Raw genomic sequence first — 72,089 nt, 5'->3', positions numbered from 1 at the left:
AAAAACAGAAATCTGTGATATATTTAGGTTATCTAGCAAGATGCTAACAGATCAAGAAAACCTGAACTGACTCTGTGTTGTATGTAGTAATGCAATAACAGTAAATTATGAACCCATTGGTATTTCATAAATATGTTATCATTTATTCGTGGCTATTTTTGGAGACAGTTAGGATTCTAAATAAATACATTTTCTTTCTGGAACCTTCATATTTTGGGAACACCTGAGAATTTCTGCAAGTGACATGACCTGCTACTGCATTCATATTCAAGTGTACAGGGTGAAGAGTAAAGGAAGCAGGACTGGGCCTTGTGTTTCTCTAGTGTTGCTCACATCCACATCAGAGACATAATCCTTTAGCCTCATAAACTGCTGTCTGCTTGACAGTCTATTATCCAGGACACAATAGGTTTGTCCAACTGCAAATCCCTGACCTTACCCCCTAACAGGAATGGTATTATAAGGCACTGGAGAAATAAAAAAAAACATCATCCTCATAGTTCTGCCAGTGTTGTCCAGCCTTATAGAGCAAATAGATCTTTGTCTGATAGGCAAACTGATGGAAGAGACAAAAAGAGTTAATATCAAAACATATGGCGAGAAGTACAAGAGAGAGCAGAAATGGCAGCAGAAGTCAATAGTTACACCCATAGTATAACACTTTTAGAGTGTAAGATACAGACATTGAATGAACTTTGGGTTTGTTGGTAATTGTGTTTTTTAAAGATATTCTTATTTATTTAACAGATTTTTATCAGAAGACATATACAAATACTATACTCAGAGAGTAAGTATCAGTTTATGCGTGCCATGCAAGCATTTACCTTTGGTACTATGTTAATATGTTTTATGAGTTCTAGACATTTCAGAGATAAAACATAACATTCTCAATTCAGGGTCACAGTGGACCAGAGTCTCTTACAGCAGCATTGAGCATAAGAAGGAAAATAGCCAAACTGGAGTAGCCAGTCACCCTAACCATTACATTTTTGGGAATGAGGTACAAAAGTGGAGTCAAAGCCCAAACATACAAAGAGATAGAGAGGGAACATACAGACTCTACCCACACAAAGACCAAATGATGGATTAATGAAGCAACAGTGCAAACCACTCAACCACCCGTACAGTTAGCTTAGACTGAATGTCCTTAAACAACATTTAACATGCATGAAAGTTCTAAACCAATGTCTAAATGACAAGAAATTACAGCATATGTTTGTTTACCAGCAGATGAAAGTTAAGTGTAGCCTAGTGGCTTACACTTTTGTTTCTTAAGAGCACGCTTGCTGCTTTAATGCTCAACATAGTCTTTGTGTGTCACATTGGTTGAGTCACTCAGACTGTCAGGGCATCATTTAGAAATCCAGAATCAACTGTACTGAAGTGAGTTTAAAAATTCCATCCATCTTTAACTTGGTCTAATTAAATCAGTTCAGGTTTATCTTGGAACTGTCAGGCGCAAGAGCAGGAACCGACTCTGGAAGAGGTTCCAGTGTGTCACAAAGGATACTGACTCTCATGCACAAACACACACACATGCACCAAACCAGTTTGGAGTCATCTGTCAAGCTAAAATGCATGTCTCTGGGTTATTAGTGGTAAACTGGAATACACTGAGAAAAATAAGATACATGGAGAAGACGCACAAACTCCACAGGGATGGTGACCCTTCAGACCCAGAACTGTGGATGCTTTGAGGCAGCAGCAGTGATCACGTTGCTACCATGCTGCCCCACCTTTACAAAGGAGTTGTATATAATTAAATTTTGGTTCTTTTGTAATATTGGCCTAAATGCATTCTACATTTTTGATAAACTTAATTTCACGATTAGTGCTATCAGACTGCTGTTCTTTTTCTGTAATTTAATGAAAACAAAACTGGAATCTAGTGATGGGCAATTCATAAACAATTCATTCTTTTTGAACTTCACTTTTCATTGAATCATATGAATCGATTCAAGAGCACAAACAAATCGATTTAGTAAAGCTTAACAGGCGTGTTAAAGCGCATGTGTGTCCTGTTGTCAACATCATTTTTCTGGGGCCTGAATCATTTTGACTCATTTGATTTGTGAAAAAGTCACTATCCAAGGACCAGTCTTACAATTCTTCTTTTCTCTACTTTTCTTCCATTTGGGAACAGATCTCTACCTGAGAACCAGTCTAACGATTCTCACTCATCTGATTTGTGTACACATCACTACCCAAGAACTATTCTAATGATCTCATTCATTTGATTAGCACACAAATGAAATATTAAATTATACATTTGTAATGCAATAACTTGAGACCTAAGTATCTTCCCATATGTGCCAGACTCAATATGACCTAAATAAACCAAAAGAATTAGTTCACTTAAATGGTTAGTTTAAAAGAATCAGATCAGTAAAGTGAATCGAAATGTCCACCACTATTGGGTTCCCTTCCCTAAATTCTGAATGGTTGGTTTCCCCTCCCTTTTGCAGATTTTTGCATTTCAGCTGACAGAATAAACACAAAACCTATTTGGTTCACTCTCAGGAAAAAAAGCATGAGGCTAGGTGAGCATTAAGGTGTAGTTTGGATGCAAACTGGAAAAAGCAGAAGGGTTCTGTTTTGTATCCCATCTCCAGCAAAGCCCTCCCAGAGACCCCCTTGGTGACGGTGATGGGGGAGGGTTGCTGTGATCAGCAGAAAAAAATGCTGCCTCCAGGGCACTTGGGTAGAGGCTGAGGGTCCTCTTCTTTGACTGAAAGATAGATAGTTGGACAGATAGGAGGGCAGGACTGGAGGAGCAGAATGGCTTTTAATTGACCAGAAGGGAGCATGCCGTTGCACTTTGACCCCACGGTCTCCAGGGAGAGCTGTAAATTATTTCTTTGTTGATTAACAGGCATGGCTCCCAGGCATGTCTGAGTGAAGAGGCCCAATGGGAATACACTGGGAGCTCAGCTGAGCGAATCTGCACCCCCCACCACCACCACCACGTCCCCCCACAGTGCATGCAGGACTGCCTCCATTACGTTGACAGTGGCTGCCTTTCTTTCCTGAGAAAATCAGGAAACTCCTACGTCGTTCCTTCCCTCATTCACATCAGTATAGTAAATCTTTCTTTACTTGATGTTATCAAAGTGACTACTTAAAAAAATAAAAATGAAGCTTTGTGTCAGAAATGAAAATGTTTATCTGCATGGTAAATCCTAATGTCCTTGCTGTTAATCATTACCCCTTTAGCACCCAACAATCCATATGGTCCAGTTGCATTATAGCATGTTGTCTTTTGCTGTGATAATTGATCCTTAAAGAGGTGCAATAAGTAAGTGTCCGCTGTGAAAGACACTATACAAGAGAAAGAATATTTAAAACAGGATCTTGGAGTCACTAAGAAATAAAAAACACCAGAGACGGACACCAGAATCAGAACGTTACACAACACCATCAAAGTTTTGGATGTTCATGTGCAATGCCAGCATTTGGCATAGATCTGCAAGACTTTAAGGTCCCAAGATGTTTTATAGCTGAGAACACTTGTTTCATTACCAAATGGTTTTACAATCCTTAAGAACTTTGGGAGTTTATATTATGGCCTGGTCCTCTGGTTCAGCTCTGGAAGACTACAGAGGCTAAGGGGTTTTGTTCCAACACAATTTCTTAATTAGAAGCAAATTATGGCTGCTGAACCAATTATGGTTCAACCAATACTTCTGTGCTTCATTTTAGTTAACTCATTTGCTACGATTACAAATCCTTTATTTCTTACTTTAGTCTTAAACAGCTGCATTACATGTTTTAGAGGTTTCTTGTTTTCTTAAGCAGCCTCCAATTAACAATGAGATGCAAATGACAACGAAAGTAGCACTTTCCATTTAACTAGGTTCCTGTTTAAATTCCAGTATAGATCCTTAGTACTAAGACAATAATATCACACAGAGGCAGATTCAGGTATGGGTGACATGGGCAGCATCTTGCCAGGGGCGGCAACGGGTGCCTGTACCAGAAAATTAGGATTGGTGATTACAGCCTGAGCCAGTCAATCCATTAAGGCCGCTGTTTATGAAAGATAAGGGGCGTCCATTCCTGACCTCGAAGGGGACACCTACTCCCTGGTCTTCAAAGTGTAATAGTGATAATACTATGGGCAATTAGGGGCACCAGTACCCCCCATTTGTCCCCACACCAAATGGGTTTCAACCGGCACTGATGTCACATATTTCTTGGTATGTAAACGATAAATGTTCAATTAGGTATATATACAGTGAATTCAGAAAGAATTCAGACTCTGTCACTTTCTGGAAACTTTATTATACTGTAGATTTCCTTATAAATGGATACATTTACCATTTTTGTCTATCACTCTACACTCATTAATCTGTAATGACAAACTGAAAACATGCTTTCAGAAAGGTTTGTAATTTTGTTTAAAATGAATAATCTGTATTCAGACTCTTTGCTGTGGCACTCTGAATTGTGCTCAGGTACATCCTGTTTGCTTTAATTCACCTTGATATTTGTATCTAGAACTTGTTTGGAGTCCAGCAAACTGAATTGATTGGACGTTGTTTAGAAAGGGACACATGTACCTGTGTATATTAGGTGAGGCATAGATCAGGGCAAAGATTTAAAAACATTTGTAAAGTTTTGAGTGTTCCAAGGTGCACAATGGCCTCAATAATTGTGAAAATTAAGACGTTTGGAACCACCAGGACTCTTCTAAGAATTGGCCGTCCAACCAAACTCTGTAAGCAGGAAAGAAGGCCCTTAGCTAAGGGTGTGACTAAGTACCCAGTGGTCACTCTAAGAGAGCTGCAACAGTCTTCTTGCTAAGATGTGAGAACCTCTCTGAAAAATATGAACTTGAATAAATGGCATATGACAGTTTAAAGTATTATGAGAGCATGTAGAAAAAGATTATTTTCTGAAATGAGACACAAATAACTTTTGAGCAAAAATCCAAGCACTATGTCTGGTGAAGACCAGGTACTGATTATCATCTGCCTAATACCATCCTTACAGCGGTCATGCTATTTGAGTGCTTCTCAATGGCAGGGAGACTTTTTAGAACTGAGGAAAGGATAAGTGCAGCCAAATACAGAGATGTCCTGCCCTAGAGTGCACACAACCTCAAACTGAGGTGACGGTTCACCTTTAAGCAGGACAATGTCCTGAAGCATACAGCCAAGACAGCACTGAAGAGGCTTCGGGCAAGTCTCTGACTGTCCTTGAGTGGCCTGAACTCCATAGAGCATGTGAGGAGGAACTCAAAGGTGACAGTTTACACACACTTCCCATCCAATCTAACAGAGCTTGAGAGGACCTGCCAGGAAGAATGGGATAATCAGCCCAAATCCAGGTGAGTAAAGTTTGTAAAGATGAAGCCTCAAAGCTGTAATTGCTGCCGGGGCTTCTACAAAGTACTGAATTATGAGTCTAACTACTTATATTAATTGGAGGTTTCAGTTTTTGATTTTTAATAAACATGGAAAACCTTTCTAAAAACTTGTTTTCACTTTGTCATTATTGAGCAAAAATGCAAATGTATCCATTTGAAATTACATCTACAACACAAAAAGTGTGCAGAAAGTGAAGGGGTCAGAATACTTTCTCAATCCAATGTATACAGTATATACCGTTCCTAATGGAACATTTAATGTTGACCTGCTAAGCAATATATGATATTATTATGTTAAGTATGAATTCTGCATGTGCAGTAGTTATTTTTGTTTGTTTATTTTTTGGTACTAAACAACTATACTGGAGTTTTTCTCGGAAAGTTTCAGGAACTGACTTCATAAATAAACAAGTGGTAGTTAAATACATCAGGTAAATTAAAAAACAATACAATTTATTTTTATATAGCCCAAAATCACACAAGAAGTGCCGCAATGGGCTTTAACCGGCCTTGTCTCTTGACAGCCCCCCAGCCTTGACTCTCTAAGAAGACAAGGAAAATCTCCCAAAAGAAAAAACCCTAGTAGGGAAAAAAAATGGAAGAAACCTTGGGAAAGGCATTTCAAAGAGAGACCCCTTTCCAGGTAGGTTGGGTGTGCAGTGAGTGTCAAAGAGAAGGGGGTCAATACAATACAATACACAGAATTGTATTAATTATTAATTGTATTAAAATTGTGTTAAATAACAAGAAGTTCCATATTTTAATAAATTCTTCTTTATCATGTGGTTAAATGTTGGTCAGACAAACAAGTAAGAATTTCATTATACTCCATGCATGCAATAATGCCACTGCTAAACATTGTAGATTACATTAAGAATACAAAATGTCTGACATGATTTCAAACAGCAAAATCTGTAATTTACAGTACATGTATATTGTATAGCCATTTGTGTAAACATATTTAAAAGAATAAAGATATATTTGTAATTAATTGGCATATTTTATTGTCTGAGTCAGTCCATCTGTATTGCATGATGACCATTCAACTGAAGGGGGTGCTATAAACACATGCAGTGAATGGAACTTAATGATACCAAGTACAAAGATATTCTTGAGTGTTTCAAGACCCCTGAACCAAGTGGTGACCTATTTCACCTCTAATTCCCCCACCACCAAGGGCGGGATGTTGATTTGAACATAAAACTCCACTGCCTCATTAAAAGGTCAAATGCGTGAAAAGATTGGATTTCCCAGAAACTGGAGAAATTAAACCCTTTTGTGCACGTCAGGCATGTTGAATCAGTGGAGAGACCCAGAGAGGCAGGCAAGAGGTTGAGGAATGCCATTACTCCCCTTGAGTTGTATTTATTTATAACAATAAATGTATGGACTATATCTGTCGACTGGCCTGGATGTTTCTGGGAAGTACTTGGGAAGGATGTTTCTTGGGATAGAGTGGCCATTGTCAACCTCTCTAGGAAATGCTCAGTGAAAACGATGAGAGCAATGACATGATATCAGAGAAATATTTCCGGCCAAGTAGAGGCCATCCGGCCTTTGTGCCTTATTAAGTTAACTAATTCAAATTAAGAGGCTGCCGTGTCTCATTCATACACTAATGTTGGGCTCTCTTATTCAACTATAGGACACATACTGTATATTTGTTCGCTCTTGAAAGAATGGACAGTATGTAGTAATACTCATTTGAAAAGTGGGCAATTCCACACAGTCCCAGGTTTCAGACATAGCAGTACTTGTAGATGTGCCGAGGAGTCCAACCAAATGCATCTCAGGACATAAGAACATGTCAAACTCTGACAGACGCATGAAAACTAGCTAGTAGAGGAGACTAAAAGTGGTCCTCATGCAGGTTTTCAGAATTTTCAAAGGCATCAATAAAGTAGATCCAGCAGAATTCCTTCAACTTAATGCTGAGTCGTGTACTCAAGGACACGAGTGGAAGCTAAGAGGAAGTGAATTTAGGACTAAAGCCAGAAGCACTTCTTTATGCAAAGAGCATTGGAAATCTGGATAAACTACCAAGACATGTAGTTGAAGTAGAAACCTTGACAAACTATAAGAAGTATCTGGGTGAAATAGTTATTAGCTGAACAATAGACCATGATATACTGAATGTTCTCCTCTCATTTGTCAAAATTCTTATGTTCTTATGTATTTAGATGTGATTACTTTGAAATCGTTAGTGCCATGCAAAATAACAGTCAACCTCTATGAATTTACTAATCCATTGTGCTACTTATGGTAATTTCTTCTTGTATCTGTGTGGACATTTTTTTCTGCACCAAGAAACAAAGGCTCTACCTGACTTCTTTCCTCTGTCTTATTCCTCTGGCAGGATTTGGAATGAAGATCCTGTTTGTTGTTTTAGATTCACACTGTGTGAAATATTTCATGTGTATTCTCAACTTTAGGGTCTTCCTTTCACTACCAATCCCCCTCAAGCATCTATTGCAGCCTACACCCCCCAGCAAGGCAGGTCTGGTTCATCTGAACGATTTCAGATTTAGAGGAAATCTTGCCTGTTTGAAACCACAGAGTGTCATCTGACTGAAACTGCTGGTGGCCGAAAGTGACAGGCCATACATTTAGCCTGCAGACCAGCTTGTCACTTCACAAGGGGTGCAGGAGGATGTGGCCATCCCAGCACAAGGAGAAGTCTCTTCTTGGTAAGAGAGTGCATCAATGGCTGCATTGTGTGAAGTTCCTCTCAGAGATTGTCAGCAGTAGTTTGAGTTTAATATATCATGTAATCAGAGGCCACACACATAAAGTGGAGGCGGGTTGGGGCACAAATTGATTAATAGGCTTTGGGATTCCCTAATAGGTAATGGCAGCAGCTCAGGTGGGATTAGGGTGCTTGTTTATTTAGATTGTGGGTCAAAGTAAAGATGTAGATCCCAGTCATGTGATTACTTCCAGTTGGCTTTGTTAAAAATGTCTGAACTGAAGAGCTAGGTAGTAAAAAATCACAATCCTAAATGCTGCATTTCTCCAAAAAGTGTCTTTTAACAAGTTAATGTCAGAAAATTTGATTTACGACAGTTTTCTAACAGAACACTATATTAAATAAAGAGGGTAATTTGATACTGTACAGTGTGAGTGATGCTATCCATTTGCTTTCAGATCACAGGATGGCAACTGACCAAACACTCACTAAAGTTCACTGCCAATGGCACTATATAATGTATGGCTGACTGCACACTATGCTAATGCTCTTCATGAAAGGTGCTATTTAACCAAAATGAACTACTTTACAAATTGTTCTATGATGATATTAATTATGAAATGTTAGAGCATTTAATTTGTGTTTTGATAGCTCTAGCAATGAAAGGTGCTGTATGAACTATAACAAGTTTGACAATGTGTGCATAGTGTAACACTCAGAAGCGTTTGGCAACTAAGTTAACTGATATGAAAGCTTTACCATTTCCCATTTTTTATTTACTTCATCCTTGAGTCAGTTATTACATGTTTGTTTATTAAATAGTTTAATAACAGTGAGACATATTCAAAAGTGATAGTGATAATAGAATGCAATTCCATTTGTTAGTAGACTCCATTTACCAGCACTTTACAATGGAGTTAAACATGGAGCACATTCAGGTTTGCGGTGGCTCAATAGCTTTCATACACAGCAGAGTCCAATTCAAGTGATGTGAAAATGTCTCTGATTGATGTGTGTTAGTGGTGGAGGGTCTGTGACTAATTATTGTTCATTTCTCTTAAACATCACATTTTTGAAAGTATACCCAATACAGTAGTATCCGATGATTAGCAATCCAAAAATATCTTTTTATATTAAATGACCAATACTAGCATAAAATCAGTATGGAAGGAGAAAAGGAACTAAAATAAATCCCCCATCTATCTTTTAATATTAGTTTAAACACAGTAATTCGTTAAAATTATTTAGAACTTGGAAAGCAACTGATTTATTTCATAACCGAAATACACCATCAGCAAGATGATGAGGGACTTGCTGTGATTGTACTTGTATATCTGGGACTGAAAGATCAGCAACAACAACAACAACATATATTTCTATAGCACATTTTCATACAAATGATGTAGCTCAAAGTGCTTTACATGATGAAGAAAGAGAAAAAAAGAAAATAAATAGGAATTTAAAATTTGGGAACACTAATTAACAAAGAATAAAAGTAAGGACCGATGGCCAAGGAGGACAGAAAAAACTCCAGATGGCTGGAGAAAAAAATTAAATCTGCAGGGTTTCCGAGACCACAAGACCACCCAGTCCCCTCTAGGCATTCTACCTCACATAGATGACCTCAATCAGTCCTCATGGTATTCAGGGTTCTCATGGAAAAACATGATGATGACGGTCATATGGACTTCTCGCCTTTAATCCATCAATGTAGGGACATCATGGTGCTTTGATTAGGTGGTGGTGGCGCAGACCGCCACCACTGAAAACCAGAAAAAGAACAGAAGAGAAAGTAGGGGTTAGTACGGATTTTGAAGCCACCATGGATAATAATGATAATTATTAATGATCAGGGACTGGGCACCAGAGATCAGGGTCTTAAGCCACTGATCCCCTCCACCTCCCAAAGCCACGGTCCATTTCTAAACCTGTCCTGTATTTATATCAGTTAGGGCAATGCTTCAAACATCATTTAGCTCCAGATTGATAATGTTGATACTTTACAATAATAATCACCAGATAATACTGTTTGGCCGATTCAGTCTTACATGCTTACATAACTGCTTTCCCATTCCTCTCATTTCGAGAGAAGTGTCTTTTTTGTGTTCTATTAGTTAACTTACCTAAAGTGTGCGCTCTGCTCTGCCCAGCATTTGATTCAGTTGCATTTTGCATCAGAGTGGCTGTTGGACAAGTTAAAAGAGGAAAATATAAAAAAATAGGCCAGTTCAGGCAACTGCTCTCGAGGTAAAACTGAAACAGCAGAATAATTCCTAGCTAAAGTCACACAGAACGGTTCTCATTTTCAAGATGGATGAGTTTGCAGATGCTTGGGATCAATGGGAAATTCAGAAATTTTAAAACTTTGTACAGTGCGATCTGTTTGAGATTCCTGAAGAATAATTGAACTGTTTTGACTAATTTATTTTGAAGAATCAGTTTGCCACATCTCAAAAAAATTTTTTTTGACAGACAGACATGGGCTTTCTCAATAGGTTATTCGCACATTATATGCAAACGCACCTAAAAAACTGATTTGTAGAACTTCTTGTAATCATATTTATTACTAGCTGTAACAGCTTGTCCTGCCTTCTGTGGAAAGAAGTCTGTAATATTGGGGTGCGCAAAAAAGAAGGATGAGAAAATGGATATATATTTTGTATGCTTACATGCTTCTATGTATTTAATTTGTATGCTTAAATACTTGCTAGATATATACTTGTATGCTTACATTACTTCTTAGTAATTTAAATGACATATTTAAGTAACAAGTACTTCCTTGCACACAATATTTTAAGTGAATAATATTTTAATAACAATATTTTTTCTTCATTGGAAATTAGTCCTCCTTGCTTCTCTGTTTCAAGAATTTCTGCTTTAACTTTTGTGCTCAGAGGTTTCTCTACACAAAGTAACATATGCTTGGCAATGTGTAAAAAACGATGACAAAAAATAAATACAAAAGCTTGTAAAGTTTGCCAAGTGATGCAGATGGAGGAAATGGCATATGTGTTTGCAGAAATGGGTACAAAAATGAATGCAGTAATACATTTAATAAACGCACGTCTGTACCACCTCGCAGTAAGGAGACCTGAGTTCGCTTCCTGGGTCTTCCCTGCATGGAGTTTGCATGTTCTCCCCATGTCTGTGTGGGTTTCCTCTGGGTGCTACGGTTTCATCCCACAGTCCAAAGACATGCAGGTTAGGTGCATTGGCAATCCTAAATTGTCCCTAGTGTGTGCTTGGTATGTGAGTGTGTGTGTGTCCTGCAGTGGGCTGCCGCCTTTACCGGGATTTGTTCCTGCCTTGTGCCCTGTGCTGGCAGGGATTGGCTCCAGTAGACCCCTGTGACCCTGTGTTAGGATATAGCGGGTTGGATAATGACTGACTGACTGACATCTGTACCAGCCTTACAATTTGTGTTCTATTTGCAGGTTGGCCAAATTGGAGTTTCCAGTGTGTGCTTATTACTGTCTAAAAATTCACTGTATTAATTTCCTCATGTTTTGTAGCTTTGTGCTATACACTGCTTGGGAATATAAGGAATGATTCAAATTTACGAAATGTAAAGTGTCATCTCTTAGCTGTACATGGATATACTTTGAGGGTAAAAGGCACCATATAAAGTAAAGACTGGCTGCACATTTTTCTAGTGTTTAAAATAAACCGTGTGTAGCATAGTATAAAGGGTTGTGGGTACTGCTGCTGCCTCACTTGCTCAGAGTCTTAATTTCATATCCTTGTATGTTCTGTGTGGGCTTTCTGTGGCCACTCCAGTATTCCTTCCATATTCCAAAGATCTGATCTTGGAATGACTGATATTTCTCAAGTGGCCCTATATATATATATATGGACAGGTATTTACAGTGGATTCAGAAAGTGTTCAAACCACTTCACATTTTTTTTACATTTTGTTATGTTGCAGTCTTGCACCAAAATCATTTATATTATTTTTTCCCTCCTGAAGAAACATTCAATGCCCCAGAAATACCAAGCAAAAGCCACATTTTTGAATTTTTTGCAGATTTATTAAATTGAAATATCTCATTGACAAAAGCCTCTTTAGCAGTGATGACAGGCTGGAGTCCTCTTGGGTTTGACACGACAAGCTTTACACGACTGGATTTGGGGATGCTATGCCATTCTTCTGCACAGATCCTCTCAAGAACTGTCAGGAGACTATTTTCAGGTTTCTCCAGAGATATTCTATTGGGCTCAAGTCCTGGCTCTGACTGGACAATTCAAGGTCATTCACAGAGTTGTCCTTAAGGTATTATTGTGTTGGAAGGTGAACCTTTAGTCTCGACTGAGGTCCTGAGCACTCTGGAGCAGGGTTCATTAAGAATATCTGTGTGCTTTGCTCCATTCAGCTTTCCCTGAACTCTAAGTAGTCTCCCAGTCCCTGTTGCTGAAAAACAACACCACAGCATGATACTGGCACCACCGTGCCTCACTGATGGAATGGCATTGCACAGGTGATGTGCAGTGCATGGTTTCCTCTGAACATGATGCTAATTCTTTGTTTCACCAAATCTGAGAATCTTGTTTATCACAGTCTGAGAGTCCTTTAGGTGTATTTTTTGCAATCTCCAAGTGGCCTTCCATGTGTCTTTAACTGCGGAGGGGCTTTTGTCTGGCCACTCTGTCATAAGGCCCACATCAGTGCAATGTTGCAGTGATGGTTTTCCTTCTGGAAGTATCTCCCATCTCCACACAGGTTCTCCAGAGCTCAGCCAGAATGACTATCAGGTTCTTGATCACCTCTTTCACTAAGGCCTTTCTCCCACGATTGTTTAGTCTGGCATAGTGGCCAGCACTAGGAGGAGTCATGGATGTTCCAAACTTCTTCCATTTAGGTATTATGAAGACAACAGTGTTCTTGTAATCTTTCAATGCTGCAGAAACGTGTGTAGACTTCCCCAGATCTGTGCCTCGACACAATTCTGTCTCTAAGCTCTATAAACATTTCCTTCCGCTTGATGGCTTGGTTTTTGCTCACCTGTAGGACTTTCTATAGAAAGGTGTGTGCCTTTTTTAATCAGTATAATCAGTTGAATTGACTACAGGTGGACTACAAACAAGTTGTTGAAACATCTAAGTGATGATAAATAGAATTGGATACACATGAGCTGTTAGCAAAGGGTCTTGAATACAGTACTTGTGTCATTCTGAAGTTTCAGTTTATCATTTGTAATAAATTTACAACAGTTTGGAAGTTCCTGTTTTCACTTTGTCATTCTCACGTATTGAGTGTTGCTTGAGGTAGGAAAAAATCAATTTCAGTGATTTTAGCATAAGGCTGCAACATAGCAAACTGTGAAAACAGTGAAGAGGTCAGAATTCACTGTAATATTAAAAAGTTTGTAATTTTCATCAAGAAAGATAAATATGCATTTTCTCAAACCAGCTTAGTCCAATCCAGGGTCATAAGGGTAAAGATCATAAGACAGACCCTATCCTAGTACCATCACATGCAAGACAGTAGCCACCCCGGATGGGAAACCAGTCCATCATGTTGCCCACTCAAACAGGGCCAGGTTTAGAGTGACCTTAACCTGCACATGTTTGGTGATGTGAGAGGATACCTGGAGTGCCTCGTGAAAGCCCACCACACACGCTGGGAGAACAATGAAACTCCCCATAGACAATAACCAGGTGCAGGATTCAAACTCAGGATAGTGAAGGCAGCAGAATTAACCACCATATCACCCTTCCCTGCTTGCACAGTTTTAAATTAGCCAACAAGTAATTGTGTGGAAGAAAGTCCTTGACTGGTGAACTGACATCTTGCCCAGGACTAATTTCTACATTCTGCCAGCTCCTGCCATGATAGACACCAACCTGATGCCATCCTGCAGTGATTAAAGTGAATGCAATGATGGATTTATAAGTAGCAAAAGGAAAAAGCATGCCTTTATCTAGTATATAATGAAACACCACTGTGTGTGTGTGTGTGTGTGTGTGTGTATGTGTGTGTGTGTGTGCACATGCAAGCATTCATTCAAAAAGTCTGATTGGTCAGTTTAGCTTTGTTCTGTTTGGTCAGTTTGGCTTTGCCTGCTCTGTTGTTTAGGGATGATGACACAATACATTAGGAGTGCGAAGTTCATTTCCTGATTGTGACTGTTTTATTTTTATTTTTACAAAAAGTGAGTTAACATGGAGCATTTCAACAGCAACAAAGCGAATAATGTACTGGGTCTCTAAATACTAACAGGGCGCAACCTGATTCACCTTCAAAGACAGGACATATTTTCAGAAATACAAATTATGTTTTAACACTGGGTAATGGGAGCCTATCTGTTATTGGTTATAATAGAAAGTGGACAGGAGGCAAGCGAGGTGACTCGAAATGACAGAGTCTGAGAAGAAGGCTTTACGAGAACATTATTGAGAGAGGAAGAGGGGAGCAAGAGAGGTTAAGACAAACAATGATACAGAGAAAAGGCATAGGAAGTATGCTGAAGGTACATGTAAAGTAGTCAGTCAGTCAGTCATTTCCCAACCCGCTATATATCCTAACACAGGGTCACGGGTCTGTTGGAGCCAATCCCTGCCAGCACAGGGCGCAAGGCAGGAAGAAACCCCTGGCAGGGCGCCAGCCCACCACAGTACATGTAAAGTAAGAGATATCAAATGTTAAATGCTTTTAAATGTATTCTGTTATGAATTTAATGTAAAACCCATCATTTGACAGAGAGTAGTTGGTCTCTACAACAGCAACACATGCTACCAGGATGAGCTGCAGCCCCCATATGATCCTGATTTGGGCAAAATGTTATGTTTCTTAACACAACTCTTTATTTTTTTAACTTCAGGAAATCCATAATGTATCATTTTCTTATATTCATGCAGTCAGTTTTTAATCATAGGCCACTTTTTGCAATTCAGGGTTACAGGGGCAGAAGCGTAACCCAGCAGCTATGAATACCAAGCAGGAACCAACCCTAGATGGGATGCCAGTCCATCAGATAGGCCACTCACAAACTTTGACTTTATTGTCGTTCATTATCTTGTCTGTTTTTACTGCATCAGTATGAGTTTTCTGTGAAGCATGTTTTAACAAAAGTACTATAATAAATTAAATATTATTATTTACTTGTGCATGATACTGTCATTTTACATATTGCACTAAGCAATGTATTACAATTAGAACATTTTTACCCTCTTTGACCTATTTTCTACCTATAAAATAACATTTTTATTCTACATTCTTTACTCCACTGTCCGGTCTTCAGATTTTCTTGTACAGTTACCTTCATGTCTGATGAAGCTCCCAGAAGTCCCTGCTGCCTAGTTTTATGGGTCGCCTCTTTCTGAAACTGTATGTAATGACTGAGAACAAAAGGAAATTACCAGCTTTTAAAGCTGCAACAGACACTTCTAGCACTCTTAATGCAATAACTGCTGTTCCTTGGAGCCATAAATACAGCAGCCCTGGCCAGGGTTGGGGATTTGCTGACTGGCCTGCTGTTAATCACGCCAGCGGCAAGAGTGCCCAGCAAGACCGAGATAAAGAGCACCTTAAAAAAGTGAGGCGGTAGGAAATATAATTGAATTTTCAGATTACAGTGAAAGGGAGATAGAAGGACTGCTGCAGCTGCTGCTACTAATCTCTAAAGAATAGTGTATCTGGGTGGCATCATTTACTTTAAAAAAGGTTCCCTTTAAAACTTTAAATTAGTCTTGTAGACCATTTATTTGGAAATTAATTTCAGGGACTTCTATTGCTGTCTTTTTTAATGTAGGTGTCTTGATAAATTGTATCAATTTCTCTCTTAAAAGTATTCCTTAGAACATTAGAGAACACTGAATGTGGCACAATAGGTTATGTGGTTTCTATACAGTGCTTGGACTCCAGTTCAGTATCCAGCCAGGATGCCTTCTATGTGGTCTTTCTCCCTGCTCTCTCACACTCTGGGGATTGATGTCTCTGAACTGGCCTGGTAAGAGCGAGTTCATGAGTGCGGCCAGTGCCCAGAGCTACGAAGAGAATTGTATGGACTCTACAGATGTAATCTGTGATGAGCAACATGTTCTATAGATGTGTTTTGTTTGATTTTTGGGTTTGTCTTTATCAGGATTCCATTTCTGAGACATATTTTTAATACTGATTTATTTCAGCAAAGTTCTATTTTTACCTGGTTTACGAGATATGTTTAGATATGTTATGCATTTTATGAATAGGCTGGCAGATTCAGTTTGCATTATGGATATGCAACATATTTAAATCTCTCATGTTGTTAGCTTTATTTCCAAATAGTCCCTAGTCTCAGGATTGTTTTTGATCACAGCATTCATTTTAGTCTTGTTTTGCTTTCTTGTTATTGGTGGCCTTTCATTTACAATCTCCCAGCTTTGACACTCTGCGAGTTCAACTGCTCATCAACACCTCAGGTCTCATTCACAAAATTTTGCATGGATTCAATTGTTGAAGTATGCTTAAGCCAAAAAAAAATCCAGTTTATGCACTGTGAAGGATAACCCACATTCTTACCCAACTGGAATATCCTTGACGTAGAAGGACAGGGAAAGACAGCTAGCACAGGGCTTTGTCTACAGGGCAGCGAGCCAAAGGTTGGATCCCTGCATGGGTGCCCACAAGGCATGTCAGGTATTGTAGTCCCATGTGGACCGCCAGGGGAAGCTGCAGGATGTCGGAGTCTCTACTCCTACTAACTGCACATTCATGTCACCAGAAGCACTCCCAGGGATTAGGTAAAAGGAGCTGCCTGCCTCACATGGACAAGCCAGAGTTGTGCTTATTGCATATATTTGTGGCTCTGGTGGTGGGAAACACTTAATAAAGAAGAGTTTCCCACAAAGAAAGACTGTTTGCCTTTTATGCTTGTGTCTGTGCATGTTTGTGTTGGGTGTTTAGGAAGCTGGAGCACCTCCCTCGTATCCAGAACACATTTGTACGCAATTTACCCTTTAGAAATTACAATCATCTTGTAAATGTGCATCCGTGTACAAGCCTCAAACCCCGCCAGGTTGTCACCCTGAAACAACCATATATGTACTATGCTATTTAATTTATACATATGTGGTCGTGATACTGCAGACCTTCATTGGCTAGCAGAGCAGCCTTCCACCTGAAGCATCCAGCCACCACATGCAGCACCATCACATCCGCCAAAGCTAATTGGCCTCATCTTGGCATCACAGATGACTTGGGCATTAATGAATTGTTACTGCTTATGATTAACAAAAGCAATATCATTCTCATGATTTGCCATTACTGCAATATGAGTGGAGTCAATTACCCCAATTGTGTTAAGAAAACCGGACACTGCTGCCAATTGCATTTTTATGTTGGCCTGTGAACCCACATCATACAGAACAAGAATATAGCACTTTGTCAAATGGATTGTGGCTTCTATAACAGCAGACATTATGGAGCCAAATCTTGGCTGAAATATTCTTGACTTGTCAGACAGGTCACTCTGGTAGGTGTCTGTTGCCAGAACAACAAGTAGTGTGCATTTCTGTTGCTGTCCCAACTCAGCACATAGTTCCAAGAAAACAGCAAAAAGTCCCCCAAGTTCCTGAAAGATAGTTCCCTTCATATATGACCACTTGCATAGTGTTTAGGCAGCACTAAACAAACTATCTTGTGTCAAACCATTAGGCTGTAAATAGGCTATAGGGCATGAGATTTATTGTATAACTTTCAGTAAACAGGAAGAGAATCACACCTGTTTTTACTGTGCTTTGTTTTCTAATCCTGAGAAGTGACAACAGGTAACCAATATAAACTGACGAAAAACAAAAAAACTCTTTAATACAAATACTCAGCATTGGTTTTGTAAAAGGGAGCTAAAATAGAATTTGCACATCATATCCATTACTCTTGAGGTTTAATATTTGTCACATCAAATCACATTATAATAATGGCTCAGTTGTATTAATTGTGTTGTGAGTCATTATTTATTTGGTTTGGCTGCATTTCCCTACTTGATTAAGGGTGTGGATACTTCTTATTTCAATGAAATGTTCCATATGCATGGATCAGAACCACTGTAAATATGTGCAAGTTGTCCCATTAAGTTGCCTTTTATATCTCCAGACTTTTGCGTGGAAAGTTCTGTACGCAAATTTCAGGCCTTTTTTCTGGGCGTATGTGAGGTTTATAAATCTGACATAGTCCTTATTTATCTCAAAACAATCTTCTGGCACTGATTTGTTTCTTAACATAATCAGAATTAGGAGTAAGACCTTACTAGGGGTAATTAAGTCGGATAGTATATTTAGGTTAACCGGAAGATGAGGAGATAGGGGTGGTACTATCATTTTAAATGTTCTTATGTTCATTTTTTTTATTGAAGCCCCAAGATTTCGGACCACTTTGAGGTTATCAGCAATACCAGGCAGACAAGCCCCAATACACAATCCTAAGAATAGTCAAGCAAGATCAACAAATACAGTAAATCACTTAGCCTTCAAAATTCACCTAAAACAGAAGAACTCACCTTTCCAGAGAATATTCACAGTGAAACACCAGGAATTGTGGAAGACCCTCCCAATTTACAGGTTGGAGGGAAGTCAATCATGGTGATTGGCAGGTGGCTCCACATATTGTGGGATAACCCACAAAACACATGAAACATAACAAAGGCAGCTTATATACACAGATAAACCCAAAACCAAAAATTGAAGCACATAATTAACATAAATCAAAAAAGAACAAAAGAGAATAACCCTGGCCAGGGGAAAGAACCAGGCGGAGATTTGACACTGACGGTTTATGGTCATCCATCCTCTTGTTGGGCTTTGTGGGGAATTCTCTGAGACATTCAAGAGCTTTTCTGAGGCTTAAATTCATTTTGGACCAGCAAAGTTTGAAGCAGGCTAGTAGAGCTGGGATTAACCCCCCTGGCCTGTGAGCATTTTTAAAGGCTTCACACCTCCTTCAGCATGTGGAAGACTCCACTTCATAACAATTGCAGTCATGTGATGCCTCCAAATGCCATTGTGTAAATACTGTTAATAAGTTAACAGAAAAAAAACAAGGAATACATAAAAAAACACACATAACTATGTGTTAATATGACAGTTATGTATTAAACTCTGCAGGTTTAATGACAAAAAATGTTTGGTATTTATAATTTACACTTTTTTGCCTTCTTATTTTTTCATGTGGGCAACACCAGGAAATTTTGATAGTATTACAAGTAAAGGAAATTTCCCACATAAGACAGAAAGGATTTAGTTATGACGGTGTGTAAAACCAGACCCTAAAGTAATTCTCAAACCTCATACCTACAAAAGAGTCTTAATGGAAAATGAATGAATAGACCAATCAATGAATGAACAGTCCATTTAGCTGAACTCTCCACATTTTGTGTGCATAGTTGACATGCAACACATCACAACTCTTCGGTGCCATGATAAGTGAGTATATCAGCCTACCTTGAAACTCTCAGGAGACATTTTACAACACTATCTACCATTATGAGTCAGTATTTAGTAGATGGCAGCCATGATAGCCTTGAGGCTATGTGCACATGTTTCTCTTGTTTATTTTAGATAGATAGATAGATAGATAGATAGATAGATAGATAGATAGATAGATAGATAGATAGATAGATAGATAGATAGATAGATAGATAGATAGATAGATAGATAGATACATTTTTACAGAGGCTGTTTAAGAAGATCAGAAGCTTTGTCAGGTGTCATTGTGATTGTGAGTGATCCGCCTTTTCAGGTCCAGCCACACTTTCTCCATTGAACTGAGATCTGGACTCTGACTTGGCCACTCCAGGACAATCACATTATTGTTTTGAAACCATTCCAGTGTAACTTAGGCTTTATGTTTGGGCTTGTTGTCTTGCAGGTTTCCTGCAGACCCTTTTGGGTTTTCCTTCAGGATGTCAACTTATTTTGCTGCATTACTTTTCTTCTCATATGCCTTCCAGGGCCTGCTGTGGGGTTACAGTGAGGGTGGAGTGTTAGTGTTAATGTGCAGTGTAACATGGCATTTAGTCTGATGGCCCAAAAGCTCCGTTTTATTCTAATTAAAGTATAGAAGATTCTTCCAGCTGACTTCAGAGTCTCCCATGTGCCTTCTGCTGAGATGCCATGTGTGTTTTTTCCCTTTGGAACTCTCCCATGAAGCTGCAACTGGTGAAGCACCCAGGCAACAGTTGTTGTCTGCACAGTCTCTCCAGTCTTAGTGACTGTAGCTTGTGACTCCTTCAGAGTTCCCAGAGGTCTCTTGGTGACCTCCCATACTCATCTTCTTCAGGACAGCCTACTCTAGCAGATTTACAGCCATGCCATACTCTTTCTACTTCTTCATGATCGATTGAGCTGGATATTGATTAACCTAAAGATTTTCTTGTCTCCATCCCCTGACTTGTGCTTTCACAAAGTTGCTTGGTGTGTTATTTTTTCATCATTATTTAGATCAGGCCAACATACTGACTACCCACAAGCTTCCTCTTCCACATCCAGATACATTTAGACTACACTCAAGTGAAACCACAGGCAGATGACCTCTATTGAACTAATTTTGTGACTTCATAAATCAATTTGCTGCACCAGTGATAGTTTAGGGGTCTCATATTAAAGGGGGTGAACAGTTTTTCCATCAATTGTTTTGATGTTTGTATTTGTAATTAATTTAGACCACTTTGCAGAAATTTGCTTCCACTTTGACATTAAAGAGTATTTTTCTGTTGATGAGTGTTAAAAAGCCAAATTAACTCCACTGTGATACAATGTTGTATAACAAGAAAATGTGAGAACTTCCAACGGGGTGAACGCTTTCTATCACATCAGTATATGACATACAAGTAAGAATTTCATTGCACTCTGTACATGTGAAAATACTGACCCTGTAAACCTGAATTGTACTGCAGAATCCAGAAAGAATTTTTACATGTGCTTTTCTCACAAGGTTTCTATTTTGTTCTTTTTTATTGAAGAGACAGCAGAAAATTTCTATTTATTTCCAAGTGTTATTATATTCTAATGATTTATTGTTGCTTACAGGCAGTGTAACACAATTGTCAGCACTACTGCCTCAAAGGTCTAGAGTCAATGATTCTGAGCCTGTATTGGGCACTGCACTATGTTTGGAGTATGGATGTTCTCCCTCTGCCTAGGTTTTATTCTCCAGGTACTCCATCCAACCTCCGGCATCCCAAAGATATGCAGGTTTATGTTAATTGGGATCCATGTGAATGAGTGGGGCCATGTGTAAGCCACCATCCCCAACTGCTACAAATCAAACACCTTTATTCCACTGCCGAAAAAAAGAGCAAACCTAACTGTCTGAACGACTATTGGCCCATTGCATTGACTCTTATAGCGATTGAATGCTTTGAGAGAATCATTATGAGCCACATTCAGACATTCATACCCAACACAATGGGCCCCCTACAGTTTGCACATAGACCAAACTGGTCGACAGAGGATGAAGTTAGCACAGTATTGCATACAGTTCTTCGCACCTAGAAAACATGGACTGCTGTGCCCAGTTGCTGTTTATTGATTATAGCTTGGCTTTTAATACTGTGATAGCAGCTAAGCTCACCAACAAGCTCTTCACTCTAGGTGTGCTACCTGTTCACTGCAACTGGGTCCTGGACTTTTTAACAGGCAGACCCCAGTCAGTCAGGCTGGAGAACAACATTTCCAAAACAATAATCATAAATACAGGAACCCTACAAGGATGTGTTTTGAATCCCATGCTGTACTCGCTCTTTACCCGTGACTGTGCCACTTCCCAAGCGTAACACCAGTATTATTAAATGTGCAGAAGATACCACTATCATTGGACTGGTTTCTGGGGATGACGAGTCAGCACGCAGGAGGGAGGTGGCTGGCCTTGTGAAGTGGTGTCTGGACAGTAACTTCTTTCTTAACACCAGCAAAACAAAAGAGATGATTGTTGAAACACAGAAGAAGAAAGGTCAGCACCCACCACTGTACATTGGAGAGGAAGAGCTGGGGTATGGAAAGCCTCTAAGCACTCGTATTTTCTGAGAATGCTGAGGAAGTTTGGCATGCCAAGCACTATCCTCAGCAACTTCTTCAGATATACAATTGAGAATATCCTCACCTACACCATCACAGTCTGGTTTGGAAACAGTATGGCACAGGATCGCAAGGCTCTACAACAGGTGGTAAAATCAGCTCAAAATACCTTTGGAGCAAAATTCTCCACAATAGAAAACTTCCATAATGCTAGAGTTCCTTGGATGGCCTGTAACAACCCACCGACAACATGAACTGTTCATACAGTGCATAGCAGCAAAAACATCAAGGCTAAAAGACAGTTTTCTCCCTTATGCAATCAAGCTTGCAAATAAAACCAATTGACGGCTCCTCCCTTCTGCACTGCAGGCCAGCGTGTGTCTGGAGGATTGAAGGCCATCTTGAGACCAAAAACCCACAGAGCTTACATTGAATAATTGATTTATTTGCATGTGCGCTCTTACTTCTGTTTGTTTTTGCATTTCCTTTTCACCAGAGTGTTTTTAGCTTATTGTTGCATATACTTGACTGTTGTTGGGTATTCTTGTATATTGCTAGAGGACTCACAGAATAAGATTTTCATTGCACTGGGTACATATGACAGTGAAGTTGAAGTTGCTGAGATAGGCTCTCCACACCCAAGTTAGATGGAGCAGCTTGAGATTGTAATGTTGCGTTGTTCATTTTGTTCTAATATTATGACTTTTCTAGGGACAGTGGTGTGCAGTGGTGCGAATGTACCTTATAGATTAAGTTTCAAACCCATCCGCTGTGAAAATGCAGTTGGCTTGATATTTTTCTCCAGATAGTCCACATACCCTCCACAACTTAAAGACTTAAATTAAAATGTAATTATAATTCATTGATAAATTGGCCCACTGATGTTGTAGGGTGTAGCTGACTGTCATCCCATCCACCTTGTACCCAAGTAATGCCAGGATGGGTTCACTTCAGCAGAGTGCCATGGAACCCAAAGCTGTTTAGAAATAACAGATGGATGGATGGAGGAAGGAAGGATGAGTGGATTTTCAAGTCCCATTGAGTTCAGTTTTAGTGTTGTGATGGCCACAGTTTATCCGGTCAGCACTGGTCCCAAGTTCTGCCAGGGTACCCACACTGGGGACAGTATAGAGCTGCCAGTTAATCTAATCTACAGGCAACAACCACACCAGCTGCACTTCAGAACAGGTATCTTTAGACCCAGCCAGTACTTAGATGGGAGAGCATCTAGGAAAAATCATGGGTTACTGGTTGAAGAGGTGTTGGTGTGGATCTGTATGTCCCAATGTAGTGACAGGGACACTGTGCTGCAAAAATGGCTCTGCCCCTTGAATGAGACGTAAAACTGAGGTCAGTTGTCATAAAAAAAGCCCTAGGAGTCTTTTGTAAAGAGTAGTGTGTACCCAAATGTGTTTGCTGAATTGCCCAACACAGCCTGGTCTTTCTGGCCCCCGAATTATCCGCTGTCGATCCTTCTCACCCTTTCGCCACTTAACAGCTAATGTGTGGTCAGCTGCTGTAGCTGCCACTACATCATCAAGGTGGATGCTACACATTGGTGGTGGTTGAAGTGGCTCCCCACTGTCTATGTAAAGTGCTTTGAGTAGGTTAGAAAAGCACTATATAAATTTTGTTAATTAATTATTAATTTGACATAGTTTTGAAGATTCTTGAAGAAATCCCATTCAGACATAGTGGGAATATGCAGGCTCCACACAGAAAATGACCAGGTGCAGGATTTCTAGCCAGGATGCAAGTATCAGCCGCTACACCATCATGGATGGAAGTACTTCTCTAAGTCATGAGCAATTATATATTATTATTTGGAATTTACAGACATTTTTCTTTTATATTTGATTGGTCCATTCATAAGCAACATCAAGTAATTGTTTTATTTATAAAATATATACTTTTAAATATATTACATAAAGAAGTATGTGTTATTTGTTTTACAAATATACGTATTCGTACAATACGAACGTAGACAGGGTAACGGACTTGATTTCCTCAAGGGCGTTTAGTATGCAGCCTTCAAGGAGTCACATTCCCATCCTTGGCCACGAGGGGGCACCTAGCTGCCTTTTTCCCTAAGTTCCTGAAGCGCTTGGTGTGAAAATGTGGCTCCATTTCCTCATAGGGTTCAAATGAACTAAGCAACGAAACAGTAGGGACATGACTATGGCAAGGGGGTGGACGTTTCCACTTACCGCTAATAAATGAATCCCGTAATTCACAAATGCGCTTGTGGCGCCATCTCGTGGTGCTTTGTAGGAAGTGCAAGTGCGTATTTGCGTTCCGAACTCCATCCACCTCACTCATTTTAATTAAAAAAAATAAAAAACAGTACCCGCCAGGGCCAAACGTCTCAACTTTAACGAGTGAAAGTGGCTGTTTTCATTTTATTGCATATGACATGGTGTGTGTTACTGAAACAAATAAATGAATGAATTAAATACGTAAAAGAATAAGCAGTAAAACATACATTTTTTGAATCGTTTAATTATGTATATTCAAATTTCATGTTGTTATTATTTATCTGATTTTATTCCTCCATAAACAGGACCTGATCCTGCCATGTCTCTAAAGCTTTGATTTTCTTAAACTCGTCTCACTATTACTTCCATACACGTGAGTCTCACAGTGGGTAGCACTGCTGCTTCATGAAGCTGTCACCCTGCTGTCTGCAGTTTGCATGTTCTTTCCATGTCAGCGTACCAGTAAACTGTATGAGTAGCTCGTCTGTCTATGGATAATCGGTAGTTTTGAGATCAAGTTATTGTTGATCAGTGCATAACGGACATTTTCCAAAAATTTTATAGTGTTTTTCCAGCCATAGTGGCTGCACTTCAGAACAGGCAGTTCACATGGCGCTAAGCATGTTTGGCCCTGCCAGTGCTTGAATGGGAGACCATCTAGGAAAAGTTCAACAGAGTGTAGTTTCAGTCCACAATATGTATGAGATCAGTCACGTAGCACCCCGACATCACAATACGCCCACAACATCAGTATTAAAATGCCAGTTGGATTCCCAGTTACACTATGGTTATGGTTAGGGTTATCTGACTCAGAAGGTGTTTCATGATTGACGTTGTGGCCTTTGTGTGACTTACATCATACCTATTGCATGGCTGCAGTTAGACCTATCTCAAAAAGTTTGAGTTTCTGTTGAAAGAGGTGTTGGTGAGGCTTACCCTGCTGTCTGCATGTGGATTGCAATTCCCCCATGCAGTAACAGGGACACTGTGCTGTAAAAATTGCCACAGTCCTTCGGTTGACACATTAAATGAGGTCTTGACTCTCAGTGGTCATAAAAGATCCCTGGGCATCTTTTGAAAAGAGTAGGGTGTACCCCAATGTCCTGACTAAATTGTTCACCATGGCCTGATCATTTGGGCCCCCCTAATCATCTCCTGCCTGGCTCTCTCACCCCTTCACCACCCAAAAGCTAATGTGTGGTGTTCATATTGGTGCAAGAATGGCTGCCATCTCATCATCCACATGGATGCTACACTGTTTTGGTAGTTGAAGTGGCTCCCCACTATATAAAACTCTTGGAGTACCTTATAAAAGCATTATATAAATATAATAAATTATTATCACATTCTTGAATTAAAAAACGCATTGTTACAGTGATATTATTACATTGATAAATTCAGAAGTTGTTCTATATCATATCAGATGTTTTAATTTGTGTTTACATCTTTAAATGCCGACGTAGTGAGGATGGAGCCTTTATCTTTAATATTTGCTCCTCCTGAGGCTTTAAATGCTGCTTGGTAAGATTAAAAAGCCTGCTGCTTACTGCGTAATGCTCCCTCCTTGGAGAAGAAGATGGAGGCAAGTGAGATAAATCGACAAAACAAATATGCTGACAGGCTAAGCTGAAAGGTCGATGAGGTCCAGGATGCCCCCGTCCCTGGGCAGCCTGCCCTCAGCTGGGAGGTGCCACACTGACGGTGGCATGGGGCAGGCAGTCTACTGACGCTCGGCGGAGGCCCCGCTTGCCCACCTCTAATAAATCTGCCGTCCGCCTCTGGCTTCCATACCGTGTCAGGTGGGCTTTTTAGTGGGAAGTGGGAGCACATTGATTTTTTCCCTTCTTCTTCTTTCAGTGTTTCGTTTAATCTCCACTTCCTGTGCTACAATTACAGCGAATTTAAATTGTTCCCATATTGAAGGGTAAAATTAAAAGTGAAAGTTGACCTTTCTTCAGTAAAGGGGCTGCAGGGCAAAATGTGGCCGGCTGTTTGCAAAAGGAAGAATGTCATTTGTCACGAACTGAGCTCTGTTTAGGCAGATGGCCGCTTCAAAACACACGAGCGGTTTGCCTGTTTATTTGGATACGCGGAATCGAGAAACTTATCGGCTTTCTTTTAAAAGAAACGTTTAACACACGAGAAGGGTTTTTTTTTAACGAAAGCCAGTGACATTCATTATAGGGTCCCGCGTCGTGCAGTGAAGGCAAAATTACGACGGCGAAGCGTCGGCCTCAAAACCGATCGGTCGCAAAGTCCACAGTAAATGAAGGTAGAAAAGGAAACAAAACACAAGAAAGTAGCCTACCGTGGGGTGCTGCGAGGCCGCGCGTGCCATCGGATTTAGAGAGCTTCTGTTACTGATGTTCTTATTACGCGATGAGTATTTAAATGGGTTTATCGAAATTATTACATCAGAAACAATGTACTATCTGAAGACAGCATTTGACCCCTTCAGTAAAATACGTCTGTAAGGCAACATGCGTGGGTAAACCTTTCAGTAAATGACACTTACTTTGGTTACATATTATGTTTTAATATGGTAAATGTAAAATACAATAAAGTAAAAAAAATAATCATGTGCAAATATATATAAAGGAACTTAGACCCTTTGGGTCGCTGTGCCTATCTACAAAGGCCGTTATTTTAAGATATATGTGCATATACACTGTTAAAAATCAAAGTGCCAGTGTGGTTCTTCAGATGCCATACGGGAACCATGTTTGGTTTTTCGAAAGAACCATCCAGAAGAACTTTTTTTTTTTCTAGATCAACAAATACCAAAAATAGCCATGAACGGATAATAACAGATCTGTAAAATCCCGGTGATTCTTGATTTTAAATGTACTCTTGCTTCATATAATAACAGACTGTGTTCAGGCCTACTAGACATTAAATATTTCTGTTTTATCCTTATATTATGAACCTTTTAAAGCCAAAAGAACAAATTTCATATAGGCAAAACACCCTCCCAGGATGATTTGTTTTTTGTCAAGCTGTGGGTCTACAGGAAACTAGACAACCCAGGTATGAGACAGTTTATAAGCAGCATTTTTAAGAGTGTAAAAGATTGAATTTGGGAGTACACGTCCGTAATTTTGTATTTCGGGGTATCAACAAAACGGAACAGTAATCAGACAGGTGAATATTCTTGACATACACTAAATAATACAATTTAACAGAGGTATAAAGCATATATTCTAAACAGGAAAAAATATACCTTATTTCATTTCCCAAACTCTTCTATCAGTGTAAACTTACATGAAATTATTTAAACAGAATACGCTCGCCTAAGGGCCGCTTAATGCGAGTCAGTTCTAAAACGGAATACACTGCTGCTACTTGTCTACAGTCAATAATCGCAGGGGGAATGTTCTCGTGTGTTGCTTTTCTTATTTCACTACAGTATGATGACGATGATAATAGTAATAATCAGAAGAAGACATCCATTTTCTAACCTGCTTATCTTTAGCAGGATCGCGAGGAGACTGGGAATCTATTCCAGCAAGCATTGAGTGCAAGGCAGGAACAACCCCTGAAAGTAATAATAATAATAATAATAATAATAATAATAATAGATATTAATATTATTATTATTATTATTTAGAATACCGCTCTTGCTTTCCAGCTCCAGTCGTTTTCTGTTCGAACTCTGTACGTTCTCCCTTGTCTCATTGGACGTTTTTTTTCCCACTCGTGACCGACTACACAGGTAAATCAGCCACTCGAAATGTGCCTTGTGTTTATGTGTGCGCAGGGCCATCTAATGGTAGGGTTGCCTCGTGCCTTGTCTCCCTGTGCGGTAAGCTGCGGGTCCTCCGCAACCATGAATGGGATGTAGCGGGTTAGAAAATTGATAGCAATTCAGTTATTTCCAAATAATGACTGATATTATTACAGTGGTTGCTGTCTATCGTTATTATTAGCGTTTTATGATCATATACTACGACTACCCTGCATTTTATAGATACCACGTCAATCAGCGGAGCGTTTCTTGAATTTCCTTGGTGTGCTAAGTCACGGTTGTTAAATTTGATTTTGCATTGTAATCTTGTTGGTCCATGCTATATTATTAAAGGGAATGTGCAAAATTAAATTGATCAGTTGACTGAGTGATACTAGTACGAGCTTTGAAAGGCACAATGAGATAGATAGATAGATAGATAGATAGATAGATAGATAGATAGATAGATAGATAGGCACTATACTATAAACAAGAAAGATGCTATATAATAGATGGGCAGATATATATGAAAGTTTCTATATAATTAATAGATGGCAAGGACACGAAATGGTTCAACCAAACAACTTTCAACTGTTTTCAGTTAATGGCAGGCATCGAGCTATACACAATATGTTAAGGTATTTTAACTATTATAAATTACCTGTGCTTGTGCCATCTCTATTTTAGTCTGATTCATCGATTCTTTTACTTTTTAACCACATTTCGTTATGTCTGCAACGCTAAGTGGGCTTTATACGAGATTTCAAAGGAAAAAGTACAATATATCACAGAAAATATGACAATTTTTTTCAGCCTGCTCTGCACGCGTCTTTGTATGTTTTTTTCTCTTTCAAGTAATTTATTTTAAGTTAGTGCAACCTTAGACGCTGGAGTCGAATTTGGGTTTCTTACTTGTTAAAGCTTACTGCGCTGAACCCCAAAGGGAATACACCTTTCATTAGGTAGGACCACAATAATCAAATTGAGTTTACATTTTGAAAAGGTGTTTTTTTAATGTATTAAACTGATTCTTCCTAGTGGATATAAAAAAAAAATAAAGCGCCATCCGACACAACCACCCATCCTTAACGAGGCCCCAACCCACCCCTAAGCACGAAGACCTCATTAGCATGTAAGCCCCGCCCTTTGTGACTTAAGACGCAAAAGGGCCAATCCAAAAAGACATCATTTATCAATGTCATGGTGTCAGCCACTAAGGCACGGGCTGGTTAATTACCGCTCAACCAATAGCGACCGAGCGCTTCTCTCAGCAGGCGGATAAGTAGAGCTGCCAGAAGCCATGCGGGTCGGCAATATGAATGGACGAGTTGCGGCAGACCTGTCTGCACGGATTTGGCACTCAGGAATCTTACCCCGCTGTGCCTGGAACTGCATTCAAAACCAGAGAGATCGTTAAGTCGGGATATGTGCTTGTGTTCAAAATGTTGCTTTTGCTTCTTCGATTAAAGGTGTCCACGGGGGTTACTTCGTACGTTTCCGTTCTTCCATACAATTCGCACCCCCTCTCGATTTCGATTGTGATTTAATACGCGTATAATTACACCCAGCCCGACCCCTTTAGTAACCTTAGCCCAAGTGTTCTGTGGGGCCTAATGTTAAGCAGACATGTAACCGTCCTTAAACCTACATTAAATGCCATGGGGGAGCAGTAATCTATACAATGGGTTACAAAGGCATAGGGGCTTCCTTGAGAGCATTATTGATTCCAGCCATAAACATAGTCCAGTAAGTGAAGGAGAGCCTTTCGGTCATAGTTAAAGTATGTTTTTTTTGGGAGGGTGGGGGCGCACTGAATTCCATTCTATGTTGGCTGAGCTGACTCACGTGGCAACACAACACACTGCTGTATATATATTTTTTCCTTACCCCCGACCGTTTCCTGTACCTGACTTTTACAATAAAGGGTGACAAGGAATAGGTATTTCGAAATAAATATGGCTGCAACGCAGGGCACGCAACTACAGCACCCAATTTAGCGATGGCAATCCTGGCAAAGGAAAATTCCAGGTATGTGTGAGGAAATTCAAGAGTACACAGGGGCAATGTATATGTATGTAACCTGTCCTTGCTTGTCCACCTATTTATCCAGGTTTACATTAAAACATTAAGTCGATAAATATTTATTGTAATTACTGACCATGGTATGTATACGATTTGTCGCGCAGTTTAGGGTGACGCCAGGCTGTTTTAAAAGCTGCAATTATGTAGAAGCGCTCGTCGGATTCATTCGTTTTTAACGTCAATTTAAGGACTGCTGCATTGCCTGATTTCACTGGCCACATCTAACGGTTTTCCTCCAGAGGTGGAAGGTTTAAACCTTTTAGATACCCCACATCCACTCTCCCCTCCACCCCCCACTCTTGTCGGAAGGCTGGCGCCAAGGTTCAATATGCTCCTTTTATAGAAACTCGAATTTGGTTCCAGACGTTTTCTCTCACGAACACACGGCGAGCAGATGACTCGCTGCTTTTTTTTTCTTCCTTGTCCAAGACTAGCCGCCACTCTTCTGGAGAAACGCTTAACATATTTGGCAATGAAATGATTTTTTAGGATCACCTTAGCGATTTCAAACGTGCTAAAACATCTCAAGGCACTCCTTTTTTCTTTTCAATTTATGAACCGATCCTTCTTTAATGTGTATACCATCCTTCAAAGAGAGCGTCGTTACGAGGTTCTAAAAGGCAATCAATAAAAACGGCAAAGCGACGCAACATAATCTGATGACATATCATCCATCCATTTACCAGCATGCTATCCAGGAGGCTGGTAGCCGCCCCGTCAACTTTAGACTTAAGGCAGGACGCCCCCAAACCCCTCCCCATCCTGGAAGGGGAGAACGGTACACTTGTACTTTGGACACAGCGCCTTCCTATACTGAATACGAGAAATCAGATCTGAGATAAAAGTGAGAGTGGCGAGGTGACGCAGCAGGTAGTTAAGAGGCAGCCAAATGCGAGATATTAAAATACGATTTTAACTCTTTATACCAGACTTTTTTCCCGGGCTTTTAAACAAGGCTCAAGATGGTTTTATGCATTAGAACTGCTGCCTCAAATGTCCACAGAGCAAAGTTGGACAGCAATAGACAATGGAGTTCAGTGATCAGACTAGACTATATGATCAAATTCAGTACAGACTTAGCTGGATTAGAATTATTTAAATTCAACACAGAAGGACTGGCACACCATACAGGATTGTGTCCTGCCTGGCACCAGATGCTACCAAAAGTTAACATATCTATTGCTGTAGGACAGTGATGTGCGCAGAGTTGGAACTCAGACCCCTCCCATGACTAATGTAATTTAGTAGCTTCACTCTGTTGAGGAGCCAATCAAACTGCACACATCCTATGACTTTTCCCATCCTTTGCATTATATATCAGTGATGTTACACAACTTGCCTGGTCGTTTGCGTCTTTCTCAGCACACCCATTTTGAAGGCATATCTTGTGCTTTGTCCTCATAAAACATCTTTACAGGATGGTTCAGATTAGGGTTGTGGGAGGGATATCCGATTCATGAATAATGGTGACTGTTGAGTAGGTGTGTCTTGCAGTGGGTGTGTCATGCAGTCATGCTTGTTTCTCAGATTTTTGCCTATTGAGTTTTTCCACTGTTTAAACCATGTAACATAAAAAATGGGTAATTTCATTGTCTGCAGAACATGGCATATAACAGGGTTGAAGAAGGGGTGGGATCGGATGTCAGCCCCTCCCATATTTGGTAATTCTCCACTCACAGCACCACGTTCGAGTGTTAGTATTTAAGAAAGGTGCTGTGACATTACATGTGTACATGCTACGTGGGCTGGACGGGCAGAAGGAAACAGGAAGCACACCTGGAAGGAAGAGATATAGCTGGGAAGTTTTTATTCTCCCAGCACACTAGTAGATGGCAGCAGTCCCGCGGATCCACATCCAGTGGGAAGCCAGCAGGGCATACTGGGAAATGTAGTCCAGCAGGGCAGCCCTACTGGGGTCATTGGTTGCCACAAGAGGGCGCTATAGGGAAACAAGCTCCCTACTGTGATAATGGACTTATGTGTGACCCGGAAGTGCTTTGATCGGGCAATCACCCTAGCACCAGAAGTACTCCCGGGCGGAGCTGGGTTGTAGAGAGGCAACACTTGCCTGGAGGAGGACATTGTTGTGGTGACAGAGTTATTGGGAGGAGAAGGAAAACTTGTGGGATGTGCTTTTTGTACTGTGTTGAAGGTATTCATGGTTAATAAACAACCTTTATTTGAACCGGGGACTGTGATTCTGTGTTTGTGTCAGTGTTTGGGCTTGCTGATGCAAGGGGGTCCATCAAACGTGTACTTATTTATTAAATTTGCTAGTAATAATATTTGTTTATTCAATTCACTAATAATAGTATTGATTATTTATTCTTCCTTGTACAAAGTAAAAGCCACTCCCTACAGAACCAGGATGCAGCAGTATCAAATATTTGCAGCATTGTTAAGTCAGTGTAATTTTAGAAATGTCGGGACAGTTTTAGGAAACAAGTTAAGGTTAGCGGTTCGTCTGGTTAGGATTTAGTGTGAACAGTAAATGTAAACGTTCAGACATCTAACCTCGCCTCATTTAACAGCTGACACTGGCCCAAAAAGTGGATTAAAACTCTTTTGTTAATGGATGGATTTATATTTGTTTGTGTTTCTCCTCATAGGGTTTATTCCCAAGTTTGGTTCCCAGAGGTGGCACCTTACCTTACGCTCTACATGCAAGTAAAAGAGTCACCAATTATACTTGCATAATTGCACCACCTGGCAGCAAATCATAGTATCCAGTTAACACACAGAGGAGCACAGGGAGAACACGCTGACTTCAAACAGAGAATGAGTGGAGAAATCACACTAAAGTCCTTGAATATGTGAGGCTGTAACACTATTAAAATGAAAGGTACAAAGGAAAAAAGCAATGGCAGAGAAATGAAAAAAAAAAAAATCCACATAATTATTCCAGAAAGAACTTTTCATTTCAGGTATACATTAAACGGACTTTCGCTACAGTAACACCGGCTAAGCTCAGGTTTGCTTGGTCTTAGGATCCTGCTAGGTAGCACATAAAAGACTCCAGTATTGTTCTTTCAAAAGTCCACAGAACCAGAGCATATGAAAGCCCAAAAGGAAACGCTTCTTTGTCCAGTAATGGCTGAACGAGGAACCACAATAAAGAGCCATTAAAGAAGCAGAATTTTTAAGAGTGATATGTCCTCCCGGTTGTCGGAGTTCAATAAAACTAAATTGGATTGGATTGAGTGTGAATTTGTACAGTTACAATGATATGTCGTCCCGACACGACTATATCATTCACTGTGTTAGTCCTTCCAAAAAACGGATGGATAACTGGATACGTTCTTAGCTATCCGGTCATTTTTTTTCAATGATGACAGTGCCGGCAAATCTTTTCCCAACAATAAGCCGAACTGTTTCACGTTCAAAGACCAAATGCACTTTAAAAACATTATAAAATTCGAGCATACCGATGATTTATTTTATAGACCCATGGGGCAGAGATCACGAACACAGTATTCTCTTTATAACTTTGTACAATATTCCGCCTTATATTGGTCTTTTTTTTTATTTTTGTCAAGAGTCTGAAGCTGCGCCACATGCCCGCCAGCTCCCAGGCGTCAAAACCTCAATGGCATGAAATTCGGATTACATTAATAATACAGGCAGCTAATTATGAAGTCTCCCTTATAACCCTCCTATTTAAAACTCTCCCATAAATCTGCCTAAATTGGCGTCGAGACATACACGGGCACATCACATATAGCTATAGGCAGCCGTGCGCCACAAAAAAGATCATTGTACACGCAACATCCTCCAGACTATGAAGAAACAGTCGTCAGCTCTGGCTGGAATAAATCCTCGCGCACAGGCGATCTGCTCAGTGGAAGCCTCAGGAGATAAAATCAAGAGAAGTAACTTTGGTGGCAATGAAACTAACCGCACACCACTGAGCATTAAGGATAATAGCAATAATGGCATCCTCGTGCATAATTGCTAGAATTACATATACAAACGGCTGGCGTCCCGTCCGGATCTGAATCACAGCTTGTCGCATGCCAGCCGCCGCTCAGACCACAACGAACTAAAAAACATGAATGGTAGATATTTTCAGTCTGGGCTTGGTTCCAGCCTTGCTGTCGAGCTCTGATGTCGTGTTGTTCTTAATGGAGATAACGATTGAAAAAAAAACGGACTGATGCTATCAGGGAATGCGCTTAAGGACAACTGAGGCAAGATAATGAAGTTGACCACTCAACTTCACTACAATATGAATTGTATGAGGATATATATAAGAATACTTGCCAAACAATAGAAAGATTGTGTGTATGTATATGGAAAAATGTGAAAAGCATGCTTTAAAATCAACACAGAAAACAGGCATTACAACACTAAAATATATATGCTAATATTAATAACGAATATATGAAAAAGATGTACAAACACATAAATTCATCACAGCTTTTGTTTAACCCCACCCCAGAAACGCCTTGAATTTCGTAATTGCGAAATTGAATGCGAAATGAAATGTGTCCGTTTCACTCATTTCGCACGTGTGTTTTAAAGAACGTCGCATTTTCAACCTGTGGCATGCCTTTTTCTAACTGAAAGTTGGCAGTGCAAGTTTAACAGTCATTAAACAGTTATTCTACATGTGACCAACACCTTAAAACATTCCAAAAAAGTAGCATAACTTTACCAAACAACCAATACTCACACAATAAGACCTGTGAAAATCACAAACGGCTATAATAGCACTGTCCTGTAGCTTCATGATGCGCATGCGTCACTTTGATTACCTGCTGCTGCGTATATCGCCCAGTCGTCTTTTTTTATCACTCTTAGAAAATAAAAGTGCCAAAGTGGTCCGTCAGAGCGATGTCACAGGGGAACTATTTTTGATTCCCATAAGAACCATCCACATAAAAGTTCCAGAAATAATCTTTATTTGTTTAGATCCGTAACTGGTTCCATAAGTATATGAAGAGATAACAGATTTGTGAAATACCATTGGGCTCCTGATTTTAAAAGAACTCTCACTGTATTCGATAACACAGGCCATGTTAACGTTTCATTTGTCTGTTGATATCTTGCTGCTATACATTAAATGTTTCTGCTTTGCCCAAATATTTTTCAGTTCTCAAAGAACCAACTCCATATGCAAAGAAGCCTTCACAGAATGAAATGGTTCTTTGTCAAGCAATGGCTCAACAAGGAAAAGCGTAACCCAGTAAAGTGCCATTACAGAACCAATACTTTAAAAAATTCACGTTCCGGCCCGTGATGTCATAATATTTTATAATGATATTTTCTAAAAAGCAATCTGTAAATGTGTATAATTCCGTCTAGCAAGAAAGCAAAAAACAGGCTGTTTAATTTCGTGTTGGTGTTCTACGCCACACTGAAACGCCACGACTGCCACCGTGAGCCGCCGCACAATAACCTGCGCGTTTTATCTTTTGTGCTTTGTTTTAAAGTGACGATATTTTTTTTTTTCTTGCACTTATTTATTTATTTTTTTGGTGTTGTCCCTTTTCGCTGCACTTCACATGGAACGGATTTCATGCTGCTGGAAAGATTGCCTTTCCGCTAAATTACTGCACATGCCGTAAGATTGTAAAATCTCTATATTGATTTCAAATTATGAAACATTATCTTTAATGGCTTTCTCTGAATATTACACATTTCAAACCTATGCAATAACATTATCTTTAATGGCTTTCAATGAATGTTACATACTTCCATCCTATACAATAAAAATGTCTAGTCTTGTATTGCCTGATGTTGGTGCTCAGTTAATTTGTGCTGATCTCACACTCTTCAAATGAAGGTGCCAGAGTGGTTCCTTAGAGTTATGCCATAGGGGAGGCATTTTTGTTTTCTAAAAGTGCCATCTGCTTGAAGGTTCCAGAAAGAATTTGTATTTCTTTAGACCAGTAATAGGCAAACAGCAAATACCCGTGAGTAGATGATAACAGATTTGTGCAATAACAATGGGCCCTGATTTTAAAGGGCTCTTGAAGTAAAACATGCTAATTTCAGGTTTTCCTGATCCGATAGTGTTATACGGCCTGCCATACACTAAAGAGCCTTTACATATTAGGGAGTTTTTCAAAGCACAGAGAACCAACTTCATATGCAAATAACCCTTCCCAGAATGCAATGGCGTTTGGCCAAGCAAAGGGACTATGAGGAACCACACAACCCAGTATAAAGTGCCATTAAAGAACCAGGAATTTTAAGGGTGTAAATGGAATCTGTACAGCGCTTTGTGATATCAGCGAGTACCTGAGATGAATGGATGGGTTAGGAAATGTAACAGATGCAAGGGTCTTGTCTCCTGACACTCCCTGCGTTTGGTCCAACAGTTCTGCTCATGGGTGAATTTTCATCGCAGAGCACAGCAAGTGTTAACTTTTAAAAATAACATTTCTTTAATGGCTATTTACTGGGTTGCATGGCTCCTCAGAGCCACTGGTTGACAATGAACCATTTAGTCTGGGTTTTGAAAAGATTCCTAATAAGTGGACAAAAATGAAATCTTTCATGTAAACTGAACAAGATAACCTTGTGTTACTGCATGCAGTAAGAGTCCTTCCAAAATCAGGAAAACATTGGGATTTCTCAAATCTGTCATCATGTATTCATGGGTATATTTAATGAACCTGATATGGCTCTAGAAAATGTTCTTTCTGGAACCTTCATGTCGATTGTTCCTTTGGGGAAACCAAAAAAGGTTCCCCTATGGCATCACTCTGAAGAACCACTTTGGTATGTCTAGTTGTAATAGATTTGCTGACCCACATATCCATGGACTTTGGTGCAATGGCTCTGCTTGCTCATTACCTGTGTGGAGTCTCCCTGTGTGTGTTTTCAAGAGATTAGGATTTGCTGTCACATGGTGCTGTCGTGCAGGTATAACTTCTTTATTGTGGTGTCCCATGATTGACGAGTATATTGTCTTGCTGGGCTCATCTCTGTTCTGCATAGGAATGAATGTGTAGTATTAGTTAGAATTCACTGCCACCCATACTGAAATTATTGGATTTAGAAAGTAGATGGATTTTAATCACTCTTTTTATCTATATGATTGGGTAAAAGCTAAAAAGGTAGGAAAAATGTGACATTATAATAAATATTCCCTATGTATTAAATATCTTCAAATGCTTTATAATCGCAAATAAGTTAGCTGAACGAAACAAAATACTTTTTTTAAAAGTGGAAGAAACTGTCTGCCTTGAAAGTTTTAGCTAAATATGTCAGTCAGTTGTTCTCTAACCCAATTAATCCAAGGCAGGAGCACAGTTGATAAAGCCAATCCCTGCAACACATTGGGCCAGGCAGGACGTCACAGGGTCTTTAAAAATGTAAGCATGTGCTGAACTCTCCCTCTTTATGAATGTTTCACATACACGATTTGATTGAGCAAGAAGAGCACCACAGGCAATATTTTGATATTTCACGACTCAAGTTATGCCGACTCGTTCGACATCTCATAAAATAAAGTCTCTAAAATGAGTGAAGTGTGCTCATGTGTAACAAGCTTAGTTTTATAACAAAGGTGCACTCTTAGAAATAAAGGTGCCAAAGTGATTCGTCAGAGCGACACCATTGAGGAACCAGTTTTTGGACAAAAAAAAAGAACCATCCAGATGAAAACTCCAAGAAGAACCTTTATTTAGATCTGTAGCACATTCCATAAGTAATTATAATAACAGAAATACCAGTGGTTTCATGATGCTGCATTAAACTCAGGCTAAGTTCAGGTTTTCTGGATTTCTTATATCATGAGGGTAGCCTACGACATGAAACATTGATTTTTTTCCCCCACATTTTAGGAACCATTTCAAAGCCCAAAAACGAACTTCATATTCAAAGAACTCTTCACAGAATGAAAAGGTGCTTTCTAGTCAATGGTCGAGTAACTGTTCTAAGAACTATACAACCCAGCGAAGTGCCATGCATCAAGTTATAGGAAACATTTGTTAAATATACAACATAGATGTGCGTAAAATATTAAAAGATAGATAGATAGATAGATAGATAGATAGATAGATAGATAGATAGATAGATAGATGAAAGGCACTATATGATAGATAGATAGATAGATAGATAGATAGATAGAAATCTGTGAACTGTATTCGAAATGCACACATTTTGATTGAAAACCGTGTTAATAATAACCTGTAAGATTGCCTTTGCCTTTAAAAGAAAAGAAGACATCTTTTTATATTAAATATTGTTAAAATCGTTTTGTGGGTCAGCCAAAAATATTAATATGACATTACTCCAAAAAAGTTTGATTTTAAAGCAAGTTAAAGTAAAATAGTTTTCTTAACACAAAATAAATGTAACAGTTCTGTCTACATATACAGTTAACTGAACATACACCATAAGATTAACGGTTAGAGTTTATTCCTGAAAAGCGCATTCGGCAAATATTTACATTATTTTGAAGGAGGAAAGCGTCACCGGACGCCATTAGGATTCCGCCCTGGACGGGAGGCCAGTAAACTACTCGGTAAACTCCCAACGTCACCCGTCAACTTAAAGCTGCACGTCTGTGTTAAGAAACTTAAGAACACAAAGTTCCAAGTCAAAGCCGAACTCTCCCGGCTGAAGTACGTTTTGTTAATTACGTGTTTGTTATCCTGCACTGTGTGCCGCAGATTATGCGCTTGCTGAGGGAATGCGATAAACAGGAGTCACCGTCCCATTGAAACAACCAAAGTAAAAAATGCAAACGCGAGGTGTCTGGAATTTGAGCCTAGTGTGGAAGCATTTCTAAAAACTTTGGCACGTTTACACTTTGTAAGTTTCTGGTCTTTTTGAACCGAAATAATCAAATAAAACAGAAAGTAAGACTAAATCCTCCTAACCCCGTTCAAGTCTCTTAAAAAGTGAAATAAGAAGTTCACATTCAATTAATGCCAGCTGTAAAGGCTGGGCCACATGTGTTACAATTAGTTGAGTTGCTACAGTAATATTCAAATGCCAGTGAAATCCAAACAAATGATTTTTGTTTAAGAAATATTAGATATTTTTAAATTAATAACAAATACATCAGTTTAAACATAATTAACACTGCCAGTGTCGTTATGTACATCAGCTGTACATTCTATTCATAAAATAATTGTTTTAAACACCTTTTTGTAATCGGTTGAGATGCTTGGAACAAATCGCTGCTGCACCCGTTTTAACTTCAGAAGTCCACCATTTGAAATCCCAGGTCAGGCTTTACTTTTCGAGCGCATTAAAAAGAGAGCAGGAGTACAATTTATAAGCGATTGATTATGAAGTCGACGAGGCTTCATAATCATTTGATTATTTTACAGTGTCTATGTGCATAGTTAATCGACGGTCACTCTTGTAAAAAAAGTCCTATACTGTACTAAGTTCGTACAATGCTCAAACACTTCATAGAAAAGGAGACGATTTTCGGAGTCCGTGGAAATATCAAATTAACCCACTAGATGGCCGTAGATGACCAGAAATACCATTCCAGCGCTTCGAACGCTTCGGTCTTTGCTCAATACACACTATTAGGACTAAAATACGTTTTTCCAGATAATAATTTGATTCATTTCATCCAGGATGGTTCGAGAAGCTATAGCTTTAGGTTTTAATTATATATATATTATATATATATATATATATATATATATATATATATATATATATATATATATATATATATACACACACATACATAAATAAAGATACAGACAGACACACACAAAGATTATATATACTGTAATATATATATATATATATATAACAGTATATATAATCTTTGTGTATATATATATATATATATATATTCTGTGTCTGTCTGTTTCTTTCAAGACCATTACTAAAGCGTTCCTTATAAACAATGGAATTAAATAAAACGATGGAGTTAAAGCTTTTCTTAAGTAACTTCATGAGGTCTAACCTAAAACTATTGTGCTTTGCAAGATCCATCACATCAGTTTCCAAGAAGGCACCAAAGATAGCTTTTAGGATAAAGATAATGATGATTTAGTCATTAAGCTTTATTTATTAGACTGTTTATTAATTTATTTATTAAGCTATATTTATTATTCCCAGTAACAGGGCTCAGCTCTTTTAACTTATTCAAACTGCACCATTGAACGTTTTTGATTAAAAAAAAAAACTAAACAAATACAAATAGTAGGTTTACAGTTTGTTCGTATGGAAAAAGACATGCAGATAATGATTATTACAATGGCTCTGTTCATTTTATTAACTCAAATGAATGTCACAATGGCACTGTGCACCTAGGTACAATCTCGTAAGTGCTCAAAATTGCTGGCCTTCATTATTTACACATTCTTACAGTCTGTTTGCTAATAACAATAATAAGAAGACAAATAACACGACGAATAATACAGATAATAACACAATAATTAATAAGTCATTAATAATACAAGAATAAACTGTGTTTCGCATGACGTTTGAGGCTTGCATCTCAATCTCGGCTGGTCTCCATGTGTATGTATGTACATATTTTCTCGTTTGAATACGCGCTGACGAGTTCAATTCCAGACAGTTACGTTGCTTTCCGATTAACCGGCGTCCCCTCCAGGTCGGGTTCCTGATCTTTGTAACTAAAATAAGAAAAATCTACAATTGTAATATTGTTCGTTTATTACAATGTGTATGTTAAACAAACAAAAAAACAACATTCAACCCAAAATAAACCTTTTAATGTAAGCCTTTATTTAATCCCACAAATGTATATCGGTATATTTGTCTAGCAGAGTTGTAAAATAAATGCGGACTTAAATGTGCACTAAGAAACAACAGTACCAGGAAAATACAGTGTTTGTATACATTTGGGATCATGAGGAAGGCTACAAGAAGGTTTACTTTACTGCAATCAACCGGCTACGCACTCGCTATGTATAATTTATTAGGCAAATACGTCCTCCTGGAATTAAATAAATGATCTAAATAAAACCTCAAATGATCCTGATTTATCGAAGAACGAAAACATTCTTTAAACCTAATGACAAATACTGACACCAATTAAAAGATTTGTTTCTATCCAACCAAAGGCGTAACAAGCGCCCTCTTTCCATTATTAGCTGATATATACACAACCAAATACATAGATTTGGCTCGTCTGATTTATTGCATATTTCTAAGAATCTGACTTTTCCTATTTTGGTCAGGAGGTAAAGATCCACAACACGCTTTCACGTCATAGTTAAGTTTTATGGCGGATGGATTGAATTTTTAAAGTATAATAGCAACTGCTTTGTATCTCTGCTGTTGTCCCAAACGGCAGTGTGCAGTAATTACAGCATATGGTCCAATTATTTAAAAATGCTTTTTTTTCTAGAATATGCACATGACATGATGCAACATAATAGTCTTGTCTTCTAGATTTTCATATTTAAGTAACATCGTTTTCACAGTTGCTTTTGCTAAAGCCTTAATTTACTTCCAGCTTCCAATCAGTATGCAGGACTCATGAATATTTAATATACATTCGCCAATCAGATTTGCCTGAATGACGCTTGGACCAATTGTCCAAATACGTTTTTAAAATATGATTCATTTCCTTTACATTTTCAAATACTTTAGAAGAGAATAACATGTCATCATCATTATTCATTTTTCGAAGTCGATTTTACAGTTATGCCTGTAAAAATAAATGAGTATAAATTAAAAAAAGCACAAACAAATCAATTGACTAAACGAGGTCTTTATTAACTGAAATAAATATTTAAACTCAAACTGGTTGTTGTTTAAATTTTACAGCTCTGTTAAATATTTTCAGGTATTACAATTTATATTTGCATTTTATATGTAATTAGAAAATACGTTTTCATTTCATCCTTCAGTAAAACACCGCAAAATATAAAATACACACTCAAAATTGCACAGAATCACTGTATATACACCTTTATAAGTCAATGTTAATGTCAGCAGTAAACAATACTATTTTTTAAACGAAGTCACATTGGGCCATAATAAATATATTTATTTCGTTAAATTACATTTAAAGCTACACACTTTGCTCCGCTAGTTTTTCTACTGACTAGTACATGTGGTCAACTAATACATTGGAGCCATTATAAAACTACTTCATTAGTAAAAGTCTTGGATCTATAGATGCAGAATTAATTTACATACGTGAGCCTTGGGTCGCGTGAAAGTGGAATTGTACTGAACTGCTGCCTGTCGTCCATTTCTGGACTGGACACATTTTCATTCAAAAATTACAGGCTTTAATTCGAAGTTGGCGAATATTCAAAAATTAATGAGGGTGTGCGCGCCGGTGTGTCCTGCGATTGATCAGCACGCCGTCCAGTGCTGCTGGAAAAGCCTCCGACTTCCCAAGACCCTTTTTGGGTTTATCAGATGTGGCATACAGATAAAAGTATAATGTTTAGTTGTGTCACCAACTGCGATCAACACACGTTTTACAAAATGTTACTACTACTATTATTATTATTATTATTGTTGTTATTGCTGTACTAGTTAACCGATCTTTGGAGACTGGTTGCATTTACATTTTTACAAAAATCATTAAAAACTGGAAACATGTATTGAAATATAATACGAATTATGAACTCTTTTCAAGTCTCGAAGCACTGCAGCTCGCGGTGAGAGTTCACTTATTTTAAGCATAAAAAGAAAGCTTCTTCGAAAACAGGGTGGTCGACGTGACATGCAGATAAAAATTGTAATGATGCAATTAAGATATATTTACTACAATATGAGCTTGTACATCATTGCATTATTAGATTTTTGGCCTTTTTTGTCATCTTAATAAAAAAAACAAAATGATCGGGACTGTGGATCAGAGAGTGGACCCCAGTGGACGTCTGATCGCTGGCACAGATGTATTGAACTGATTAATACAACGCGACACGCGTTTCAACAAGACTGACAATTCACCAAAGTCCGTATCTACTGTATTGATCCACAAACGAAACGATTGCAATAATTGAGCCGCTCACTTTACATTACTCTGACTAAAGCACAAGTTTTGCTTTTTTTTAAACAGAAACTCAGGAATTTTGTAGCATTGTCATTCATTTTAGTGTAAACACTGTGATATATATAGAAAAAGATGTTAGTGTCTTGCAAAAAAGTTTTTGGCAGACTCTTATTTTCGTTATCAAAATAAATAATGAAAGGGCCAATGAGTCCAGATAAAAACACTATTGGCAAAAAAAAAAAAGACAAATGCACATAAGTTTGCTTTTGTGTCCGTTGCTAAAGGACTATGTCGGCCACCACAGTCCTATTTCAGTATGGACCACTTGATCTGCTCTTTCGCTGACTGCAAAACCTGAAACAGAAAATAAAATAAAATACAATAAGGAATACTGTTTAATTGATGGACCCCACGCTCAACTCATTATACACAAGTCACCCGTCTGGCAACACACTGCATCGAATCTAAAAGAGCAGTTTCAACTATAGCCCAGAAGGTGTTGCTGCAGACCGCTTTTTTTTTTTTTGACTGCTATACCCCATGAAGGAAGACCCAGCATTTCTATCGATTAATAATCGGCCTAAAGCTTAACCTTTACCAGCTTTCTGCGCCTACATTTCAAAGATATATATTAGTGTGAGAAGGTTGTTTTAAGGAGTTCTGCATACTAATAAATTGAAAGACTCTGGCTCATAAATGTGCTACATTTAGTAAGTGCAGAAATGTCTATTTAGTTTTCTAAGCCAAAAAAATGTAGCTATTGCCGTAAAACTGACAAAGAAATCAGATCTTAAAACTGTGATCTTTTCGGGTTCAGTGGTTCAAAAGCCAGATCACACTGCTTTCCAGTGTGATGGCAAGGTGCTTAAACTTGTACTTGATATCCAGGTGCTGCTAATGGTATATATATGGAAGACTAACCTGAGACACACTCTGTTCTGACAAGGGGCTGTCGTCAACCTGTTCGAGATAAAGCAATTAATGAGAATTGATCACAAGCACCAATGGTATAGTTCAATCATGTACATAATATCTCATATAGTCAGCACACTTGCTTTCTTTACTTTAATTGTTCTTCTTGCCACCTTTAATGTAACAGTAGGCCCTTAGAAAACAGTCTAGAAGTGCAGCTGAAATAAAAAAAATATACTATAATCCAAACGCAGTTCTTTACTGCATGCAGAGTTACCTGAACTGGTGTCCTTCCCCCCCTTTATTTTTTCTGGCTCTTGTCTCCCTGCTGCTCAGTGTTACCCGTGATATAGTCAAAGAGAACGAAGCCATAGGCCGGCTCAGACAGGGTCTACGCCACAGAACGGGTAGGGGAGAATGAATGAGAAGAAACAAAGAAAAATGTGGCAGAGAGAGGAAGAAGGAGAACAAATTAAGGAAAGAAAAAGCACTTCATTGCCTTCCGCCTTTCACACACAAAGTCAAGCAACTAAACAGATGGCAGACATGCATCCATGGTTAGGCAGCATGCAGCAATTACACTGAATGCCTTGCAAATGATATTGCAGCATTAAGGGGCAGACGTCTCTTTATTCACCAGTGGTGGAAGTGAAAAAGATGAGGGTAAGCAAACAGGAAAATGTGGCCCAAGTTTCTTAATTCTTTTTGATTACTGTGCACATAAAACGTTCAGATTCCTGTGGTATGATTTACCTACTCATTTTAAACCCAACAAACTGTTGTTCTAATACAATTTTAACACCCAATCCCTGTGACCTTTGATCATAATTGTTTATTTTTTCATTGAGGATTTCAAGGAATATCTATAGCAAGCCTATGGGGTTTGCATGTTCTGAAAATAAAATAAAAGAGAATTTATGAAAACTTGCACACTGCAACAGCTTTTATTCCCCTAAAGAATAAGGCTTTTTTTTTGCATTATATAGACGTAGATAATCTACGTTGAATGTAGAGTGTATTTATTATTTTTGCAATGAAGATTATTGCTTTGAGTATAATTGGTGAAAGGCTCTCTACTCCTCAGATGAGGTTGCAAGGACTGAAGCTAAACGGGAGAATTGAAATGTGACATGCAGTCAATAAAAACTTAAATTATAGTAAACCAATGGGCAGTTCTCCCATCAGGCTACATCTCTAGTGTGCAGGCCATATTAATAACAAAAGAAAATGTTTATTTACTTACCCTAAAATTAATCTTCTGGATAACCTGCTGAGGATCACTCTCCAGAATGACTCTTTTGTGAGCAAAGAAAACTCAAAATTAAAATGTGATAATTCTCTCAGAAACAATTAAGCATAAGGTTCCTACCATTGTCCTAAACTAAGTCACTTATCCCTCCAAGTCTTTAAATTTAGAATTATAGAAATACTTATTTTGTACCTTTCAATTAATTATTATTATTATTATTAGTCTAAGGCAGCTCATTATCCAAACAATAAAACATAGAACATGTGAATAGAAAGTACACTTTGAAATTGTGTTTATTATGGAAAAGCAGGATGGTATTAAAGGTTTGTTTTTCTTCTTTTAAGGCAGTTTGGACTAGTGAGTAAACAGAAGTGTACAGCACAAGGTTGCTGGGTCAGTCTCCATCACTAAGTTCAACAACAAGAAAGCGATTATATTATGCACTTGTGATCTGTAATTTACACACATTAATATATCACATACAGTAAATAAAACTAAATGGTAAATTAGTTTGCAGTAGTTCTTACTATGTTAAGCATTATGTAAAGATTGATTTTTCTAAGTGCTCACTGTAAAAGGTGTTATATAGCTACAGTATATATCACATTTATGACGGCACTCACTATATATTACATTGATGCTTACTGTGATGAAGGCTGTATAAAAAGTGATTGATGTTTAAAAATTCATGCTTATATAGACTTCTGTGAAGGATGAGTATAAATTAATGACTGATTTTCAACATACAGTACTTTGAGATAGTGCTCACTCTGAAAAGATTGTTCTGTAAAGGTTGCTATATAAAAAACTGATTGATTGACAGACAAGCATAATAATTTACAGCTGCCTTCTACAGGTGACTTTGACATTGGGAATTCCTGTGCTCACAGTATTCTTATTTTTTATTAAAAACAAGCATTCATGTTAAGACTTTAAATTAATAGAATTGATACTGCTTGTGGGTATTCATGTTGTCCATCATACTAATCTGATTAAAACATACTAAAAGGACATTGCCAAATTAATCGCCACCCTGGCCAGTATATCTTAGGACTGCAGGCAGAACCAGAGTCCCACCAAAAAAGTCGCAGACTCTCTATAGAGGGCATGTACTGTAAGTCAGGAGCCAGGCCAGATTCCAGGGGCAGTGAGGGGAAAAACACATCCTCTGAGACACTTATTAATTAATAAATCAACTAATCTTTATTTTAATCTATTTTATTTATGTATGCAATGCTATCTTCATGTTCTAAAAAAATATTCCCATACCCTCCATCAATGACCTCATCGACCACAAGGAAGACTCCATCTAGATTTTCCATCACTGACCGTTTTTCTATGTTTTTTCTGGGAAAGGTTTGAAAATAAGTCAGGATTAGTATCCTAGAAAGTTCCCATTTCAAGACAGAAATCTGCACTTTCAGGCATAAATTAGCTTGCCAGATACATCAACCAAAAACATCTTTTTTGTGTCTTTTTCCCCATAGGCACAACAAGCACGGTTTCAAGGATTTAAAATTGCAACATCCACTGAATGGAACATGGCACCCAGTGCTATACAGTACTTCTTATTAGAATGAAAAATAAATGAGACAATAAAGAATCAATAAGGAACAATAAAATGCAGAATACAAAAGAATAATACAGTAATAATCAATCAATAAAAAACAATGAAACATAGAATAACAAAGAAGAATAATAAAGGATCAATAAAGAACAATATAACACAAAACACCAAAAAATGAGTTAGTATTTATGAATCAATAATGAACAATGAACATCAACATAAAAAGGTCCCCTTCTCTAACTTAGTGTGTGACACTGAGTACTGAGTCACTTAAACACACCATTGGCTCATTTATAAATGTCCTTTTATTTGAAGATACTTTATATTAAAAAAAACACCTAAATAAATAAATCTAAATGAATGCTATTATCTTCTACTGGAATCTGTCAAGTAAACACTGCAGATTCTGCCATAAAGAAGGGAGGGGTTTATTGATACAAATTACAGAGCATAAAAGAATAAAGGAATATCATTGTCATTAAACTACAAACTTGTCTGAGGAGCAGAGATGCACTATATAATAAATAGGACTGCCATGTTAGACAAAGACAGAGCTTACTGCCAAGTAAGCTAAATCTGTTAATCATAGTGAGATATATGCACCAAGATATTCATGTAAACACAGTCGTAATCATACAAAGGGAGACTTAGCAAAGAACTGTATCAGTAAGCCTTTGTGAAAGAAAAGTAGGCAAAGATTTCTTCTAGAGCAGAGGGAACCACCACTCTTTTCAAAAATTCCAGCTCATTCCCATGGTGTACTCTGACACATAACTGAGACAACAAGCCAATAACACATACTATAGTATTAATGTGGGCTTGTGTACATGCCTGGCTGTGTATTGATCTGTAACTAACCTTATATTCTAGGGATGTAAATGAGACACATTTTTGCCATAATCAAGTTGTTGGTTGCTGTTGATCATTTTTTTGATTCTCAAATGGTGTAGCCTTATTTTACTGTGCCCTTTGATAGGCAATATTCAGTTTGGTCTAAAGAGTCATTGTGACCTGTAGCGAGAGCAGAAAGCAGGTTGAGGAGACCTTGGAGAGGTGCAGATATGCTCTACAGAGGAGAGGAATGAAAATAAATAGAGGGTCCGCTCAGGTTTGACGGTTTGGACGGTCAGAAAGATGAGATTGCATTGGTTTGGACATGTGTTGAGGAGAGATGTTGGGTATACAGGGGGTCCTCGGGTTACAACATTTCGAGTTTACAATGCTCACTCCCATAAAAACTTAAAAAAATTGAGACATGAGAAGGAATAAAGGTAAGGATTTTTTACACTCATTTTTTCTGTTACTACAGTACAGTGTACAGTACAGTATATTTAGGTCCTTTTCTTTTTTTCTCAGGCTTAGAGTTTGTGTTTTTATGTTCTAGATTATGATTTTGCAAATGTGTTAAGATAGGTAAGTGACTTAGGCTAGAGTGTGTTTCAACTTACACCAAAATTCGGGTTACATCACTGTTGTAGGAACGGAACTGTGTCGTAACCCGAGGACCCCTGTATTGGGAAAAGGATGCTAAGGATAGAGCTGCCAGGCAAGAGGAAGGCATAAGAGGAGGTTTATGGATGTGTTGAGAGAGGATACGCAGGTGATTGGTGTAACAGAGCAAGATGCAGAGGACAGGTGGATATGGAAAAAGATGATACGCTGTGGCAAGCCCTAACAGGAGCAGCCATAAGAAGAAGAAGAAGATCATATTTGCATCTTCTGTGATGCTTTTATTTCACTTAGAAAAATGTTGGGGACCAATGATGCTTTTTGAAAAAAATATACAAGTGAAATGATCACTAAAGAAGTATCCCATCTAAACATATACAGAATGTGTTCAGGACAAGCTGGTACCTAACATATTGAACTTCTGTCAGCAGCCAATAACAGCTTCTTTGCTACCCTGACAGCACAGAAGCACAGTTATAGTTCGATTCACACAAGGAGCTCTGCTGCAAGCAGGGTAAAGTCAATCATTAATCGTAAAGCACAAATTTAAACAATTCACAGTACTCAAACATTAAAGGCAAAATTGCCTAAGGAATTGCTACTGTAAATATATTAGAAAAGTACATGCAAGCAAGGGTTAACTGGTGACTCTGAATTGCCCTGGTATTAGAAAGTGTGTGTGCTTGTATGAGTGTGTTATATGATGGACTGACACCCCACATAGGGTGGAACCTGCCATACGATCATAAATTGGATTAAACAGAGCTTTGCAAGTGAAAGTTAATCCAGTATTGTGAATAATCCACATGACCTCAACCCTTGTAGTTCTTTTTTGCCTTCTCTCTGGAATTGTCAGAGGTCTGCTTTTGTCTTTCCTGAATCTACACCTATTTTTGAGTAAATGTATACTCAAAAATGTATCCATTTTCTAACCCGCTGAATCTGAAGACAGGGTCACGGGGGTCTGCTGGAGCCAATCCCAGCCAACACAGGGCACAAGGCAGGAACCAATCCTGGGCAGGGTGCCAACCCACCGCAGGACACACACAAACACACCCACACACCAAGCACACACTAGGGCCAATTTAGAATCGCCAATCCACCTAACCCACATGTCTGTGGATTTTGGGAGGAAACCCACGCAGACACAGGGAGAACATGCAAACTCCACGCAGGGAGGACCCGGGAAGCGAACCCGGGTCTCCTAACTGCGAGGCAGCAGCACTACCCACTGCGCCACCGTGCCACCCTGGGTTAATCTTAAACACCTAAATTTAATGCTCTCAGTATTTTTGCTTGGTTATTTGCTACTACTATTTGCGCTACCACTGCGCCACCGTGCCACCCAGAATATAAACATAAAAAAGAAAAAAAAAATCAATGTTCTTTTTGCTTTTACCTCTGACATAGACATGCACAACTTTCAATTATTAGATTTATTTTTTAAACTGCTGCATCATTCATAAGCACTTACAAGAGTGTTTGTGCATGTTCAGCATTTATTAGTATACAGATCTGTTATTATCTGTTACAGTATACAGTACCTTCAAATTTATCCTAACATAAATATGTGCACGCAACTACTGGAAAGCACTTGCCATTGCTTAGGCCTGTAGAGAGCTGAGTACATGGCATGTTTCAGTTTGTATTAGATACTCACCTCAACATCTGGCTCAGGGAATCAAAGAGACAGTTCAGCACCGACATTAGCATCAACTGGAAGAGAAAAGATGGTGATGTTACAGCAGCACAAGGACATCCCTAATTAATGAAGATGCACACTGTAACTCTGCTAACAACTAGGCATATTTAAAAGCTATGACCTTCTGAGGCAAGTACTATTTATTAGAGAACTGATTCATTGGACTTGTTATTATCAGTACAACCTTTTCACATCCAAGTCAGGGTCACATCAAAGTAATGAAAAACATTATTAATGTCTGATTGTGATTGTTGTATCATGAATATCTGTCACTGATCCCCATAGAAACACAAAGTTATGTGAGTGAATTCTTTATGATTTTTTTGTCCTTATCACAAGAATTCATGTAATGAAAACGCTCTTAGCGCATAATGTAGCCCCCAAACACCAAGGCACTGAACTGTAACGTACAAGCTTACACATTAAATTACTCATTATATGACCCTGAACATTTACCAGTGTCCTAAACATAAAACGTGTATGTGTGTACACAACTGAACTATATTTCTGCACTTTTACAGCACTATAGGATAGTGATCACTACTGAAAGTTAACCCATTCTTTGCTGTTTTGTACCATTTCCTGAATTTTAACTTTTACCTTTGATAAATGGTATATGAAAAGTGTTAAATAAACTTCCAACATCATCTTGGTGTCAGCCAATGCCTTTTGCATTTTACTTTCTATTTTGCTGCTCAATATTTGTGTTTATTAATGTATTGTAATCTTCTTATACTGTGAAGCCATCTTCTGAAAGTACAACTTGTTAATTGAGCTATAAAGTAAAGTTTGATCAATTGTATGAATACTGTAACAGAAATCAACTGTAGTTGGGGTACCAGTAAATCACAGCACATAACAACACACATACCCATACTCGGTCACATTCCCATTTAACTTCACATGAATGTAACTGAGGTATGAAAGAAAAATTGAAGTATGAAAGTGAAAAAAAGCACAGGGTAATATACTGTGTATAGACAGTGACCAGCTTCGAATACTATCCCTATCACCTGGGTAACAGTTTAAAACTGGGGACACAAGGAGTTACTATGATGCATCTATTAGTATCTTACTACTATGTAGCACATATGCTATTGATACCCTCTATTTTTTTTTAGTTACAGGGCCCCTAAACTGTGGAATGGTCTGCCTGCTACTATAAGAGATGCCCCTTCAGTCTCAGCCTTTAAATCCCGGCTGAAGACTCACTACTTCAGTTTAGCATATCCTGACTAGAGCTGCTGATTAACTGTACATACTGCATCTCTGTTGTTAGTCATTAGCACTATAACATAAGTAACATGATAATTATATTTGAATACTAACCCTCACCTATTCTGTTTCTTTTCTCGGTACCCAAATGTGGCCATTGGTGCCACGGCCCACCTGCCAAGTTGTTTGCCTGCCTATGGTAAAGTCATCCCTGATGGAGGATCACAGGAATCATGGGAAAGAGGGGTCCTTTCATCGCTTGTTCCTACATCAAATTGCATTCTGACTTATTTTCTTGAGTCTCAGTAAAAACCATATTCAAAGATCATTTATCCGTTCAATATTAAGATTCCCATTTAAATTTCTACTAGAGCTGTATTTTACTGGGGAAATGCAGTATGAATTATGCATGATCTCCTTGGGTCTGTGTACATTTTTCTTCTAGATACTTTATATTTTCTGCTTCAACCCAAAAGACATTAATTTTAGTTTAGTTTGAATTCTAAATTATCCCTTTGTGAGCGTGTGCACAAATTGACTTTGCCATAGACTGGTACCCCATCCAGTGTTGTTTCCTGCCTTATGTTGCTGGGATGCCTCCTTGTTACCCTGAATTTTGTTTATAGTGATTTGAGAATGTAAAAGTGTTTTGTTGCATTTTACTGGCAATATTATTGAAAAAAACATATTATTTGCCTTGTTTTAAGAAGTACCTCATTTTCCTGGGCACTGCCCACCACATAGAAGAAAAGGTCAATACTGCTTTTATACACAATAGTCATTCCCTCTAGGAAGGCAATCTCACCTGTGGACAAAGAAGACCACCAGTTACCAGCCAGCTTTCTACAGGAAATAGACAGCGAGACACATACAAATGCATGAGAGTTTAGAGTAGAATATATTCGTCTAACTTACTGTCAGTTTTGTGTGTTTTGTTGTAAACATTCTTTTCAAAATTTTTCTGCTCCTTCATGGATGGAAAGAAATCAGGATCATAGTACTGTAAAGAGACAGATGAAGAAGCACAGAAGAAATTATTGAAAGTGACAATGAATCCATTGGTCTGTTTCTTTTTGGTTTACTTTATTGGTAGCTTCTTCCATACTGGTCCTCAACATTAGGAAAGTCACAAAAGAATTGATATACCTACCTAGATGATATTCCTACTTTTGAATTATGAACAGACTAAAAATGCTTGCTTTATTTTTTTGTTTTAATATTCAGCTTGTCCATCCATCCATCCATCCTCTTCCGCTTATCCGAGGTCGCGTCGCGGGGGCAGCAGCTTAAGCAGAGAGGCCCAGACTTCCCTCTCCTCGGCCACTTCTTCCAGCTCTTCCGGGAGAATCCCAAGGCGTTCCCAGGCCAGCCGGGAGACATAGTCCCTCCAGCGTGTCCTGGGTCTTCCCCGGGGCCTCCTCCCGGTTGGACGTGCCCGGAACACCTCACCAGGGAGGCGTCCAGGAGGCATCCTGATCAGATGCCCGAGCCACCTCATCTGACTCCTCTCGATGCGGAGGAGCAGCGGCTCTACTCTGAGCCCCTCCCGGATGACTGAGCTTCTCACCCTATCTTTAAGGGAAAGCCCTCTTTGTTCAGCTTGTGCTTTCAAAAATGTATCTAGAATATGAAGTGTGACTGAGATGAATACATGTTTGACATTTAAGACACAGGCAGTTTACAGTTACCAAAACTATCTCAATAAACCATTATTGTATACTACGTTTATCTGTAAGCGTTACAGTAATGTACCACTACCAGCAATCTTTATTTATAGTATTTTACACAGGTTATATTACCTTAAAGCACCTTACACAGTTAGCCAGATTTATTTCGTATAGCTCCATTCATACGCACTTCCTTTTTGACCTATTTTAAAAACCTTCAATTAGCCTTTACTTTATGTAGCATTCTTCATTGGTGACACAACAATAAAAGCACTGCTCGAATTAGCCAATGCAATAAATGCACAAGACACCAGCGTAGCCTTCATTCCCACTTGTGTCACTGCTCAAAAGAACATTAGCTTTAAATGTCACTTCAGTTCAGAAATACACTAAAGGACAATATTAATTAAAATATCAAAGAATTAAGTGATTGTATTCCACAAAATGTCTTAAATGTTAACTATTTCAGAGGGTTCATTCAGTAAACATAGTAAAAATTGAAGCAGGAGGTATAATTAAGATGGGATTCCATTTCCAATAGGAATTAAAAAGAATGACAGCAATGAAACCCTGTAGATACTATAGAACTCCACTCCTCACTAAGCAGACTGGTCGATGATCCCTAGTGCTCCGGGAGGAAATAACAGTCATAACTCTCATCGTCTTAGATTGCAGGTCATTAAATACACATCAGAGCAGAAATACTTTACTAGTAGCTATGCTGGTATAACATATTTCAAGAGCTTAGTTCCCAACCATTAACAGCAGAGGTCCAACTTCAATATACAGGCATGCCTACAATAAAAAAATGCGGCATTACCACAGCAGTTTTCTGCTCAGCCCCAGTGTTATCCAACCTTTCCACACAGGCCTTCATGAAGTTATACAGTACCTTGGCCAGCAGGCGTGTGCCATCGTTGTCCAGTATGAAGACAGCTTTGACCGTGTAAAGTGAAGGCTCCTGAAAATGAAAGTCAAAGTCAAATTACTAATGCATTGCAATGAGAAATATAGCCTGGCTTGGACTACAGGTCTTATCAAATGGTGCACATCACCATAGACAGACACCCTGGAGCTTTACATCACCACTGAGAAATACCACATTCTTCGCAAAGTAGTGCTCCTATGATGCCAGTTGCAGGAATGATAAATACTGTCAATTTCTGATTGACAAATATTACGATAAATTAAAGCAACTCCTGCATGTTAATACTCAGGCCTCCTCGATTGTCTGCAGCAGGATACTTACTAGACTCAAGATTAATGATATTGCCAGAAGAGGCCTGCAGGGCAAAGCAGGATGCTTTACAGCAGGGGTCCTCATGTTTGTTCCTAGGGTAACATGGTGGCTACAGATTTTTATCCAACCCAGTTTCTTAAATTAAAGCCAGTTACTGATATTTAAGCAACTGTTGCTCAAGCTTGCTTGATTAGACTCTAAACACCTAAATTAATAACATTTAGTTTTAAACTGGTACATTTCCAGTCTTAGTTGTTTCTTGTTTCTTGTTCTTGTGATTTAAATGACAAAGGAGCCACAAAGTTCACCTTCAAACTTGGTCTCATTCACACCTCAGTGTGCTCAACATGACTATCTGCTTCAATAAGATATTTGTACAGAAAATCAAAGAGAAAAGGGTGAAGGATTAAGAGTTACTAATCTGCCCTAGACTACCAAAAAGTGAATGATATCCTTAGAGAGGAAAACCTACAATATCAGAATGGCCTGATGTGTCAAAAAGAAAACACTAATATGCCATAAAAGTAAATACATTCTATTACTGGCTTCTAATTAATCAACTGAGATGAAACAAAACCTGAAGCCACTATTGCCCTGCAAGACAGACGTTGGGAAGCCTTGCTTTAAAGTGCTCAAGGGTCAATATTACACTAACTTAAGGACATCCCTAAACCAGCCAGAGGCTAGAATTGCACAAAGACACACTCAAATGTTGCTGCAATGAAAATCATCCATTAACACAGCCACACTCACCCCTTTATATAGCTCACATACATGATATGACAAACACGTCCCTGCTAAATACCATATTCTCATCCCACATTTTGCTTTAAAGTTGTTACACACACATACACAATCACACTGGCATGTTTCCTTTTATACTGTACTTTCACAAAGGATGTTGTCTTCTTAATAATATACAGTAAGCAGCATGATAGTAAATTGCAGCTCTGTTTTCTACCTCTTATTATGTAAGTGGTAGAGTTTCAAATTAAAACAATCATTCTTGAGGTGTCCCTCTCTATTAACTGACTCCTTTGAAACCTAACCACAAACTTGAAAGGTAGGGATGTAGTTTCTGACACTGCTCTGATGAGAAGGGTTCTGAATGTCTTTTATATATTTTAGATAATATATACTGCGGTGGGCTGGCGCCCTGCCCGGGGTTTGTTTCCTGCCTTGCACCCTGTGTTGGCTGGGATTGGCTCCAGCAGACCCCCGTGACCATCTAGTTAGGATATAGCGGGTTGGATAAGAGATGGATGGATAATATATATTTATACAAACTTTATTTTTTTTTCCCCATCCCTACCCTCTGGCCTCTGTCAGATCTCCCTTCATTTGCCTATTAAAACTATAACTTACCCCTCTGAGGTCACTTAATGCACAATTAATTCTGGTTACTATTTAGTATCATTTGGAAAAGAACAGTAGATTTCCTAATGACAGCTATGATCCATGACTGGAATTGGCACACAATTTAAATATTTAATATAATCTATTATTTTCCATTTGTTGTTTTACTTAATCTGGTCTTTATACCCAATAAAAACTGGTGACATTCTGAGCAACTCAGCAGTTCCAGTCTATATTATGGTTTGATGGCCATAATAATGAACTGGCTGTACGTCACTTTTTAACCTTGAGACAGTCCAGCACTCTCAATGAAGGCACCTGCTTGTTGGAAGTGGATGTTGCTGCTCACTAGCCCTGCATGTCTGCCTAAATTGTGAGATGAGTAAAAAGAAAGGTAATTAGTGCTCTAAAGGATGCGGTGTTCAGATGCTAGGAAGTCACTGATGTTCTGCCAGAACCTGCCACTTCATTCTTTTGAATTATGCTCCTTTTGGTAATGGTGACAAAGAGTTTGTTGAGATTTCTAAAAGTCATGATCCAATGATTGATGGAAGTAGTTGGTTAATTTAGGCTCCTTATGTTACAACTCTCCAGCAACCTGGGCTAACAAATACCAGCAAACCCTGAGGACTGCTGAAAAACATTTTGCTCATTATTCTATGTCACCTTTAACATTGTGCTGTTGTTCTGTAGTGTATGTTTGACTGAACGTTGTTTTTATATGACTAAGAACAATCCATTAGAAATAAGTACTATTGCCCTATAAATACTACACATTTTCCTACCATTAACATGCTCTCCTTATACAGAAATAAAACTTTGTTTTATTTGGAAGATGAGACCCTTTGACAGAATACTCAGAGATAGGAATTTGTCAAACTGACAAGAACCTAGACGAAAACTTTTGCTTATATAAAATGCTTCATTAAAATTTTTTTTTTTTTTTCTAAAGAGATGCGTTCACTAAATATGCTCATTTTTCAAAAATGCTTAAATTTACAGTGGGGGGGAAAGTCAAGATCAAGGTCATAGAGCACTTTATTATACCAAAATGAGAACTTCATGTGGTCATGCAAGTCACATACAATGACAAAAATATCAGACAATAAGAAAAACGTCACTGAAGTTGTATTCTCTTGTAAATGTCATTCATACATACTGTATGGTCTAAAGCAGGTGTCCTCAACTCCAGTCATGGAAGTCCTCAGTGGGTGCAGGTTTTCATTCCAACCAGTTTTGTGATTAAAAGCCAGGCCTAGCAGATACTGAAACTTGATATTTAATTATATGACGTGTCAGTGCTTTCATTCTGCCAAGACAAATCTTTAGCACAATGTACGTTTTTTTTTTTTTTTTGTTTTATAAGAACATTATCTACAGTATATGTTTTGTGGTCTGGAACAGATTTGTACCTCTTGGTCCTTCTCTGCTCTCTTATTTATCTCAAAACATTTAATTAACACAGACCCTTCACGATGCTTATACACAGGTTTAAATGGAAGCATATTAGCTGGAGAGCTAGTGGTTCCTATCTTGTTTGTCCCTCCTTATTAACTGATTGCTGGTTATGAAAACAGACAACAATTAAAACCTGAATGCAGTTGTTTGAAATAAGCAATTAAGAGTTCTGAATTGTAACAAATGAGTTAACTAACACTAAGCCCAAAAAAACCTATTGCTTTAGTAATAAGTAAATGGGTTCTAATTAAAAATCTGATTACAGCAAAAGCCTGCAGCAACTGCAGACCTCCAGGACCTGAGTTAAGTACCCCAGTCTCAAATAAAATATTACTGAAGCTGCAAAATAACATCTCACTCCATTGTGTTTAAAAATTAATTCCTAAGCTGATGTCAAATTCACTATTTTCTTTGAATTTACCAAAATCACTTTGTGCATCCTGGTTGCTAAGCTTTACTCTTCACAAATATTCTCATTTTACAGAGCAAAACTGTGTATTATAGAGGACAATAGTAATTTTTCTACTCAAGTTCCTTGCCTCGCCAATTGTGAACCAATAGATTGACTTCCAGTATCACATTTTACTCCAGACTAGCCTCACAAAAACAGTTAAAGTTGGTACTTTTTGATGAGTAGCTACACAAGTATAACATTAATGCATCTTTAAAATATTTCCTGCAGATAACCTTTTATTTTTTCCATTAGTCTGTCAGTTCAATAATTTTCTAACCCACAGCGGGGTCACAGGGAGTGCTGGAGCTTATCTCAGCTAGCACAGGGCACAAGACAGGACAGTAGATCGCAGTGAACTTCTAGATTTTAAGTCTGTCTCCATTAATGATACTTTTTGTGATCAAGCCTTTGTTAATACGATAATAACAAATAGAAAGCACACTTAACAAAATAACATACATTAATATTACTGTAAGTATATTTTGGTATTTTAGCAGTTTGTTTACATCAAGACATATAATGAGTTTTTAAATTTTATTTAAGGGAACAATACACATAACTGTTGCACATAATTCAGTCAAAGATTATAGTCATGTGAGCAAAACAACGTTACAGTTGTGTTTCAAAGAAAAAAAATAATCCATCAAACTAAAAAGGAAGCACAAAACCTCCTTCCCCTGCACACATCTGACGGTTACTGTGTAAGGCAAAAAAGTCTTAATATAATTCTCCCAAAATGTCAAAAAAACAGCAAAGACCCAGCAAGCTATTTTACAACATTACTGAATTCTCACACTGTACAATACTCCATTTACACACTTGGGCTCACTACATTCCTCCTAACTCCCTATTTTGTTCTGCTCCTTGCACTGTAATGTCTCTACAGAGAACACTTTAGTGTATAAATTACAGCACATGTGCCAAATGAGGAAGGGCCTAAAGCGCAAATTTCTTTTAATGCTCACTTTTATTCTTTCACGTCCAAGCACGTAATGCTGCCTAATACAGTGGTGATTCTTCATTAGTACATTTATATTCAGACAATGTTTTCTGTATTAATTATCATTATGTATTTCAAATTCCATACACTTAAACAATCTGTGATGATACTGCAAAATCTAAAGAAGCCAATAACCATGATGAACCAAGCTGAGCAATAACCAAATTTAAATGGCATGTGTACAGCATAAACTGAAGTAGGAAAACCTTATGTCACCTAAACTGTTAGATTATCAACACATCTGTCACATCACAGTCTAGATGCCTCACTTGAAGTCACCTATTCATATCTGTCAAAAACTAAACAGATGTTTTTGTTGGTGCTGCTGATGACAAAAAAATAAACACTGATTAGAAGTGTAAATCAGGCCCACATTAACCCGTATGCACAATAACACATAAAAACTTTGATCTCCAAGTATTGTATATTTACACAATTTACCATGTACAGATGCAAAAAGAGATATTTCTACACACATGACAGTTACATACTGACTCTTCATAAGAGATACTTACAACAACAATAACATATTTTTATATAGCACGTTATCATACAAATAATGTAGCTCAAAGTGCTTTACATGATGAAGAAAGAGAAAAAAAGACAAAGTAATAATTAAAATAAGAGAACACTAATTAAAATAGAATAAAAGTAATGTCCGATGGCCAGGGAGGACAGAAAAAAAAAAAACTCCAGACGGCTGGAGAAAAAATAAAATCTGCTGGGGTTCCTTGCCATGAGACTGCCAAACCTCCTCTGGGCATTCTACCTAACATAAATGATCAGTCCTCATTGCATTCAGGGTTCTCATGGACTTATATACAAATAAGAGTTACACCCTGACTTTTCCAGTATTTAACATGCAATTGTCAAAGAAGAAACAACAAACCACCCCCCTCTTATGATGCACAATTAAACATGCACATGTACAGTATACTGATTAGAGAATAAACCGAGAGAACAATTTTAATCCATTTGTACTATGATGTCTGAAGACAGGACTTGGTCCACCCAGCCCTTTATTTCTCCATTTATGAGTTTTGATGTATGGTCCTTCCAAGCAAAAGTTCTGTCATGCACTGACTTCTTACAAACCCAGAGCCTGAGTGTATCACAGAACTTGAGCCTGAAAGAAGTGTCATATCCCAACCTGTAAGAGAGAAGCTTGTCTCACTTGACATGTTCAATGTTCTTTGACTAGTTAGTCGTACATGGCATACACCTTGAACTTGATTCAGAGTCAGACTATCCAGAGTAGATCCTCTAGTCAGGAACGAACCTGCTCTGGATAGTGTACCAGTCCATCAGAGGGCATACTTGTGCGTACATTCAAGTCACACAGGGCTAGTTTGGACACGTCACACGATCTTAACCTGCCAATTCTTGTTACTAGGTCTGACTTTTAGGCAATTATTTATTGTTATGAGATGTTATTAAAAGATAAATTCAATACTGAAGTAGCTGATTCAAAAAAATAATAAAGTAAAGGCTTACTTAGAATGAAAGCTAAACAATCATGTTAACTATTACCACATTATGAAATGATGTGCTTTGTCTGAATTCATCTACACACAGAGGTCCATTCTGTAACAAATGCTGTTTATTACCTTATTTATGTACAGTATATATTATATTGGGTGCCTTCTCAGACACAGTTAATCTAATTTAAGTTTATGGGAGGTTAGAGCCTATGCTAGCAAAAGAGAAATAATCCGGGAGAAGGTGCCTGTCCATTGACAGTGCAGGGCATATACAGTAAAAGGCAAAGAGGCTAGCACTGCTACCTCACAGATTCAATCAAAAAAATAATAAAGTAAAGGCTTACTTAGAATGAAAGCTAAACAATCATGTTAACTATTACCACATTATGAAATGATGTGCTTTGTCTGAATTCATCTACACACAGAGGTCCATTCTGCAACAAATGCTGTTTATTACCTTATTTATGTACAGTATATATTATATTGGGTGCCTTCTCAGACACAGTTAATCTAATTTAAGTTTATGGGAGGTTAGAGCCTATGCTAGTAAAAGAGAAATAACCCGGGAGAAGGTGCCAGTCCATTAACAGTGCAGGGCATATACAGTAAAAGGCAAAGAGGCTAGCACTGCTACCTCACAGATTCAATATCATGGAGTTGAAATCCATATTCACTTGCTGTCTGTTTGGAACCTGCCCATTGGTCATGTGTCTGTGTGGCTTCTTCTGTGTATACTCTGATTTTTCCATAACTCTCTAATGATGTGCATGTTAGATTAATACACAGTTTCTGTCCATGACAGGTTCCTACCTTGTACCTGATGAAATAGAATAGACAGGTTTCAAAATGTAAACTTTGATGTTCGCAGACTGATGTGTGGTACTGCACTTATTCTAAAAATAGCACTCAAAGTTGGGGCTATAAACATAATTTTAGTTCTCATCAAACTACAGAATCATTTTAGCACACTAAAAGAAATTAAAGCCTACTTGGATTACAAAAATAGCCTCCATTCTGCCATATTCACATGGACCCTGGATTTTCAATATATCTAGAAAATTCTTTTTGCATATGAACTTCTCCCCATCACAATTGTAGATGATTGTAGTTTGTTTAGGGATGTCATAAAACTTCCTGATGGCCTCCTTGAATTCTTGCCTAAAAACTCATTTTTTCATAGTGCCCTGATCTGTATCATTTACATTTTCACCATACTTTCCCTAGTTTGTTTTTTTGTTTTTTTTTTACATTAGGCCTTACTGAGCTTTAAAGGATTTTCAGGGTCCTGCAAGTTTTTTTTTTTTTTTATTTTTCTTTACAGTTTTGATGATTGGTGCTTTTAAAGGACTGGAAGAATAGTTAGCGATTCGAACCTAGAAGTCAAATGCTTGCTGGCTCAATCACTGTCAGACTTATTGTGTAACCCTAGGAAAGTCACTTAATTTTTTTTTGTTCCTGTGCAACAAATATATTGTAAACAAACTGCAAAATAACTATTTGATAAACAGTTTATGATGTTTTTTTTACCACATAAAAGGACCTATTTAAAACAAAGCTGATTTTTTTTTTTTTTTTTTAATCTTGGATTGGCATTAAATTCTCCTCCATCTTCACGGTTACATTTTAGGTAGTGCCTGTACCTATCAGCTGTGCATCTTTTCCCTGATCTCAATAGAAACACCTTCACTGCATACTGGTTGAACTCCACTGACCAATTTTATGAATTCTAAAAATGGCTTACTTTAATGTCAATTTTGTTGTTCGCTGAACATCTTGTTTAATCTATCAGCTCAATCTACCACTGTGCTACCTTACAGTTAGGCAGAGAAAGATGCTTAATGCTGCCTTGACTTTTAGCGCATAGAGTTCAACTGTGTTGCTTCATTTTAATTTGCTTTCTTGCGAAATTTCATTTTATTTATCAAAAGGCAATCTGCAAATACATAATCAACTAAGTCTGTATCATTTTTACTTGTATGTATGTTCATTGCTACTTTTCATAAAAACATTTTCAAAACAAAAACTTAAGAGATGAAGCGTTTCTTATCTTGCACTGCCTGCTTTATTGATTTTTCCACAAAAGTAAAATATAGTCTAGATGTAATTTCTCATGTTGTAGGTCTAAATAAATGTAATGCATCATAAGTCAAAAAGCGTCTAATTTCTATTTTTTTTTTTTTTTTTGGAGAAATTGGTTACAATAAATGCCTGTAGCCACAGTGCTCAAACCCAACCACAACCCCCTGAGGATTCTAGACCCTATTTAGGTGTGTCATAAAGGGACAGATAAGGTGGCATGGTGGGTACTACTCCTTCTCTAGGATCATACGTTCAAATCCCAGACACTAATTTTATGGAGCTTGAACACTCTCCCTGTATCAGTATGTATTTCCTCTGGGAATACCAGTTTTTCTTCCTCATCCCAAAGATGTGCATGTTAAGTTAACCGGTAACTTGAAACTGGCTTGGAATGAGGAACTGGGGGTATCGCATAAAGGACTGCCACCCAGTCTATGGCAGGGAGCCAACGTTTTTACCCATTGCTGATGGGACCGTCTCTGAACCAGACATTTAGCTAAGAAAATGGAAGGATGGATACAAGAATAAATATTGCATACAAGAAGAGTGTGTGTTTCTCTATCTCTCTCTTCTTACAATTAATTTACAACTCTCTGAAAAATTATTTTGACGATTTTTCACTTTTTTGTTGATCAATGACAAAAAGTACAAACTGAAAAAAGATTCAATACAGTAAATATGGTTGGGGTATATATCCATAAAGCTGTTACAAAGTTCGTGTGCCCTTTAAATTAGACTTTTTTGACTTTATAGTCATAGCATAAAAACTTTACATGAGTTAAAATATATTACTTCTTTAGTATATATACACTTACATGAACTTTACACATGCACACACGGATATATAAAAAAATAAGTATTTAAGAAAAATTGAGTGTGAGCTTTGTGTGTGTGACACTCTGAATCGGTACCAACAGTAAATACAATTCTTCTTTCCGACTACAGGCCTGCCCGTGAAACCGCTTTTGACGGGACTGGACTGGACGGGACGTGGCACTCTCATGAAGTCTCGCTTAGCTGGTAGAAGCGATGGTTTTGGTAATTCTAAATAAAAGTTTTACAACGGATCACTTGTCCATCCCCATTCCACTTGATCCTAATCTGTAGTTTGCTGGATTTTAAAATACAAATGGATGTCCTGGAATATTAACTTGGATCATTTTTTCATTACCGCAACTTTATGGCAATGTGTGGAAACTTCGGTGTCAAGACGTTACGATCAACTGAAAAAAACTGCAGTATAAATGCGTATTAAAATATGTAACGGCTGTGATAATACCAAATTGTGACAAGGATAACTCAAGTTGTCTTCTTCACTTTTGTTAATGAAAAACGTGTTCAGTTTTAATTCACTGGTCGGAAATCTCGCATTTCTCACATTTAAAGCAGCAAGGCATTCAAAGTCAGTTTTTTTGGTTAAAAAATAATTGTTATTCCTCATTGAACGCTCCAAACACTTTCATTCTCAGCAAGCTTTGTTTTAGTCTCTCCATTCGTTTCAAACCGAGCACGAATACACACGCCATTGCATTTAGATGTCTAGATATATATTATAAAGATTCCCTACCAGAGCCACCGTGTCCATGTTGGAGTATTTCTGTGTTGACGTGGACAGCCTGGAGTTGTCATTTTAACTGCACACGTAGCTGCCGGGTAACTTGACGCTGGGTGGCGCCGCCGAGTTGACAAATGGTCCTATACGCCCCACCAGTTTGCTTTGACCGCCATGTTGGCTCGGCATTGCCTTTAATTTAAACGAGGCGACAGAATCACGTTGGAGCCAAAATGGCGACAGTTTCTGGAGTCTGTTTGGGGCGGGGAGAAGAAAGGCGGACCTTTCTGATTCGTGAATTACGCACATGGGCGGAACTTCACCGCTGAAATTGCGTTGCACCCTGGGAACGCAAGTGAGATTAAATGAGAAGAGAGTGTGTGTAATATTGGAATGTTTGTAAAAAGGTTGTTTTAAGACTAATTTTATTTGTAAGTACAGTATAACATACGATTCAGTAATAAATGTTAGTTTCTCTCTGGTCATTCCGGTTTTTTCCTACATCCCAAAAATGTGCTTGTTAAGTTTAGTAAAATTGGCGTTTCTGAATGAAACCGTGGGGTTTGTACCTGGGAATTGAACCCGATACTTATAACACAGGATCTCGCTTCTTGCGGCCTTCCATTGAGTTTAAGGTAATTCTGAAAGCGAACGATATGCATTAAGGCAACAAGTGTTGGCGTTAAACCCTAAATTCAAGTTCGCGAGAGCAGGTGTAAATACTATTCAGCATCGAATTTAGGGTAGGAATCAGCCCGGGACGGGGTGCAGGTTAATCACAGGTCGCACACTTTCATCTAGGATGATTTACAGATGCTAGGTATTACCAACAACTGCACCTCTATGACTATCTCTGTCAAGATCCTCAAATATGTGAACAACACATCCATCGTTGGACTCATCAGGTATGGTGATGCGTGTACATGCAGACGGGTGTTTGAGCAGCTGCCCTGTGGTGTGGTGAGAACAACATGGATCTAAACACAATCACAACTGTAGAGAGGATAGTGAACTTTAGGAGGACCCCTCAATATTATTATCTCCTGTCACCATACTTGATAATAATGTGTCAGTTCTGGTAACCCTCATGTTTCTGAGGTACATACTCTCTAGGGACTTGAAATTCATAGATTGCATTATAAAAAAGCCAAAGCAGTGGATGTACTTACTGTGACAGCTGAGGGTGTGTATTCTATCACTGGTGCTGTAGATTGAGCTCCACACAGCAATTGTCAAGTCTGTTGTCAGCCTTCCCTGGTTTGGATCAGCAACTAAATATGACAAGAACAGACTAAAGCAAATAGCCAGGTCAGCCAAAAAGATCACTGACATTAGTCTTCTACCTATTTCAGAAACATGACACAGGCAGGGAAAAATCACAATAGACTTGTCACATCCAGGCCACAGTTTCTTTGAACATCTCACACCTGCCAGTTGTTATAAATTAAACTGTGCCAGAATAAGCTGATATAAAAATATAAAAAATGGTTAATTCAGCTGTTCCTGCCCAGGTGTTCGTCCATATCTTACAATATTGTTACATATAATTAGTACTTAACTCAGTATTCATTCAGTATTTCTTAAACTGCTTTGCACTATGTGGGCACATGTTTGCACTCCTTGTTTTGTATTTTCTCCTTGTGTGTACTTATCAGTTGTGTATTTTTCATGTAACAATTTGCAGGGAGTCAAAAATTATAAAAAAAAAAACAAAACAAACTTATACACCTTCTTTGTATGTGTGTATACTGGTCCAATAAATTTGATTTTGATTAATGTGAGTGGTTCGGGAATGTTAAGAAAGGTGTAAAACCTATATAGACATACTTTTAGCTACGCAAAAATTGTTATAATAAGATATAAATGTTTATTGATGTGATAACTAATATATAAAAAATTCTAAATTAAGAACCAAATTGTGCTCATTCTCTATTCAGCCTAATCAACATCAATGGGTAACAAAAATTATTCACTCAATTTTTTTTAAGATGGGAGTGATTATTTATTTTCATATTTGAGTAAAACTCCTTTGTTCACAATAACAGATTGTTAAACATTCTTAACTTGTTTATTTTTCAATATAAAAACTTAAAAATGAGCGGTGTGACATAATATGCCCATTGAAAGTTGTTAATCTATTTCTTCAAATTTGGAAATCACTTTAATTAGAAAAGATTGTACAATTGAAGCCAATGCCTTAAAGAAGAGTTTAACTCATTTTAATGGGCTTGCTCAGACAGTGTGTCTAATGTACGCCAAATAAGGCAATGACATGAAAATTCACAATAACACAAGCTTGCACAGAGCCTGGTACTGTACAGTATAATCTGTTTTCATTTAGCAATTTACAAATTGCAAGTGCCTATAGACAAATACTAAGCAACCATGGAGGTATAGAGCATCATTTATGTTTATTGTTTGTTAACTAGCTACAGTAAAAAAAGGAAAAAAGCAGAAGGATTTTTTAATTAATTACTGCCAGGTCTATACTTCTAAAAGAGAAAAAAAGTTAATTCCAAACTGTTCACAGTTGAAATATTAGTCTGATGTAAAGGATCAAAACATTTCCATCTTTGACATTATCTAAAGAATAATCAGAAAAATTCCCCTTCAACTCACTTAAATGCCAGGGTACAGCTTCAGAGATGATATGGAGAGGAGACTCCTTTATATTCTTACACCATATCTGGAAGGTTTTTATTCTTTTTTCACACTTTCTTGAACATATGCATTTCCTACGCAATCCATTAATTCTGTCTAGTTTTTCTGTTTTGGTTGACTCAGCAAGCCTCCTATGCCAGCTAATTAGGCAAAATTTGCTTAGAGGAAACATCTTTTCACAAAAAGCACTTAGACCCTCAGTGACCACTTGATTGAGTCCATCGAGTCTGTTCCTTGTTTGCCATCAGACTAGCTTGAATTTACTAGGGCATGGACACAAAAACATTTCAGATGGATAACACATTGAATCGGACTGTCGTCAACTCCAGTGTACCGTGTTAACGTTGCAAATTACTTGGTGGTGTGTCTCCGTTTTGAACAGCTTATTTAACTCTTCACACAGATACATGACTCTTTAAGGAGATACTATTTATTAAGATGTATGCACTGTAATATTTGTGAAGCCATTTCAGCAGATTCCTAGTGTTGTGGCATGGAGCTTTATTCTGCTGAAAAAGCCTGTCTTCAGACAGGTGCATAGCTGCCATTAAGGAATGTATTTGATCAATAGTGAGTTCCAGATAACATTATTGAATTCTGTCAGTGCTGTCCTGATATGTTCCACACCAGCTTATAGATAAATATATAGTACTTTATTTATTACAAGAGCAAAAGTTAAGTTTTTACAGAAGCTCATGTAATATAACAAGCACACACACACACAGAAATTGCTTAAAAAAATATAGCAAATATAGCAAACACAGTGAGGCATTATGAAGGCACCCCTTTCTCGGTTCTTGACAAACTTCTGCTACATGATTTCTTTGCTGAAAGTATATAATGATAGTGTGTCCAACTGTGAGGATGTGTAGCATTGTCCATAATGGCCATCAGTTTTGTCTTTATTATCTCCTATACTTCTAACTCCAGCAGGTCAAGAGTGTTTCCCATTACTGACCCTGCCTTTTTTATCAGTTTATTGATTCGGTGGACCTTTCTTGAAGTGATGTTACTGAGCCCCATCCACCGCAGCATAGAAATCTGTACTGGCTCTCTATCTATCTATCTATCTATCTATCTATCTATCTATCTATCTATCTATCTATCTATCTATCTATCTAGTTCTTAAACCCAGTTAGTCCAATTCAGGGCCACAAAGGATTGATGCCTACCTTGGCAGCATTGGGGACAAGGCAGGAAACATTGCTAGACAGGGTGAGAGTAAATCAAAGGGGTGCACTTAAATAAATACCCATTGGACCAGTTTAGAATTGCCAGTTAATCCAACATGCATGTCTTTGTGATGAGCGAACTCCACTCAGACAGCATTCAAACATTTATTGTTATTTACACATTCAATGTTATTAATGATTTGACTTCGTTAAGAAAATCAGCAATGTTCAATTTTTAATGAGTGGCGCAGGCATATTAGAAAACAGTGAAACAAAATGGAGAAAATGTCATATATATGTATTAGAAAAAAAATCTTTAGTGCAAATCAGTGGATTTTAAAATATATTTTATTTAAAAGTTAGAAACTTTTTTTAAATTCTAACTCTAGGCAATGACACATAAAAATGCATATGAGGAAACACTGTCTTCTGGCTTTTATTGATGTACTAGCAAAATACCTGCACTTCGCAGCGGAGAAGTAGTGTGTTAAAGAAGTAATGAAAAAGAAAAGGAAACATTTTCAAAATAACGTAACATGATTGTCAATGTAATTGTTTTGTCACTGTTATGAGTGTTGTATACACATATATATATATATACACACACACATATATATATACTGTATATATATATATATATATATATATATAGCAAAATACCCGCGCTTCGCAGAGGCGAAGTACTGCATTCAAATTTTTATTAAGAAGAAAATTAAACCTTTTTAAACTGAGGAAAAATATACCAATAATTATTTGTTAAGGATCTCTTTGTATACCACATTGTGAATTCAGCCCTCCGGATGTAATATGACCAAACTATGCGCTGAGCTTACTCTTGAGCATGCAACGTACAGTTGGCCATGTGAACAGTAATCTTGTTTTAAATCTCACAGCTTGGATTGCTGCTGTCATAATCGGTTTGAGTTTCATGGTTTGTTTCAATTACAACAGTATTTGCAGGACTTATGTTGAAGTGACATTCGGCATCTGTCAAGCATTGTAAGCACACAACCGGTTTCATCGATAACTTCACATCCAGCTTTTGAGAGTTTAAACATTCATAAACATGAAAGTGTGCACTACTGAAATCGTCACCTGTGAATCTAAGATGTTTAAGAGGCATTGGCGGTTGTCCAAAGGTGTAAAATATTTGGCCATTTTGGTACACTTGAAAGCGACAACCGAACAATTCAGCAGCAGCCATCAACTCACATGCAGATCCAAAGGTGAAGGGCTTAAGCATTTCACTCTTCTAGTGCTCCTGTGTAGTATAATTATCTCCTGTACCGTCATCAGTCCTCACCTTGAACCTGTCCCAGTCATTCAATACATAAGACAGAATGTTCCTCCGGATATCAAGAGTGAGCCTGATATGGCCGTGCAATATGTAACAAAGAGAATGGAAAAGGTAGGTGCCATCTCCGGGCATGGAAACCACTCGGTAAGTGACAGTTCTTTGATCGATGGTGATCACATCGATAGACATGTTAATGGGGGTATGGTTGGAATGATAAAGGAAATGGGTACCTGAACAATGTAAAGTAAACCTAAAATACCTAAACAATAACTATAATCGTAATAAATGAACAATAAAACAGCGGAGAAGCCGTGAATTAAATAAAAAGGCTGCAGTTATCAGCAGGGAGATGTGAATCCCGTGGCGAAGCAAGGAAGGGAATGTAGATACTGGAGTGACGGACAGCCTTATATAAGCAGGCAGCCAACAACGTGGGAGGCGTTGGGATGGGGGACCCAACGCCGCCTCACACGGTGACCGAGCTGCAGGCTATGGACGTATATATGTATGTAAGTAGGATTCAGTTAGCATTGGAAACCCACGTACCAAATTTCTTGAAGATGGGCCCATAAGTAACAAAGACCGTTGAAAAGTTCAATATGGCGGCCGACAGTGGCATCATACTACCGAAATAAGTACCAAATTTCAGCCTTCTACCTACACGGGAAGTTGGAGAATTAGTGACGTTGGAAATTTCAATATGGCGGCTGAAAGTGGCGTCACACCCCCGAAATAAGTACGTACATTGGTTTCGGTTAGCACAGGGAAGCCGTCTACCAAATTTCGTGAAGATGGAGCCATAAATAAGAAAGTTCAACATGGCGGACGTTGTCGACCGTTATCGACCGTTATGACCGTTACGTGTAGAAATTCGAAATGAAACCTGCTTAACTTTTGTAAGCTGTAAGGAATAAGCCTGCCAAATTTCAGCCTTCTACCTACACGGGAAGTTGGAGAATTAGTGATGAGTGAGTGAGTGAGTGAGTCAGTGAGGGCTTTGCCTTTTATTTGTATAGATTTCACAGAATCAAATGGGCTGAAGAATACAGACATTTGAAGTCAAGAAGAAAAAGAGTTATAGAAAAGCTGTCTCCTCTCCTAAAAGTTTTCAAATTCACTTCAAAGTGAAAGTGTTCAACTGAACCTCATGCCAGGCACCTGCAACTTTTCTGTATGTTTGTTTAATCCTTTGTTTAAATTTTATAAAAGTCTTTGGGGTAATCATTTCTAAGTGCAATCAGCTAAAGTCTCAGAGCCTAAAACATTGCGAATTAGACAATATTTTGAGTCTGAAATTAGTCTCTAAGCATTCTATGAATTAAAAGCTATTCCTTGCAAGATGTGTTTGTCTTTACTTGAACAGCATACAATATATTATTGTTTGAAGAAACATCCAATGATTTCACCCCTTCACTCATAAATTAATTTTCAAGCCACTTTTTCGCAGCCTCAGGCAGCAACAGAAACCCTGAATGGAAAAACTGGATAACTACTAACTTTTAAAATAAACTGTTCTTAACCTTAAATGTGTTTATGTAGTATTTTTATTTAATGTGACTTAAAAAAGTTATTTTTATATTTTATATTTCTTTCTTCACCATGTCAAAGACATGGAATTAGTGGGTGCTTCATGGAACCTGATGTGAAAGAAAATAGGGTAAAACACAATGCACAGCTAGCAACATCTGTAGAAGGGAGGAACCCTACCTAAAAATGATTGATGTCACTTTCAACCCTGTCTATTGTGATCTGTGCAGTGAAAAATGGTGAAAAGGTGTGATGCTTTTTAAAGACTCATAAACAAGGCCAGAGCCTTACCTAAGTTGCCCAGAAACAGGCTTCACCATAGGCAGCCTGACCCCAATCTCTTCTATCAGGCTTCAGTTTGTCCAGGCCTCAAAAATGGGTGACAAGGCTTTTAACATTCAAAGCATCTTAAATGTCCAATATATAATCAAAATACCTCACAAAAGAAAGGAAAACCATAAAAAAAAAATTTGCTTTGCAAAACAAGTCAGTTGAATTAAAAAAAAAACAAAAAAAGAAATTAACAAGTGGGATTCTTCAATGAGATAAATTAAACATAAGAATCATGTGCCAATTAATAAATTAGTTGATAATGCCGACCTCCAACTAAAAAAATCCAGAGAAAGGTCAAAAACAGAGTAAACAGATAGAAAATCCAGTAACTCACAAAAACACAGTAAACGGCACAAGCGAACTCACCACTCACTTCCTCTCATGTTCAAAATGAACCAATAGGAACTGTGGGAGACCCTCTGGAAAGATAAGTTCCTGACAGTAATCGGCATGACAGATTCATCTAAAACTCTAAAAATTTTTTTTTTTTTGCATGTTTCTACATTTCTATAATTTTTACAGTATTAATTTAAGTTGCTTGCTTAGGGTCAGAGTCATTCTTGTATAGGCAAGTTTATATTTTTTATTGCAATGAGTGTAGTTAAAACCACCCTATAGTACTTTATATGTACACTAAAATGCCACCTCACAAGCAATCCATGACATACACACTGTAAGGTTACAATCACTCTCCTAGACCACCTTGATGACTCATTTTTATCTCTCTATTATAATAAAAAGTCCTGGGATGAGACAAAACTTTTTAGCCTGGGACGAGACGTGACTTTTTCAGAGAGATACTTTCACATCCCGTGAGACGAGACTTTTTGCCAAGAAATTTAACCACAGCCGGGGCCAGAAATAAAAGACAAAGAGTAGATGACAAAGTAGAACGTTGTAAAGAATTCAAAATCACTGGTACGATACACATGCACAGCAAGTGAGAGATAATGAAAGTTCTAAAATTCGAAAGTCTCAAAAAAATGATAGTACAGATTGCATTAGTGCTAACAAATGGAAATTATTACTCTGTGAAATAACAGAACAGTGAAAAGAGATCGAATATATTATTTGAATTAAAACTTTACGTCTGAGACTTGTAGATCGTCTAATTTGTGTTGCCATCAGGGAAAAGTAGTGTTTCTTCTCAATGAAGAGTCCACAAAAATTAAAAGATTTGTTGTTTGGTGAAAGTCGACATACGTAAGTGGCAGAGACACGAACTGGCTGGCATGAAGCGCAGACCGGTTGTGTTACTGAGCAAAGCGAGCAGGGGTGCTAAGCCCCTTAGTTCTTTTATATAGTCTTTGCTTTAACTCATACTTTACTTATAAGCATTGCAAATTTCACTGGAGGAAGAGTTCAGTTTAGTCCATTAGAGGTGAATATCTGGATAAAGACAGAGGAACCTATCAGTATCCCACCACCTCTTGTATTATTTTGCATTCCTTATAGATAGATAGATAGATAGATAGATAGATAGATAGATAGATAGATAGATAGATAGATGAGGGTAAACTTACCCGCTTGATCACCAGCATAAAATATAATACATGCATGAACATAGTGTAAAAACAACATCCACATAAATACATAAGTGAAAGACTCATAAATAAACACAATATACCAAGTGCACACTTACTTTATATTGTTCCCCAAATAAATATTGCACTTTTACTGTGTTATAAGTTTGGCATCCTAGCCATG

The 72,089-nt window shown here is 38.1% G+C and overlaps 1 protein-coding gene across 3 annotated transcripts; it reads right to left on the bottom strand.

The window, feature by feature from the left end:
- Positions 1-40,275: 40,275 nt before the first annotated feature.
- copz2 (COPI coat complex subunit zeta 2) lies at positions 40,276-63,511 on the bottom strand. 3 transcript variants are annotated; one of them, XR_005631195.1, is made up of 10 exons: positions 63,408-63,511; positions 53,665-53,733; positions 52,021-52,105; positions 51,819-51,910; positions 49,849-49,904; positions 46,442-46,519; positions 45,167-45,218; positions 44,201-44,314; positions 43,933-43,971; positions 43,313-43,365 (listed from the first exon to the last, which is right to left on the bottom strand). XR_005631195.1 is itself a non-coding variant. In XM_039740849.1 (9 exons), exons 1-8 carry the CDS (start codon positions 63,423-63,425, stop codon positions 44,225-44,227), a joined length of 540 nt encoding a protein of 179 aa, XP_039596783.1. In that variant the 5' UTR covers positions 63,426-63,511; the 3' UTR covers positions 40,276-40,666; positions 44,201-44,224. The 3 variants fall into 3 exon arrangements, 2 of the variants coding, with proteins under 2 accessions (XP_039596783.1, XP_039596784.1); XM_039740849.1 differs by lacking the exons at positions 43,313-43,365; positions 43,933-43,971 and adding an exon at positions 40,276-40,666; XM_039740850.1 differs by lacking the exon at positions 44,201-44,314 and having other exon boundaries at positions 42,840-43,365; positions 63,408-63,510.
- Positions 63,512-72,089: the final 8,578 nt, after the last annotated feature.

The sequence above is a fragment of the Polypterus senegalus genome, chromosome 17 (assembly GCF_016835505.1).
Source record: "Polypterus senegalus isolate Bchr_013 chromosome 17, ASM1683550v1, whole genome shotgun sequence".
In the NCBI taxonomy this organism is placed as follows: Eukaryota; Metazoa; Chordata; class Cladistia; order Polypteriformes; family Polypteridae; genus Polypterus; species Polypterus senegalus.
Note: the sequence above shows the minus strand (reverse complement) of the source record. Positions and strands in the feature narration are given on the sequence as shown.

Coding starts and splice junctions, on each gene's coding strand:
- copz2 (XM_039740849.1), bottom strand. Junction 52,106..53,664: donor GCACACGCCTGCTGGCCAAG/GTACTGTATAAC, acceptor GTCTCTTTACAG/TACTATGATCCTGATTTCTT. Junction 49,905..51,818: donor GCAGTGCCCAGGAAAATGAG/GTACTTCTTAAA, acceptor TTTCTCTTCCAG/TTGATGCTAATGTCGGTGCT.